General features: G+C 59.5%; 2 protein-coding genes across 9 annotated transcripts; both read left to right on the top strand.

The window, feature by feature from the left end:
• Positions 1-7507: 7507 nt before the first annotated feature.
• On the top strand, positions 7508-45233 carry UNC13A (unc-13 homolog A). 8 transcript variants are annotated; one of them, XM_052801519.1, is made up of 44 exons: positions 7508-7575; positions 12258-12287; positions 12682-12781; positions 12994-13111; positions 13323-13446; positions 13621-13694; positions 13788-13842; positions 14729-14764; positions 15341-15551; positions 17618-18229; positions 19873-19966; positions 21035-21084; positions 21997-22075; positions 23402-23407; positions 23704-23775; positions 24078-24297; positions 24547-24774; positions 25044-25185; positions 25597-25766; positions 26218-26333; positions 26438-26601; positions 26833-26983; positions 29004-29072; positions 29208-29297; positions 29463-29597; positions 29938-30071; positions 30277-30362; positions 30616-30742; positions 30830-30926; positions 31067-31210; positions 32220-32303; positions 32588-32665; positions 32946-33034; positions 33190-33342; positions 33490-33613; positions 35257-35262; positions 37134-37172; positions 38249-38278; positions 39516-39572; positions 39756-39836; positions 39968-40115; positions 42779-42871; positions 42949-43108; positions 43395-45233. In XM_052801519.1, the coding sequence occupies exons 1-44, from the start codon at positions 7554-7556 to the stop codon at positions 43681-43683; spliced, it is 5187 nt and encodes a 1728-aa protein (XP_052657479.1). In that variant the 5' UTR covers positions 7508-7553; the 3' UTR covers positions 43684-45233. The 8 variants fall into 8 exon arrangements, with proteins under 8 accessions (XP_052657479.1, XP_052657473.1, XP_052657472.1 ...); XM_052801513.1 differs by lacking the exons at positions 21997-22075; positions 23402-23407; positions 35257-35262; positions 37134-37172; positions 38249-38278 and adding exons at positions 16082-16207; positions 22269-22362; positions 41198-41254; XM_052801512.1 differs by lacking the exons at positions 21997-22075; positions 23402-23407; positions 35257-35262; positions 37134-37172; positions 38249-38278 and adding exons at positions 16082-16207; positions 22269-22362; positions 41198-41254 and having other exon boundaries at positions 26833-26995.
• A 12397-nt stretch (positions 45234-57630) lies between these two features.
• LOC128147617 (rho GTPase-activating protein 17-like) lies at positions 57631-59487 on the top strand. The gene is made up of 4 exons (XM_052800357.1): positions 57631-57741; positions 57820-57978; positions 58206-58965; positions 59078-59487. Exons 1-4 carry the CDS (start codon positions 57631-57633, stop codon positions 59485-59487), a joined length of 1440 nt encoding a protein of 479 aa, XP_052656317.1.
• Positions 59488-68153: the final 8666 nt, after the last annotated feature.

Here is a 68153-nt window from a genome sequence, read left to right as displayed (position 1 = left end):
GTATGAACCCCACGGAGCCACGCCGCCAGGGAAGGGTTCGATGATGCTGGGTGCTGCGATGCCGTCTGGACACCCCTTCACCTTCTCCCCCCCTCCAGCCACCACCGTCTACCCCGAGCACAGGCTGTGACGGCGGGGTGCAGGATCCCGGTTTTACCCACAGGCAACCGTGCCAGCACACTTTGTCACTGGAAGGGACGGTGCCACAGAGGGGTCAACACGTCGCCAGGGCCCGCTGCCGTGGGTGGCTGCACCAGCCCTGGGCATCTTGCCACCACTATAGCGGTGAAGGACCGGCCTGCAAACCACCGCCGCAGCAGTCCCCAATGGAGCCTTTTTATGCGCGATGCTGGTGAGCAGGTTTCCTCCCTTTCTCCCGAGGCAGCCGAGCTTCCCCGAGATGGATGGCCTCACCCTGCGCTCGATACCTGCTGACTCAGGGACTTGTGCGCTAGCATTGACTGATCGGCCCGCCGCATCCCTGCCGGGGCTCGGCAGTAAATCGGCTGAGCTGAAGCCAGCCGAGCCTGTGAAACACTTGTGTGCAGATGCTCGCTCCAGCCCCACGAAGAGGGGGGGGTGATCGATGGGGTGTCAGCAGAGACTCGGGCTCCTTGGTGCTTTGCTTGGGGACGTCTCGGCAGGAGATGCCGCAGAGGTATTTTTAGCTGCGTAATTCATAGCTACCTCCAGCCTGATTAATTTTTTTCTCCATTGGTCAATCCATCACGCGCCCTTCACCGGCTGATGGATGGGAGCTGGGCGTGCTGGGAGGGGCTGATGCAAAGACTGGGCGCCGGGTGCGTCCCTCTGCGTCAGCTCCAACCTTTGCTCCTGTTTTATAGGGGGTAACACAAAATGCGACAAGCCGGAGCGCAGCGTGGCAGGGAGAAAACCCGCCTGTCTCAGGGGGCTTGCAAGTGGCTGGTGCCACCCAGCTGGGCAGGACGGGCAAAGCGGTGAGCAGCTGTGGGGCAGAATTGGCGCTGGGAGCGTGTGTTGACCATGGACCAGCTCCCGGGATGCTCCAACCTTTGCCAGGGCACTTTCCCATCCAGAGATCCCCAAATGACAGGGAGAGGCTGCAGCATCCTACATCTTTCACCCTGGTGAAAGCATCTCCACTCAGCCCTGATTCAGCAAAACAGTGTTTTTTCCAAGTGCGGCTGCTCCCAGGATGAGGACAGACAGTCTCCGGGGCCTGCCAGCATCTCCCAGAGGTGCGGGCGCAGGAGATGGATTCCCAAAATATTTGGGGGCTTAAAGCAGGCAGCTGACGTGCTTGTTGCCTTAGTGGGAAATGTGGGCTGAGGGAGCTGAAAGGACCAGTCTTATCTGGGATTTAGGGTCCCATCTGTGTTTGCCCCCCCCCAACTCTCCAAACCCTGCAAGTGCCCTGGCGAGCGGCACCGCCTGCCCGTGCGAGAGCCGGCACATGCGGGTGCACAACGGAGCACCCAGCAGCAGGGCCACCCCAACACCCCCCCCCGAGCCCCTGGGCTCCTGCCAGCCCCCCTTCCGGCCCGCCAAGCGTCACCCACCACCCCCGTGTCCTGGCGCGACCCGGGTCCCCCACGCCGGTGGCTGCAGCCGGAGGCAGCTCGGGGCTGCGGGGGCCGCCTCAAAGGCCCAATTTTCTTGCTCTGAAGCCTTGGCTCTGTTCACGGCTGCGGGCAGGGCCACAGGGCCGCCGGGGCAGCGTGGGTGCTCCCGAGCGAAGGGGCACCGCATTCCCGCCGCGGCGCAGAGGGCTGCTGGGGGGGCCAAAAAGCCGGTGCCCTCCACCTACAGCCCTTTGATACTGGTCCAGCCTCTTGCCCTGGAAACGGCAGCCACCCACGGCAGGGCCGTGCAGGGCAGGATCTGGCCTCCTGCTCTGCCCCTGCCCTCTGTGCCCGAGGCCGGTGGAGCTGGCGCGATGCCGGGTGCCATCCCTGCACAGAGACGGGGACAGCTGAGTGTCCCCGGGGTTTGTCCCTGCCTGAGTGCCTGTGCTGCTCACGGTCGGGGTTTTTGGGCTTCCCTTGCAAGCCTGAGCTGCCTCAGTGGCAGTGGCTGGTGCTTCCCAGCAGGAATCCACTCAGCAAATCTGCTTCCCAGAAATCCCACATACCAGTCCGGGAGAGCTGTAAGGTCCCTTGCAAAGGGAGACGGGTTTTTGGGAACTGCTGCAAATGCCTGGGTGGAAACCTCGATTGCTCCCTGGGGACCCACAGCCCTGGCTCAACTTCTTGCCGTGAAGCTGTGGAGGGATTCCTCTCCTTCCCAAAACCAGCCCGGGGCTGTGCCCAAACCAGCCTTAAGTCAGGCTTAAGGCGATCCCCAGCCCCTGCCTTGAGCCAGGGGGGGTGCTGGCGGATGGGCCTCTCGTGGGCACCGTCCCAAGGACAGGGGCTGGCAGAGGTTGGGTGAGGCTCACACACCAGCAGAGACCTTCACGGCCAAGCAGGGAGATGCTGTTTCCTGCGGGCAGCAAGGTTTTCTCCAAAAAACAGTCATGGGAGCAAAGCACCTGGGGTGAGCTGGGGCAAGGACAACCCAGCACAGCCCCAGGCCTGGCCGGGACCCAGTGCAAGGCCAAGATGAGCAGGAAGAAACAGAAAGCCAAACCCCCGATTCAGGAAACCACTGGACCAAACGAGCACTGGCGAGCGGATTGCATCCCATCCCTCCTCCCCCTTGGCCCCAGCCAGGGCTGCGGCGTAACCCCCGTGTCCTTGGCCCAAAGTCCCACTTCTGCCCCACGATTGGCCTGCCCCTTCCAAAATCAGGTGGCCGAGACCCGACCCGGCCACCCCCACTCACCATCCACCACGTCTTCGCCCTCATGTCGTAGCACAGCTGCCACTTCACCGAGCCCTCGGCCGCTGGTGCTGCCGCCATTCCCGGCGCCTCCATCCCCAACCAGCTACTCCAGGAGGTACCCGGCGTGATGCCCCACTCCCGGTGCCATCACAGACCTTTTTTCCCCCCAAAAGCACCCAGAGCAGCTCCCAAACCCGGAGGGCACTTGGGGGGAAAAGCAGTTGGATGGAGGCGAGGAATGATCCCTATCCGGGAGCTTTCTCGGCTGCCCCCGAGGGAGGCGGGTCGGCTGCTCTCAGTTGGGCTCGTGGGTGGTCACTGCGCTGCAGAGGCTGTGCCAGCGGCCGGCCAGGCACGCCTGCGGGACGGGCACCCATGTCAGGGGAGGCCAGAGGGACCCCAGGGGGTGGGGAAGGCAAAGGGATGCGTGGGGTGTCCGAGGCTTTGGGGGTTGCTTTGGCTTGGTCATCCCAGGGAAGGGGCTGCTGCAGGTACCACCTACAACCCACAAGCCCCCATGCCAGGGACCCTTGAAACCAGACAGATGCACAGACACGTCCCTGCGTGACTGATAGACTCCCACACCACCCCTTCCAGCACTGCCCGCCCGCGTCCTCCCAACACACGTGCACCGAGCGCAGCATGCTCAGCTGGGGGGGGCCCTGCTCCCCTCTGGCTCTCTCATCTGTAGAAACTCAGGGATGAAGTGGGGATGCTGGGGACCAGCAGGGCTGTGGGGGCTGATCTCTGCTCACAGTGCAGTGGCAGGATCTGGTCATTGGAGAAAAGTAATTGCAGGTCCCAGCCGGAAGCCCTGGCCCTGTTGCCCTGGCTTGGTCCCAGCATGACCCAGCCCTGAGGATGTCGGTTGCTCTTGGGGGGGCTGACATCCTTCAGGCCCCACTGGTGTCATGTGTGCTGCAGGGATCCCCAAAGGATCCTGGCCGGGGTCATGCCTGCCCCCTTCCCCCTGAGCCTGTCCTCTGCTCCATCCCCAAGGATGAGCTTTCCTGGACTTTGGGCTCTGCCACAGGGAACCCCAACCTCCAGCGTGTGCTTGGGGCTGTCAGTTGTCCATGTCGCCATCAATTTAGATGGATTTAGTATCCATCCTCCCAGTTATTACAATTCGACTTGGGGTTTGGGGGTCGCGGGCTCATCACTTCCATTTCGTGTGGTTGAACCTCTGGTTATGGCTTCGTTATCCTCAGCTGCAGCCAGGTCCTTCCTGGCGCTGCCCACTGGGACAAACCCCAGTCCCTACTGGGTTCCCTGCCTTCCCCCTTGCCCCCTGCCTGCCCTCCTGCCTGCTGCCCGCTGGTTTTCCAACCCTGCCTAATGGGTCAGCCAAGGCGCTGGCAGAGCCCGGCTCTTCCAGGCTCCTCTCCACAGCTCTGCCAGGAGGTGCAGCAGCTGCCCTGGGGCATCTCTGGAGCCCGGTGACGCTGGTAGCAGGCAGGTGAGACCCAGGGTTTTGCTGGGAGGATTGAGGAGGTTTGGTTTTTTTTTGGCTTTGAAGGCCCAGGAGTCACAGGAGAAGCTGGTTTTATGCTGAGCTGGGGATTTGGTGACATTTGGGGATATTTAGGACAAGAAGATTTTGGGGATGGGAGTATCCTGCTGGCTGGGGTCTGCCAGAGCTGGGCACTGCCTGTGCCGGGGGGGCTTGGGCACTGCTGCAGACACAACACCGAATGATTTGGGGATGGGGGAAATGGCCGTGTAGAGAGGGAAACAGCATGAGAGGCAGGTTGCAGGAATTCAGGTCCTGGAAATAATTAATTTCAAGGCCTGGAGATTACTTTCTGATTTTTCTTTCTGAATACAATTTTTTTATCCTTAGTTTTGATCAAAAGCCAGGCTTTTTTGGGGAAAGAACGCAGGAGCTTTTCATGAACATTTCCCCTTCTGACAAGACTTGTTTTCATCCAAACAGGGGCTTGGGGCAGAAAATAAACCCAAAAGTGAGCCATGGGAGCAGCTCAACTTTGGGTGCCAGGGCTGGAAGGGAGATGCTTTGGGGCAAGGGTGCTGGAGGGTGGCATCAGGCAGCAGTGGGTGCAAGCCCCTCAGTGGAGGTGGGGGCAGATAGACTGTGCTGAACAGGAAAATCTTCCTGTTTAAGAATTGCTGTTTGGCTTGAAAAGGATGGTTTTAAAGCAGTGTGTGCCTGCATGCATGTGATAATGTGTGCAAGCCTGTGCGCGCGTGCCTGTGCATGCATGCATGCACCAATATGTGTGTGCACAAGCATGCATGTGCCTTTGTGTGGCATGGCATGCATGTGTGTCAGTACATGCAGGCGATGTGTTGACTGTGAGCGGAGGAGACGTGTCCTGCTCAAAGCAGGGCTTTCCTGCCCCGGGGGCTGCAACGCTGGCAGAAGCAGGGAGGAGATGCCACAAGACAGCACCCAAAAATACATCGGGGACTAGAGAGACCTTGGTGGAGTTGGGAAGGGCCTGGCACATCCCTGGCTGTGGAGAAAGGCCCTGGCAGTATCTGGGGGGACGCTGCACCTCCTGCAGGGCACTGCAGCCCTGCCAGCATGGTGGTCATGAAGGTGGGTGCTGTGGGAAATGGGATGCTGCCAGGGCTGAGGGGGGTACCATGCAGCCGGCCCCGTTTAGCAGGAGCTGGTCCATCATCATGGACATCACCCTGACTTTATGGGAGTTTGGAAGTGCTTTTTAGGTACCAGTGGGAGGCAGAAGGGGGGTGAGTCCCCCGCAGAGTGGGCAGGGGGAGGTAGCCGCAGTGCTGGCTGCCATGCCAGGCGTTGGCACCTGCCCTGCCGTAGGCCAGCTCTGGATCCCTGGGGCACAGCTGCTGGGAAGCAGAGTGCCAGGGGAGTGGACATGGCAGGAAAGGGGATAGGGCTGAGCCAGCCGCTCTGGCCGGGGGGCCCTGGGGCAGGACTGCCTTGGCATCCCCACATTGCCCAGGACGATCTCGTCTCCTTTGCCTCATTATGGATCTGTCGGTGCAAAGCCCAGCTCTCTGTGCCTCGGTTTCCCTGGCAGGCAGGGCTCTGCCTACCTCTGCATCCCCCTGCATCACCTCCTGGGGCATCCCGCCCATCGTTCCCTGCCCATGCCTGGGGCCTCATCCCTGGATGGAAGGGAGGGAGCTGGCAGCTGTGCTGCTCCCAGCCTGGCTCCATGGGCTTCCCTGCTGCCTGCCGTGGGTGGCCCTGCCATGGGTGTCCGTGTACATGTGTGTGGGTACACGTGCTGCTGTGGATGTGTGTGCACATATGGGTCTGTGCACATATGGATGTGCTCAGGCATGCCTGCGTGTGTTTGGGCTGCATGCACACACCGGGTGGGTGTGCACGTGTGTGTGCTGGCACACACAGATGTCCAGCCTTCGTGCCTCCTGCTGCTGCCACCAGTGACCCCAGTCCGCCACTGGCAGAAGGCTGACCCACTCCAGGCCCACGACTACTTCTTGGGGGGGGGGTCAGGCCCTGCTGGGACCATGCATTAGTGATCAGGGGCCGGTATATGAGATCAGACCAGGGCACTCAGGTCCCAGAAGGCCCTGCACATGTTCCCTCGCTGCCCTGTGCCTCAGTTTCCCTTGGCATCTTTTCGTCCCCTGGTGTCCCTGACCCCACCTTCTGCTGGTCCATGCAAGGTGCGATGATCCCATGGGAATAGCACGGTGCCACCCTTGCTTACGCTACAGAGGCACTGGGAACAGTAGGATGGCAGAGTGAATCCCATCACCTGGCTCCACAGCCAGAAGGGAGGCAGATGGGGACAGGCTCAGAATGAAACCCTGACTGAGCTCATGTCCCCAGCTGATGGAGTTGGGGGCTCTGCTTGAACCCCCGTGTGGTACCCCTCCCATGAGGGTCAGCGTCTGGAGCTGAGTGCTGGTGCCCTCCTGGGACCATGGCAGCTTCTCCAGCCCCTGAGCAAGGATCACTGTGCCCAGATCTGAGCATCTCTTTGGGATGTGACATTTGGAGATGGAGAGGAGAGAGGGGACCCTCTTGGGGAGGGACGATGACAGTTTACCCCACCTGCTCAGACCCATCTCTGAACAGGCACAGCACGGCACGTTGCTGTCTCCTGCCCCTAGGGGCTGTGAGCCCCCACCATGCCTGCCCCCGGGATGGGGTAAACGCTGCACCCCAAAATCATCCCCCCTTCTGGGGCTGTGCAGGCAGGACAGAGCCCCCCCAGGGCTGTCCAAACCAGACGCCCCTCCCCTGCCAGGGGCAACGAGGGCACAACAGCCCCCCCCCCCCCCCGGGGCTGTACAAACCAGACAACCCCCCCCCGGCGCAATGTGGGCAGGACAGATTCCCCCCCATCTCGGAGCAATGAAGATAGGACAGCACAACGCCCCCCCCCCTCCCCTTCCCCGGGCAATGCGGACGTGAAAGACCCCCCCACCCCTCGCCGCCGCGGCCATGCGGGCAGGACCCCCTCGGGGTCCATACATTCAGGACAACCCCCCCTCGGGGCTGCACAGAACCGGGTCTTCCCCCCGCTAAAACCGACTCGCCCTCCCCACCCCTGGGTGCGGCGGAAAGGCGGGGAGGGGGGAAGTTGGGGGGGGGGGCGGTGCCCGGCGGTTCCTTTAAGGCGGGGGCGGCGGGGCTGACGTCAGGAGCTGTCCCCGGTGCTGAAACAAGATGGCCGCCCGCTAGCCAACCGGGGCGGCGGCGGTGGCGGCGAAGCGCCCCCGCGCCCCCCCCCCCCCCCTCCCCCGGCACCGGCGCCGCCACCGGGACCATGTCGCTGCTTTGCGTCGGAGGTACCGGGGGAAGACAGGGGACATAACGCGGGGAAGGGGGGCGGTGGGCCAGATCCGGGCGCCCCGCTGTCCGCCGCGGGGGGGGGGGGGGCGCGGCGGGGGAGGGGGGGGGCTCGCTGCCCCGGTACCGGGGCAGCGAGCCCCCCCCTCCCCCGCCGCCCCCCCCCCCCCCCCCCCCCCCCCGCGGCGGACAGCGGGGCGCTCAGGGCTAACGGAGATGGCGGGGTGGGGGTGGGGTGGTGTGGCGGGGGGGGGTCGTGAGAACGGCTCCATTCACAAAAAACCGGCGCGTGGATTTATGAATGAACCGGCGGGGGCGCGCGCGCGGCGCCGGACCCGGGAGTGGGGGTGGGGAAGCGAGGAGGAGGGGGGGTGGGCGCACCCCGCCCGACGAGGGTGTCCCCCGCTCCCCCCCCCCCCCCCCCTCGCCGCTAACCTCCTCCCCGCCGGCGGGAGCGCCGAAGAGGGAGGGGGGCCCCCCCCGCACCTCCTACCCCAGCCTCTCCCCTCCATCCCTCTCCGCCTTTCCGCCCCCACCCCGGAGCCCCCTTCTTCTTCCTGCCCCCCCCCCGCATCTCTCTCCACCCCCCCTCAAACGCAGACCCCCATGTCTCCACCCCCCCCAAACACCCGCACCCGTCCACCCTCACCCTCCCAGCTCTGCCCAAATGCCCCCCCACCCCAAGCACCCCACGCCCACCCCTCACGTCTATCCCCAAGCCCCCCTACCCCGCAGACACAGCCCCCCACATTCCCAAACACCCCCACCCTAAACACGCCCCATACATCCCCCCCAATGCCCCACATCTATCCCCAAGCCGCCCTGATTCCCACCCTCCAATCACCCCCCACCCCAAACACCCCCCCCACTCCCAAGCATCATCAGTCCCCGAGCACCTCCACATTCCCACCCCCGCCCAAATAAACCCCACGCACCCCCAAATCCCCCATCACCCCCCCAAACCCCTAAATACCCCACCAAATTACACCCCCAGCCCCCTAAGCCCCTGCAGGCATTGCCCCACCTTGGGCATGGTGATGCTGGGGAGGGGGGTTGTGGGCAGCTGGGAGGCTCAGGGCAGGAGCGTGGTGGTCTGGTGCTGGCGGGGGCCCGGTTAGGGGTGCTGGTCACCCCATACTGGGAGGAACTGGGGGCAGCGTGCAGGTAGGGGATGCCCCCAGCCCAGCGTGCTGAGACCTGCCCAACTCGGTGCACAGATGAATCCTGCAGTCTGGGGCTCGGCCTCACTGGCAGTTACTCTGGATTGAGTGCTCAGTCTGGAGGGGGAGAAGTCTGGGAGGGGGGGGGTGTCCCTTTCCCCCCTCTCCAGGCCCTGCAGCACCCTGATGGGGAGGGGGTGGCACCTGTGGGTCCCGGGGTGGTGGGATGGAGGTGGCAGAGTGGCAGCTGGGGACAAGGTGGGGCACAGGGCGTCTGGGATTCCCCCACCGGTGTCTCCTCCCCCCGGGGGAAATCAGGAGGAAAGTGGGGGCTCCCCCACTGCTGCCTGGGCTCAGCGGGATGGGGGGGCTGTGTCCCTCCCACCCCCCTGCCGTGTCCTTGTCCCTTAGGTGCTGTCACAGCCCCCTCTCCCATGACAGTGCCACAAGGGCATGCAGGGAGCTGCTCCCCGGGGTGCCGGGAGCTGTGCCAAAGCCAGCGTGCCCCCCCCCAGCCGGCCACCAGCCAGCCCCAGCTTTGGGGTCCCCCCCTCTGGCAGGGGGAGGGCTGCGTCTTTACTCCCGTTTAAGGGACTGTCACACGCAGTAACACCCTCAGTGAAGCCGGGGGCGGATGGTAAGAAACAGCTCCCGGCGGGTTCGGGCTTCCCCCGCCACCCCGTCACTGGTTTTGTCACCCTATTTTTGGGGTCCCAGGGGTGGAGGTGCCACCCCAAAGCCTCCCCCAGCCTTCCCTTTGCCCCTCGCAGGAGGGCCGGGGCCATGCGCAGCCCCCAAGGGCTTTGTGGAGGGGGGGATGCGCCCGGGTGACGGGCATTGAAGTGGCCCTGGGAGGTGTGGGGTGAGCGGGGACAGGGGTGCGTGGCCGGGAGGGGGGTGTCTGATGTGGTGCGAGACAGACGGACAGATGGACGGGCGGGTGGATGGGCATCCGGAGGGACAGATGGAGAGACAGATGGACAGATGGATGGAGGGGTGGGGAGACGTGAGCAGGTAGACAGAGGGGTGGAGGGACAGAGGGAGAGGATGGATGGAAGGACGGATGGATGGATGGAAGGATGGAGGGAGGGAGGGGGCGGATGGATGGACAGACGGAGGGAGGGGATGGATGGAGAGATAGGTGAGTAGGTGGATGGTCAAAGGATGGACAGACAGAGAGATGGGTGGACAGAGACATGGGATGGACAGATAGGTGAATGGATGGACGGACAGAGGGATGGGTGGATGGACAGGTGGATGGACAGACAGGCCTGCTGTGGGTTGCCTTCAGCCCTGCCTGGTTTTTATGCTGTTGCCAGTCCGATCCCTGCCGGCTGCCTCCTGCCTCAGTTTCCCCAACACCCCCCCAAGACGAGGCTGATTACCCCAGCCTGGGAAGCACCTTGGGTCTTCCACCCTGTTGTGGGAGTCCCCAGCTCCCGTGGGGGTCCCGCTGTCCCCAGCTCCTTGTCTTGGGGGCTCAGGTTGAATTTAGCCCAAGGGTGGCACCCGGGGACCCACCACCCCTGTGCCAGCTTTGGGGACCCATTGGTGGGCGGGAGGGTGGCACAGCCCGCTCGGGGCTGTCAGCCGCAGATGGTGGCAGCAGGACTTCTCCCCGGCAGTAGATGACAGCCAGGAGAGCCACGTGTTCCCTGGGTAATTGTTTGTTCCTGTCAGCTTGGGTATTTTTGGAGCTTTTCCTTCCTCTGCTCTCCCTTTTCATTTGGGAGGCAGTGGCTGGTGGAGAGCGGTCGGCCCCATTGGGTGTGTCTGGGGCAAGGGTGGTCTCCCACGCTGGGGGTCCCTGTGCAGCTCCGAGCACACTCCATGGGCAGGTCCTGGTACCAAATACTGTAGAATAATATTAATATTAATATTAATACTAATATTAATAATAATAGTAATACAGTATATATAATCTAATACATAAATATACATATAATACAATATTATAATAGACAGTGATGCCGGCCGTCCCCATGCAGTCCCCCGGGCTCCCAACCTGGTGACGCTAGGGGATCTTTGGGATCCCAGAGGCTCGTGCCTGGCCTCGAACCAATCCCCCACGCATGACCCCCCCCATCCCTGAGTGAAGCCGCAGCTCCCAGAGTTCTGTGATTCCCCGGGAACCCAGTTGCCAGTGACGTGGCTGGTGACCTTCCTTTGGGCAAAGAGCTGCCCAACGCATGACCCTCTCGGTGGCGCAGGACAGGCGGCTGAGCTGAAGGATCCCCAATTATTTTCTGAGCAGTGTGCTGAGGCTGAGCCAATGATTCCCCCCTGCCTCAGTTTCCCCAGAGGTACCCTGGAGCCAGGCGGGGGCTGCTTATGCCGTGTTGCGTCCTCCGAGCCCTGCCAGGCACATGGAGCCGGCAGCAGCCCCACGGCCTCTCCAGCGCTGGCAGCGGGTGATAAGCGGCTGGCGAGTGGCTCGTCTCTGAAATCAAATTACCTTTGATATCGCAAGGGCTATTTTCATCCCTTCTCGGTCACGCTGGTCCTCCACCCGCTGGCACCCGCGTCATTTAACCGTTCTCCGGGTGCTGTGTCATTCCCTCCCTGCCTGGTCCCCTCCTGTGAGCCCCGAGGACACCCCTCGTTCCCGCCACCCCCCTGCCATCGGCAGCGTTGGTACCTGGCTCTGCCCAGCTGCCCGTTTGCCTCCCCATTGCGGGCAGAACCTGGATACCGATCCCCCCTCCACCTCCTGCTCGCAGCACTGGTGTAAAGCTGGGGGGGGATCAGCCAGAATTGGGGGCGTTTGTTCCCGTGGTGCTGAGCAGGATATGGCCCAGATGCAAGCACCCCCCCACATGCAACCAGCCAGCTGGGAGGGGTCCCCTATGGGCAGGATGGGAACCGGTCCCTTGGTGCCCCTGGGATGGGGAGAGGGCTGGGGTGCAGTGGGGGGCATTTTGGGGCTCCCTGCTACAGCGGAGTTAGGGGAGCATTGCCACCACCCCTGCGGCTGCCATCGGATGGGGAGGGTTACAGTCCCCCCCGGGTTTCCTGTATGAAATCTGGGTCAGCAGTTTGGGAGACCGTGAGAGCCTTAATCCTGGTGCTGTTGGGCCGGTGCCCCACGGCGGAAGGTTCCCCCAAACCCCACCTTTCCCCCTGGGATGTGTATGGTAACATCGTCTGTTTTCCCAAATGGATCCAAATTCAGAAGTGGGGGTGGGCAAGGGAGGTTAAACACCCCCTCAACAGATGAAGGCTGGTCATTTGGGGTTGCAAGTTGTCCCAAAGGGGCAGTTTTTTTGGGGGGGGGGCCTTTGCTCCCCACCGGTGCCCACCTCCAGCTCATGCCTGATACCCCTCCTTCATGCCTGGCACCGGGGACCCCTGATTCACACCAGCAGGAGGGATCCCACCGCCCTTCCCCACCTTGCAGCTGGGGGTGGAGGGGGTAGCCAGGTCTAGGGTCCTCCTACCCCCTTGGCACCCTGGTGGGGGTCCCCAGCCCCCTGCACGGGGTTCTCAGGCTGAATCTCTTCCCTCCCTCTCTGTCCCCACAGTTAAAAAGGCAAAGTTCGACGGGCCCCAAGGTAAGTGGCCCCCCCCCACCTGCCTGCCCACCCGGGGAGGGGCTGGGGCTCGGGGCTTTGCTCTTGGGCTGGTTGGATGTGGCAGGATCAGAGGAAGGGCTGGGGGTTGGCGAGGGGACCCCAGGCTCAGCCTCAGCTCTGGACGCATCATTTGGCAAGTGGGAGGGGAACACACACAGAGATGGGGGTGCCCTGGACAGGAGGGGGGGCTCACAGCCAAGCCACCCGTAGCAGGGGTAGCATCCATCCTGCCTGGCCAACTGGGGCTGGGGTGCTGAGGGCAGCATGGAGGAACCCCACAGGAGGGTGGCAGTGGGGGGTGTCCGGGGGATGGGGGCATGGCTGGGGTGGGGGGCACACTGGGGGCCACTTCACCCTCTGCTTGCTCCCGCAGAGAAGTTTAACACCTATGTGACACTGAAGGTGCAAAATGTCAAGAGCACAACCATCGCGGTGCGGGGCAACCTGCCCTCCTGGGAGCAGGACTTCATGTTGTGAGTGCCCAGGGGCCACCCCGCGTCCCCTACCCCTGCTGCTCCCCCCTACCCCCCCATCCGTGGGAGGTCCCCCACTGCCAATGCTTCCCCTGATCCCAGCCCTGGGGGGCTCACCTGAGTCCTGGGGCCAAGGGGACAGGCAGAGCCTGGGGTGGCCGCAGGGGGCTGCTGGGGAGGGGGGTGATGTGGTGCCTCTGCCTGCTCCCCAGTGAGATCAACAGGCTCGACCTGGGTCTGACGGTGGAGGTGTGGAACAAAGGGCTCATCTGGGACACCATGGTGGGGACGGTGTGGATCCCCCTCCGGACCATCCGGCAGTCCAACGAGGTAGGGAGCCAGGCACGTCCATCCCCACACTGGAACCTAAGGGACACGTAGCCACCCCTCCGGCTGGCTGTCCTTCGAGGGGGGGGCAGAGCCTTCCCCATTCCTGCTTGGAGAGAACCCTGCTTGGGGCCAGATCCTGTCTGCGTGGGGTTGTGAGACCGGGGAAGGGGAGTCCCTGGCAGCTCTTCTCACCCCCATTTCTGCCCTGCAGGAGGGCCCCGGGGAATGGCTCACGCTCGACTCCCAGGTCATCATGACCGACAACGAGATTTCGGGCACCAAGGACCCCACTTTCCACCGTATCCTCCTTGACACCCGCTTCGAGCTGCCGCTGGGTGGGTACCATCCCTGGGCACCCCAGGACCGGGGTGCATCCTTCCTTGTCCCCAGCCCCAGGGATGCTCATGAACCTCAGGGCTGGGGCTCAGTTCTGATCCTGTAGCCCCAAAAGCTGGGGGGCTGTTTTGGGGGGGGTGTCTGTGCACCAATCAGGGTCTTTGCCCTTGCAGATATCCCCGAGGAGGAGGCCAGGTATTGGGCCAAGAAGCTGGAGCAGCTCAATGCCATGCGGGACCAGGACGATGTAAGTCAGTGCAGAGTCAGGCCCGGGGCGAGGGCTGGGCAGCAAGCAGCAGTGCTGCGAGCAGGCAGCCCTCACCAGCCTGTCTCTCCCCAGTATGCCTTCCAGGAGGAGCAGGAAAAGCCTCTGCCCGTTCACAGCTCCCAGTGCTGTAAGTGCTGCCCTGTCCCTGCTGCGCAGCAGGACCCCCCCACTGCACCGTCCCCCCAGCTCCCCACATTGGGGATGCGCAGGAGTGGGGTCCGTGCCTGCCTTGGGGTGCTGGACCCCAACCCAAATGGGGCTCAACCTCACCCCACACCCTGTCCCCATCCCTGTTCCCATCCTCCCTCCCGTGTCTGCTGGTGTTTCTTTGCTGTCTCCCTGCCCCACAGTGTGGGAGCCCTCCCGTGGGGCTGAGTCATAGTGGACAGGGGTGTGGGGGGGCATGGCAATGGGGGGGTAAGGACTGTCTCCCGGGGAGCCTGGGCAAGGGGCAGCAAGGCTGGCAAGAGGCTTGCTCAGTGGGGGCAATGGCAGAGGTATCTGGGGGATTTGAGGTGGCAGCTTGGTTTTTCCCAACCCGTGCCTCAGTTTCCCCTTCTGTAATCACACTAGGGCCATGCACACCCTGGCACTGTCCCAAGCACAGCTCAGTGCCTCTGTGCCCAGCCCCAGGCCCTGTCCCCGGTGCAGTTCAGAGCCACCATGCCTAGCCATAGCACTGTCCCCAGCCTGGGTCAGTGTCACCGTGCCCAGCCCCAGGCACTGCCCCCAGCCCGGCTTGGTGTCACCATGCCCAGGCCCAGGCACTGCCCCCAGTGCACTTCAGTGCCACCATGCCCATCCCTAGGCCCCATCCCATCTTGCTGCTGCCTTGCCCAGCCCCAGTCCCTGTCCCCAGCATGGCTCAGTGACAGTGTGCCCCATCTCAGGGCACCGTCCCCAGCCCAGCTCTGTGCCACCATGCCTGGGAGATACTGGTTCTTCCTAGCCAGCTCATGCTGCTGCCCTGGAGCTGCCTCCATCCTTACTGTCTCTGCCCCTTTTTTTTGTAGGCAACTGGAATTATTTTGGCTGGGGAGAACAGCAGAGTAAGTATCCTGTTGCCTCCTCTCCTCCCAGCCTGGTGCTCCCCGGCGCATCCCCCTTTGCCGTGCCATAGCCTGGCCCAGGGCTCAGGGGACCTGGAGCTCTGGTCCAGCCTACGGCCTCGCGCTGTGGCTCTGCGCTGGGTGAGGATGGAGGCACCGAGCACCCTGTCTTGGGCAGGGCTGTCCCCACAGGCTGGTGGGGACATGGCACCGTGAGGCTCTGTGCCCTTGGGGTGCCCTGGTGCAATGAGCAGCTCGGGCTTTGCCTCTGTGGTGGGATATCAGTGGGGCAGAGGGAGGGTCCCTGCACCCTGTCCTCCTCTTCCCCGCTTCTGTATATCCCATTTCCCCCCTCTGCCCTCCCCTCCTCCCTCAAAATCCCTTTCTGCAGAAGGGAACACGTGTAGCTTGCCCCTTACCCCTTCCTGGGTCTGTCTCCCCAGCACAGTCCCACAGCGGTGGGGACAGAGTGGTGGCAGTAGCGGGGCTGTGCTGGGCACGGGGCAGATTTGTGGCATCCCTGGCTGCAACAGCTGTGCGGCTGTCCCCTGTCCCACTCACCGCGGCCCCTTGCAGATGATGACCCTGACAGCACGGTGGATGACCGGGACAGCGATTACCGCAGCGAGACCAGCAACAGCATCCCGCCGCCGTACTACACCACCTCCCAGCCCAATGCCTCCGTCCACCAGTACCCCATGAGGCACCAGCAGCAGAGCTCCCGCGACTCCTACACCGACTCCATGCAGAGCTACGAGATGGACTACTCAGACCAGCGTCCCATCAGGTAGTGTCGGCGCAGCCAGCTCCCCCCCGGGACCTGCTCTCTCAGTCCCCCTCAACAGATGGCAGAGGCCAGCGGGTCCCCGGGGTGGCACCAGGGACGGTGCTCTGGGTGACAGAGGCATGCTGAGGCGAGGAAGAGGGGAATGGTGCTGGCCCCAAGCCTTTCCTTCTCACTGGAAAGTTTTCAAGCTCTTTTGAGTCACCACCCTCCTCTGTCCTCACCGGGCTTCAGGACCCGCAAGCCCCGGCTGTCCTTGCTGGGAGCTGAGCTAGTGGGCTGTGGCCTGGCTGGGGATGCAGACGTGGCTGTAGGCAGAGCCACAGGCAGCGACGCCTGCCCGGCGCTTTGTCCCCGTGGTCGCAGCACGGCCCAGTTCCTCGCCAGCGTCCAGCCCAAGGTGCCAGCGCCGTCCACCAGGACAGAGCCTCCCTGCCAGCATCCCCACGGCGGCAGGGGATGCCGGGGCGCGGCGGGTGGCGGTGGCGCGGCACCTGGAACCTTGCTGATCATCTTCCTCTCCTCCCCGGCAGACGCTATGGTAGCGTAGACTCTGCCGCAAACGGACGCAGCGACGCTGAGTCCGCTTCCGAGTCGAGCAGGCGGACCAGCCGCCAGCCTTCCCTTGAGAGCAGGCGGTCCCTAGACCTATCGGATAGGTGGGTCGCTACCTCGTCGCGTGCCGTGTGCCGTCGCAGAGTGCTGTGGTCGGTCCTTGCAGCCGTGGTGAGGCCAACACCAGTCCCGGCAAGGGCGGCCTCGTGCCGCCGCAGGGTGCCCCTCTCCCCGCCCCGGACTGCTTTGCAGAGGAGCAGCACTGGGATGCTCTGGGCGTCTCTTGGCCCCGTGGCGTCCCCTCCTGCTGCTGCACCCCAGTTCATAGGGGCGATGCCCCAGTATCCTGGTCCCGCTCGCCGGCACAGCGACCATCTGGCAGCATTGCCTTCCTGTTCCCTGTCATGCCAGCGGGTATGGGAGCTGGGGCCTCGGGGACTCAAATGCCACCCTCTGTTTCTGGTCCCCTCCCAGGGAGCACCTGGCTGGGCGAAAGCCTTGCGCAGTGTTTTGGGACCCTCGTGATGTGCCAAGGGCCCCTCTCCCAGCTCTGGCCAGGATCAGGCCGGGGAGGTGAGGGGTTTCCAGGCATGAGCCGTGTCTCCTGCACTCCTGTGCCCCAAGTCCCCTTTCCCAAGGTACCTGGACGATGCCAGTACCCCTCCCTGCTGGGGCCAGCCTGGGCATCCCCCAGCACCCTCCTCCCTGTGGTGTCCCCAGCTCCCCACTGCCTGGCCCAGCCGCTCTGGGCCCAGGGCTCTGCCCATCCCGAACCCTTGTCCCCTTGCCCCTTGCCCACCCCTGAGCCCTGGCTGCCGGTGCTGGAGACGTGGTGTCGGCCTCTTCCTAGGCATGTCCCTGTCCTGTCTGCATGTTTGCTTATGTGAGCCTCTCCCCACGGAGCCCCGCGGCCACCCCGTCCCCGGCAGCCTCCTTGGACGCAGGGAGCCCTCTGCGCCGCTGGCAAGAAGAGTGGAGAGGGGACCCCTGGGTAGAGATGATGTGGTTAAGGAGAGTGATGGAGTTGAGGGGGGGTCCTTGCAGAGGGGGTGCCCGGGAGGTCTACAGGGAGCGCTGGGATGTCAGGGTAGAGGCTGGGTGACAGATCCGTGGGTTGGGGGCAGGACAGGGTGTCTGGCAGAAGCAGGAGGCAGGATCTGGCTGGGGGTGCTGCCTGGCTGCCCTCTGCCCCCACCCCTGGCAGGGGGGAACCGAGGGGACAGACACCATCCCCCACGTCCCCACGCTCAGCCCAGGCACAGGCAGGAAGGTCAGACCCCTGAGAGTGCCCCAGCCTGGGGGACTAGTCCCAGTCCATGGAGTCTCCTGGGTCCATGCCTTCGACTCAGGACGAGGAGCCCGCTGCTCACCTAGGGCTGCGTCCCACGTGGAGCCACGCATCCTCCCACCCGCGGTGCAGGGACCCCGGGGCTCTGGCTGGGGCGGCACGGGGCAGGCAAGGCTGCAGCACAGACCCACGGGAGCCCTGTTCTTGTCTCCCCTCGGCCCCGCAGCCCCACAGGGAGCAGCCGCTACGCCTCGTCGGCCGAGCTGAGCCAGGGCAGCTCCCAGCTGAGCGAGGACTTCGAGAACGAGAGCCTGCGGGACTCGGAGCTGGATGAGCGGGACGGCGATTCCTACCACTCCTGCCACAGCTCTGTCAGCTACCGCAAGGACTCGCCCCGCTGGGAGGAGGAGGACGATGACCTCTATCTGGAGGAGGAGGAAGAGGAGGAGGAAGAGTTCAATGAGGACTACAGCGAGAACGAGGAAGGCTACCCCAAGGAGGAGGAGGAGGAGGAGGACCTGCGGGAGCAGGGCACCTACGAAACCCCGGAGCATGATGCCTACCCCCCACCGCAGAAACCCCCTGGGCAGCAGCAGCAACAGGTCCCGCAGCAGCAGCAGCAACAGGTCCCGCAGCAGCAGCAGCAACCCCAGCTGGTCCCACAGCTGAAGCCGCAGCAGCAGGAAAGGAAGGAGGAGAGGAAAGAGGAGAGGAAGGAGGAAAAGGACACCTCTGCACCCCAGGAAACCCCAGAGGCCCTCCAGGCCCAGCAGGGAGTGGACAAAGCTCCCCCGCAAGAGGCAGCCCCCGAGCCCGAGCTCCTGAAACCGGCTGAGAGGTAGGAGGGAGATGTTGATCTGTAGCATCCTTGGGATGGCACTGTGCTTGGTGACACTGAGGATGTTCCGGAGGTGGCCCGGGGTCGGTGCTGGTGCTGTGGTGCCAAGGGGCATTGCCAGGGACCTTCTGGGGTGTCTGGGGCTTTTCCAGGTGCCTGAGGCATTGAGGTGGGAGAAGCCCACCTTGTGCCACCCAGGCAAGGGTCAGCCCCCTCGGGCATGCTGCCCCGGTCCAGCCACCAGTGCCACGCTAAGCAGGGGCAGAGCTCAAGGCATTCGAGATCCTGCCAGGGCTACCGGGGGTGCAGGTTTATAACCTGGGACAAACCTGGGGATGGAGGAAATGGGGACTTGGGGCTGCGATTCCTCTCCTCTGGCTCAAGCTATTGGCTCCCTGGATGGAGGGATACCCCAAAGCTTGGCACAGTCAGAGGAAGAAATTTCCTTCACAGGAGTCAATCCTCTCCCTAGGCCACTGGTAAAAGCTCATCTGTGGCCTCCTGTGCTGTACAGATGAATTATTTGGTGTCCAGGTTCCTGGTACAGCATATGAATAATTCATATATCGGTCTCTGCCTTTAATTATTGAACGTGTCCATTTTTACATGGTTCGGTGAGCGCCACCGCTCTGTGCAGAGGGGAAGCGTGATAGGCTTTTTTGGTCTTTTATTTAGTTTAAATTATAGACCAGAGTTGGTGAAATCTCTAATTTAAAAGAATGGGTAAGGAGCTTTTTTTAAAAAAATACATATTTAGGCTTAAGGGCTGGCCAGAGTCCTGGCAAAGGTGGCCTTAGTTCATGTCTGCCTGCGGTGCCTGTCCTCCGGACAGGGGGCCTGGGGGGTCCCACGCTGGGCACTGGGGACCATGGATTAGTGCTGGGAACCACAGGTTAACACTGAGGACCACAGGTTAATGCTAAGGACCCCAGATTAGTACTGGGGACCCCAGATTAGTGCTGGGTACCACATGTTAGCACAGGCAAGGCCCCACAGGGCCAGTTTGGGCAGGTTCGTCTCCTGAGCTCCCCACGGCCTCATCCGAGCCCAGTTCTGGGTGCCCATCTCCAGTGTTACATCACACCAGGCTCTCCAGGAGGCTGGTATGTTTGGAGGATTTATTTTCTTTTTTCTCCATGTCTTGATTTTGCAAGAGAGGAGAAAAAAACCCAGAACAACCAGGGTGGCAGGTCCCACTGGGATTGGAGCCGCTGGGGTGTTGGGACCTCTTAACCCCAGGAGGTCCCAGCGTGGTGGGAAGCGGCCAGAGGACGTCCTGCTGAGGAGATGAGGGGCGAAGGATGTTTAATCCACGTGCTTGTGTCACTGGCAGTCCCGTGACCCTTTGCTCCTGGAGGGATTCCCTGTGTTGCTTGGGTGCCCAGGGCAGAGTCTCCCAAGGGAGGGGGAACTCCTGGCTTCTCCCCATCGCTCTGCCTTGACTGTGCTGCCCTTTGCAGCAGGACTTGCTACCTTTTTAGAGTCCTTCCTGGTAGCAAGAGGGGGGTTTTGCCATGGCCACACTGGCTCAAGGCCCATCAGGATCCCTAAATTGCAGCCTCAGCCCTGCGCCAGAGTGTGGGGTCTGACTCCCCACTCCCCAGTGCCGTGCTGGGAGGTGAGCAAGGTGTGTGTGCTTGCAGGGAGCAGGCAGAGGTGGAGGTGCAGGACCCCAAAGCACGAGCCAAAGCCAACTGGCTGAGAGCCTTCAACAAGGTCTGCATGCAGCTGCAGGAGGTGAGCAACTCTGCGGCTGCCCGCCGCCAGGTCCCAGCGCCGGTCGCGTGCTGGGCTGGGGGCACAGCCCCTTCCCACGCCTGGGCATCTTCCGCTCCCCGATCCCATGGATGTCCCACACCTTGAGGGCAGCGGGGACCTGGGGCCCCCCAAGAGTGGTGGCCCTGCAACCCCATTCATGCCAAGTGGGACCACCATGAGGGGCAGGGAGTGCTGAGGACCTTCCCCCGGTGTGTGCTGCATGTGGTGTGCTGGTGCGAGCCCCTCCGCTCTCTCCCCTGTATTGAGTTGACAATTTTTTGTTCTGTTTTTAGACTCCATCCTCCATCTTTTCTTTTTGTTTTGGCTCTGGACTCGCCCCCTGGGGCTTCGATCCCCTTCCCCACCGCTTCTCTTTTCAGTTGTCCACCACCATGGCCCTTGCATCCGCGTCTCCCCTTCCTGCAGGGAAGGGGTATAGCCTGCCTGCAGGTAAGCATGTCCAACGGGAACGACCCAGCCACGTGTGTGCGTTCCCAGTGTGTGTGTGTGTGTGTGCAGGGATTGCCCCGTGAGGGAGGTATAATTGGCTCTTTCCTCCCTTCTCCCCCAAAATAATCTCCTCCTTGCAAGGGAGGTGGCACTGTGGGATGGTCCCTGCACACACCCCATCCCCGGTGTGCTCTGGCTTTTCCCTGTGCTTTGCTCCAACTGGCTGCAGGTCCGTGCAGACCTGCTGAGCCTTTCCAATGAGGCTTCTCCAGTCCCCCAAACCCTGAATTTTTGCACAGTGCAGCCATTCCCACTGCTTTGCCAGCCCCAGCCCCTCTGCTGAAGCCTGCCCACCGCTTGCCCAGCTCAGCCTCTTGAAGATATTTTATTCCCAGTGCAAGCTCTTTGCTGGAAAGAGCCCCATCGTTTTAGGAACATGCTTTTCTCCACCCACCCTGTAAACCCTTTACATGCTTCCCCAGTGCTGCGGTCGCCGGCTGGGCGCTCAGCTGCCAGCAGCGTCGAGCCCTGGGGAGGGCTGCCATGCCCGCCGGGGGCTCAGTGCTGTGCCCATGACGGCCGCCCCATGTCTTGCAGGCCCGCGGGGAAGGCGATGGAGAAGCTAAATCCCTGTGGTTCAAAGGCGGGTGAGTATGTGGGGAAGCCAGTACTTTCTGCCCCCCCCGGGGTCTCGTGGGCTGCTTTTCCCTCCTCATTAGGATATGCTTAACAAGCTTGTCAGGGGGCTGGCGTGGGGAAGTGTTGCCAAGCTGTGGGCATGTGGGGGGGCAGATTTTTGGGCTGAATGCTGGTTGCTCGGTGCTTTTGGAGGAGCCAGCAGAGATGGCATCACTCTGTGTCCCCAAGAGACGCCGACGAGGGGGAAAGCGGGGAGGTGAGTGGGTTGGGACGAGACTGAGCTGGGGTGGCAGCTCCCACTTCTCTCCTGCCATCTGGGACTCGAGTGGTGCCATGGGGACCCTGAACCTCTCACCTGGATGGGCTGTGGGTGTCACCCCCGTCTCCCCCTCGCAGGTGGCCCTGCTGCTGACCCAGGCAGAACCTGGCAGGTTTCCTTGAGAACCCACCAGATCACACTGGGGTTTTCTTGCAGACAGGGCTGGAGGCTGTGAAGCGGTGTTCCTGCCTGAGCCGCACTGCCTCGGTTTCTCTTGCAGCAGAACAGCTCGGTGCTCACCTTTAGTGTCCCAGAGGGAAACCCCGGCTCTCCTGTTCCACGCTGCAAAGCCAAAGCTAACTAAGCCAAATGGGCTATTTTTCTCCTGCATTTCAGTGTCACGCCACTGAAGCAAAATATCTTCACATGGGGGAAATCACAGTTTTCTGCCAGAATCCCCTTCCCGCCCAGTTTTTATTCTGGTGATCCCTGCCATGGCTGGGGCGGTGGTGGGGATGGGGGTCCCATGGGTGGGTCCCGGGCCACCTGGGGGTTGCTCTGCAGTCCTGTCTACCAAGTTCCAAGTGAACGTGGGGCAACAGCAGGAAGGCCCTTCCTGCCTCAGTTTCCCCTTCCCCGCTGACTCTCGTCTCTCTTGCAGGCCTGGTGGCGGGCTGATCATTATAGACAGCATGCCGGACATACGCAAGCGAAAACCCATTCCCCTAGTTAGCGATTTGGTGAGGTTCCTCCTAATGCCTTGCACCACACAGCTGCCGGCTTCACTCCCGCTGTGCCCCACTGGACTGCGCCGCCCGCCCGCCCTGGCTGGCTCTTGCCAGGCGCCCGTGCCCTGCTCCCCAGCTGCCTCTAACATGGCTTGTGTTTTCTGTTTTCTTTTCTCCGGCCTGGCTTGGCCGTCCCTGGCGGCAGGGGGGCGGCAGTAAGGTTTCTGCGCTGCATTAACAGCATGCCCGACATTAAGCCTGGACGCAAATCTCTCCCTCTAGTCAGCGATCTGGTGAGCGTGGTCCGAGGGGTTAAAGAGAGAGCACCCTTGGGTGCTGCTGGCCAGGCCTGCCCAGCCTCCTCCAGCCCTGGCGGTGGGGGGCGGGGGTGTCCCAGGCTGTTTTGGGGGCTCCTGGCCCTGGACCTCGCAGTGGGGAGCTGTGAGGATGACACAGCTGGGCTCTCCCCACCCGAGGGTGCTTCTCTTTAACGGAGCTCCAGGGCCCTGTCCCTACACCAAGCATCAGCCCAAGGCTTCCCAGGGCTGCGTCTGGTTTCCCTTTTTTTTACTGGTGCTGCGTCCCCAGTCCTTTCCTGTCCTACCTGCCACAGGCTCCCTGCAGCTCGGACCGTGCTGGTGCTGAGCAGATGGACGCATGTACCAGAGGAGGGGTAGCGCTGGCTTTTCCGAGCTGCACAGACCCTATGCTCCTGTCCCCACCATTGTCACGCTGCGCTGCTACAGCCCAGTGCCCATGCTGGAGTCCCATCCAGCCCCTGGGCTGTAATGCAGAGTCACTCTTCTGTCACCCACCTGGTGACAAGAGACAGCAATTTTTGGAAACCAGACACCCTTTGCACCCAGAATTAGGTGCCCTTTGCCTCCTTCCCCTCTCTACACCTCGCCACCTCCACTTTGTGCCCTCCCCGGGGTTCCTCCATCCTGTCCCCAACTTGCCTGCCCTCTCCTGTCCTGCTGGCCCCCCCCTTGCTGCCCTCACCCCCCAGCCCGCTCAGGCAGCCGCTGATGCTTCTGCACTGTGCTGTGTTGGTGTCGGGGTTTTGGGGTGTTGGGTTGTGGGTGGTGATGGGGTGGGCAGAGGGCAGGGGTCCAGCAGGGCTGCTGCCTTTCTCTGCTGGGATTTGGCAGGCTGCAGCCAGTGCTGTAGCTTGGCATGAGAAACCCCCCCAGGGACTGGCCCAGTGCTGGGTGAGGGGTTGGTGTTGCCCCAATTCCCACTCGTTCCGTGAGGGAAGGGGCCAGGACTTGCTCTGCTGTAAGGTGGCTTGCACTAACGGCCTTTTATTCCTTCCTTGCTGGCCCTGGCTGCCCGCAGGCAATGGTAAGTGTCCCCCACCCCAGACTCCCCAGGGTCTCAGACACACGTCGAGAGGCTCTGCCCCACTGGGGCTGAACTGGGAATGCCGCAGGCTGCTGAACTGGTTCCAGTCCCACTGCACAGCTGGGTGGTGCTTTGCAGCGCTGACATCACTGGGAGCTGGGCTGTCCCCACTGCAGCCAGCACCCACCCCTGTCTGGGGTGGGGGTCTGTCCCAGGTGTTTTATGGGACCTCAAAGGAGTGTGGGAGGGATAGCCCATGCTCTGCTGGATTTGGGAACTGTGTTTCTTTCCCACAGTCCCTGGTCCAGTCCAGGAAAGCGGGAATCACATCCGCGCTGGCCTCAAGTACCTTGAACAATGAGGAGCTGGTAGGTGCTGGGGTTGCCTGGAGTGTGGGTGGTCATGCTGGGAGGGCTGTGGGGATGTGATGAAACAAGGATGTGGGGTCTGTGCCACACCGCATCCTCCTCCAGCAATGCCAAAGCAGCCAGGATGCTCACAGCTGCACCTGGGGATGGTGGTGTTTGTCCTCTGCCCTGCTTGTCTACAACCAGCGGTCACATTGCATGTGGCCCAGCACCCGTGGATGGGGTCTCTGCACCCTGCCGCATGGCTCAGCTGCTGTACATTGCCTGAGCTTTTCTCCCCTTTCTCTTCTGTCCTTGCACAGAAAAACCATGTTTACAAGAAGACCCTGCAAGCCTTAGTGTACCCCATCTCCTGCACGACGCCCCACAACTTTGAGGTGTGGACAGCCACCACCCCCACTTACTGCTACGAGTGCGAGGGGCTGCTCTGGGGCATCGCCCGGCAGGGCATGCGCTGTGCCGAATGTGGCGTCAAGTGTCACGAGAAGTGCCAGGACCTGCTCAATGCTGACTGCCTGCAGAGTAAGGAGCCGTTGCCTGCAGCCTCATCCCTTCTCACTTTGGAGAGGGAGGAGGGAGCGGCCCGGGGAGAGCTGGACTCCTGCCTTGTGCATGGGGGAAGCGGTGAGCCGGACAGATCTGTCCTGGGCAGGGTGTTGACCCCTCCAGGTTTGAATTCATTCATGCACAATGGGCTTGGGGAGCTCTCGGCTCTCTCCTGGATGCGCCTGCCCCCCGCGCCCTGTCTCACTCATGGCTGTCCTCTCCCAGGGGCAGCGGAGAAGAGCTCCAAGCACGGAGCAGAGGACCGGACCCAGAATATCATCATGGTGCTCAAGGACCGCATGAAGATCCGGGAGCGCAACAAGCCGGAGATATTTGAGCTGATCCAGGAGGTGTTTGGGGTCACCAAGACCACGCACACGCAGCAGATGAAGGCAGTGAAGCAGAGTGTCCTGGACGGCACTTCCAAATGGTCGGCCAAGATCAGCATCACGGGTAGGCACTGGTTGCGCCTGGCACCATGTGCTGTGGGGGACCACGTGGCTGGCCCCTTGCACAAGGATGCTCCAACTCCCCTCCTGCCCCTCATCCTGCAAAGCGGCTTCAGCCCCTGGGGCTCTGCCAGGGGACACAAGGTGCCTGTTGTGGGGATCTCGGTGTGGCTGTGGCACTGACTCCTCTCTCTGTCTGTTCTCTCTGCTATGTGTGCCACGCATGTGCCTCGGGTGGATTGGGTGTGCGTGCTGTGCTGTGCTGTGCTGCAGTCGTTTGTGCCCAGGGCCTGCAAGCAAAGGATAAGACGGGTTCCAGTGACCCGTATGTCACTGTCCAGGTTGGAAAGACAAAAAAAAGGACTAAAACTATCTACGGCAACCTGAACCCAGTCTGGGAGGAGAATTTCCATTTGTAAGTTCAGCCCTGGCCCCTCCATCCCCCTTTCTGGCCACTCACGGTCATGCTGCGCTGCGCTGGCTGTCAGCACGTCCCTGCAGGGTGGTGGGGAGTCAGCTGGGGCCTTATCCTGCCCCAGTTGAGGGTGGAGGGGGGCTGCTGGGGTCACTGGGAGTGCTGGTTTTGTGCCATGAAGGGTTTGGCTCCTGGCGATGGGGGCTGATCCAGGCTGTGTTGGGGCTGCCTGGACATGGTGCAGAGCCCTGCCAAGCCCGCTGGGGAGGGTTGGTGCCCCCACATCTGCTCTCTTCCCCAGTTCCTGCCTGGTGCTGGGATGGTCCCCCTTGTTTAGGGGAACAGAGACTGTGGAGAGGCTGGAAAGGTTTCCCTGCTCATCCCGGGGCTTGCCCCTTCTCGCCTCCCCAGCGAGTGCCATAACTCCTCTGACCGCATCAAGGTCCGTGTCTGGGACGAAGATGATGACATCAAGTCCCGCGTCAAGCAACGCTTCAAGAGGGAGTCTGACGATTTCCTGGGCCAGACGATCATCGAGGTCCGGACCCTGAGCGGGGAGATGGACGTCTGGTACAACCTCGGTAACCGGCTGCCCCAGCATGGCCCACTGGCCCTGCGGTCCCAGGGGGATGTGCTGCCAGCCCTGGTGTGAAGGCTATTTCAGCATATTAGAATAGGGTCTGCTGTTAAAAACACTTAATATCGAAAGCCATTGGGATCAAGAATTTCCCCAGGGTCATTCTCAAAACCCTTTGCCCAGGAAGTCTGGAGCACCGGCCCTCTGCAGAGGGGAAACTGAGGCACGGACAGGCCACATCTCTGTAGCAGCTGGAGATATGGCCAAATCCCTCTCTGCAGTGCCTTGGTTGCATTGTACCCTGGCCTGGCTGCACTCAGTGCTGGGCACCCCCCTGGCCCTGGCCCCAAAAGCCCCTCCACGCTTGAAGCCCTCTGCCCCTCTCTGGGGCTAGGAGTGAGCAGAGTTGCTCTGGGGAAGCCTCACATCTCATCCCCCTCCCTGTACCCCCGCAGACAAGCGGACAGACAAGTCGGCTGTGTCTGGAGCCATCCGGCTGCACATCAGCGTGGAGATTAAAGGCGAGGAGAAGGTGGCTCCCTACCACGTACAGTACACCTGCCTGCATGAGGTGAGCAGCCCAGGCAGGCACGGGGGGCATGGTCCCCACCCCAGCAATGCTACCATGCCACCACCAGTCCTGGGGACCTGACGGGGACTCATTTGTACCTCCAGAACCTGTTCCACTTTGTGACGGATTTGCAAAACAACGGGGTGGTGAAGATCCCTGACGCCAAGGGAGATGACGCCTGGAAGGTGTACTTTGATGAGACGGCGCAGGAGATCGTGGATGAGTTTGCCATGCGTTACGGAGTGGAGTCCATCTACCAGGCCATGACGTGAGTCCCTCGCCCTCCACCCTGCTCAAGGGGGCTGCACCAGCCCTGGGTAGGGGGGGTCACTGTTGGCACCCTCCTCCCCACCACGGCTGCAGACATGTTCCCCTGGCTCGCCCAGAGCCGTGCACCCCTCCCTCCCCTTCTCTGTGCGTGCACCCCAAACCCCGCACCCCCTCCTACAGGCAGCCCCTCCTATGGCCCCGCACCCTCACATTCCGCCTCCCTCTACAGGCATTTTGCCTGCCTTTCCTCCAAATACATGTGCCCGGGGGTGCCGGCGGTGATGAGTACCCTGCTAGCCAACATCAATGCCTACTATGCCCACACCACGGCTTCTACCAATGTCTCGGCGTCCGACCGCTTTGCCGCTTCCAATTTCGGGGTAAGTCCGATGGTGCGTAAACACTCCTTCCTTCTTCTCTCTCTTCTCTTGGGAGGGGGTGGGGGGCTTGGGCGGTAAAAAGGGCCATGCAAAACACCCCGCTCCAAACTGCAGCTGGGCAGCAGGGGGATCAGCCCCTGCTTGCCCCAAAATCCATCCTGCTCCCATTTTGCAGGAAGGAAAAGAGCCACCACCTTCCTGGGAGAAGGTCTAAATTTGATCCCCAAATTATTATGGTAAAACCACGACTGAGGTCCGAGTGGACTGGGGTGCTGGGTGGCGGTGTGAGAGGAGGGGGAAACCTTGGTGTCAAAATCACAAGCAGGTGGCAAGGAGCCATCCCTGCAGCTCGCCAGGAGTTTTGCATGGCCCTGTGCACTTTGGGCGCACCCCAGGACCACTGCAAACTCGCCTGGCTGTGCCAGCACCCATGGGTGCCCGCTGGGTGCCTCGCTTGCGGCGAGCGGGGCGAGTTTGTGCCGGGGCCAGGTGTGCCCTTGGGGATGTGGGTGAGGAAGGGCTGAGCTCTTGCCCCGGCTCCCCCCGTGTCATCCCAAAGGCAGCAGGTGATTGCTCTGGATGCACAAGGGTCGAGCCAGGATCAGTGCCCAGCCCTGGGTCAGGCAAAGTGCTGGGTAGCCAGGGACACAGCCAGGGCCGAGAGCAGCTCCGGGCAGCAGCTGCTTTGGCTCACTTCCCAGTTCCCGTTGCAGGGGGGTAGCTAGAGCCAAGCAAGCTGTGCCTCCGGGTCACGCAGGAGGAGGAAACGAAGAAAAAGCGCCTTTTCTCTAACATGGAGGGTTTTAAAAACTTGTTTCTTTCTCTTTTTTTAGAGAGCCTAAGGTTGGGTCCTAAAGTGCCCGGCCGTGTCGCTTTAACCCCGAGTACCCGTCGTGTCCAGTTTTAAAGCGCTGCAGCCGTTCGGTGGCGGGGACGCACGGTCTCGGCCCAGAGCCTGGCTTTGCCGTCTCCGGCGGGCGAGCGCGCCGAAGGTTTGCGGTTGCCAGTGCAGGCTGCGGGCTTGGCTGAGCCGCGGCCAGGCGGGTGCAGGACTCACTGCCCTGTCCCGTTCCCCTGTCTTCCCCCCACCCAGGACATGGGGAGCTGCTCTGGGGTCTCCGGAGCCCTGTGGGGCAGCCCTGACCCAGTGCAGCCGGTGCTGGGGGGGGAATCCAGGGCTCTCATGGAAAGCCCACGGGGTTGTCCAAAGCCCCCCCGGCAGAGATGCAAAGTGAAGCGCCTCCTGACAGCTTTTTGGGGCAGACTGGTTGCTTTGCCCTCAGTTCTGACACCCGATCCGCAGCCCAACGTGGGATTTGCATCCTCCTGCTTCATGCTACCTGGACAGGAGCTGGGCTGAGCTGAATTAAAGCCACTCAGCCCCAATGGAGACCATCTACCCAGGGCAGTTCCCTGCCCACATCCCTTGATGCAGCCTGGTCAGGCGAGTGAGGAGCCCATGGAGGCACCCAACTCCTGGGGGCCACCCCGGCCTTTCTCAAAGCAGCTCGGCCCCGGAGATGGGCGACTGCTGCAAAAGCCCAGCTGCTCTTTCCCTGCCCTTTTTTTCCTGAGCTCTTTGAAAGCTTCAATCCAGGGGCCATGCAGCCCAGGGTCACAATCCTGCACACCTCTCCCTGCTCCTGCCCCGAGCCCAGGGTCGGAGGTGTTCAAATGGGCAAGGCAGAGTAGCCGGTCCCGGCTCCGGCACTGAGGGCCAGTGAGAGCAAAGGGGATGCACGCTGTTGCCTCTCAATGCTGTACTGCGCCGTTGATGGCTGCCAGTGAGCCCTGGCCACCAGTGAGGACATGCTCTTCTCCGCCGGCATCCTGTGCCCACCCGCAGGGCTCTGATAAAGGAAGGAGGGAAGGAAGGACAGCAGTACAGCAGGAAGGAGAGGGATGAGCTGGGGGCAGCACAGCCTGGGTTGGGGGCAGAGAGAGCTGGTGCAGCGGGGAGGGGGGGACAGTCCCTGCTGCCTTTCCCCCATTTACCTGGCTCTGGGGTGTTTCTCCACAGAAGGAGAGGTTTGTCAAACTCCTCGACCAACTGCACAACTCGCTGCGGATCGACCTCTCCATGTACCGGGTAAGGTGCCTGCCGTGCCTCAGTTTCCCAACCTGTCCAATAAGGTCTGAAACAACAGGTGACTGTTTTCTCCCCCTCCACTCGCCCCTGTGAGAGTTTTTTGTGCAACTCTGCTCCTTTCTTCCCCTTTGGCAGAACAACTTCCCTGCCAGCAGTCCCGAACGGCTGCAGGATCTCAAGTCCACGGTGGATTTGCTGACCAGCATCACCTTCTTTCGGATGAAGGTATTTCTGGGGCCCCACTCACCCCATCCCTCTGGTGGGGAGCCTGACCCTCGCTGGCCCCAGTTCTTTGCAAGGCTGGGGTTGTGCTGGCCCTCTGGTAGCTCCCGGGTGGCTGGCCAGGGCTGCGGGTCTGCCTCCAGCACCGCTCTCTCCCTGCACACCCAGGTCCAGGAGCTGCAGAGCCCCCCCCGAGCCAGCCAGGTGGTGAAGGACTGCGTGAAAGCCTGCCTCAACTCCACCTACGAGTACATCTTCAACAACTGTCACGAGCTGTACAGTCGCGAGTACCAGACGGACCCGGTGCGTGGGTCAGGGGGAGCTGGGACGCACTGGGATGCCGGGTGCTGCGGGGGGACCTCACTGCCCCCCGCTGACCTTCCCCACCCCCTGCCCTTCTCCTTTGTGCGATGCTCCTGCTCCCTCTCCAGAGGGCTCAGCCCCATGCAGGATGAGCCCCAAGCCTTGGGCAGGGTTTGAGCCCCACTGCTGCGGGGTTGAGACCAGAGGCCAGACAAGAGGGGGCTGCATGGGGGCCTCCAGGGTATTCCCAGAGCCCTCCTGCCTCCTCGTTAGCCCCGCCAAGAAATCAAGCCCCACGAGTGGGGTGACTGGAGCCTCCGCTGTGTCCCCATCACTCCAGACTAAGAAAGGCGAGGTGCCCCCGGAGGAGCAGGGCCCCAGCATCAAAAACCTGGACTTCTGGTCCAAGCTCATCACCCTGATAGTCTCCATTATCGAGGAGGACAAGAACTCCTACACGCCCTGCCTGAACCAGTGAGTAGGTGTGGGGAAAGCGGACCCTGCTTTACACCCTGGGGGATGCCCACACGGTGGCAGCAGTAGCTTTAGTCCTTTGGAAGTGGGTTGTAACATCCATTCTACAGATGGGGAAACTGGGGCAGGTGGGAGGTGTGGGCAGGATGTATCTCCAAGAGGAGGGCTGGTCCACGCCGTGTCCGTGCTTTCCCCCTTGCCCCAGGTTCCCCCAGGAACTGAACGTGGGGAAGATCAGTGCCGAGGTGATGTGGAACCTCTTTGCTCAGGACATGAAGTACGCGATGGAGGGTGAGTCCCCCCATGCTGCCCTGAGCCAGGTGGGGGAACCAGGCAGGAGCCACACTCTGCTCCCACCTCGCCTGTTCCCTGGGCAAACCCATTTCACTCCCTCATCAACACGATGCCTAGCTTATATCCCACCCAAGAAGCACTTCCATCTTCACCCCGTTACCCTGGCACGGTCAGAGCTGCCCTTGGAGCAGCCGCCCCCCAGGTTTGGGGCTTGAAGCAACACCCGCATGCACGTGCCTTCCCCGTGTAGAACACGACAAGCACCGCCTGTGCAAGAGCGCGGACTACATGAACCTGCACTTCAAGGTGAAGTGGCTGTACAATGAGTATGTCACCGAGCTGCCCTCCTTCAAGAGCCGTGTGCCTGAGTACCCCGCGTGAGTGCAGCCCTTGGGGGGCAGGGGAGGGGGGTGGTTGCACCCCAGGGACTGGCTGGCCTTACCAGGGATGGGCCTCTCTTCCAGCTGGTTTGAGCCCTTTGTTATCCAGTGGCTGGATGAGAATGAAGAGGTGTCACGGGATTTCCTGCATGGAGCGCTGGAGCGGGACAAGAAGGATGGGGTATGAACAGGACTGTCAGTGGGCACAAGAGCCACAGCTGGGGTGGACAAGGGGCTTGTCCCTTGATGCCCAGTGTGTCCCCATCGGGGCCAAAATCTCCCCTCCCTGCCTCCTGCTGACACTGCCTCTCACTCCTCCAGTTCCAGCAGACGTCGGAGCACGCACTCTTCTCTTGCTCCGTGGTGGACGTCTTCTCCCAGCTCAACCAGAGCTTTGAGATCATCAAGAAGCTTGAGTGCCCTGACCCTCAGATTGTTGGGCACTACATGCGAAGGTTTGCCAAGGTGGGCAGCTGCCAGGGTGGGGGCCGCTGGGCCAACAGTCCCAGCCCTAGCCCTGGGGGTCCTGGCTTCTCTCTGCTGCCTCCCATCCAGCTGTGGGCAGCAGTACAAGGCAAACATTACACCACCTCTAACAGCGATGCTCAAGCCAATGTGCCACCAAAAGACCCTGTGGCTCTCCCAGCTTTGCTAGCACAGGAGATTAGCTAATTAATGAATTAATTGGTTAATTAATCTAGATTAATTAAATGCCACTGGCTTCCTGCAGTGTGGGAGGGATTTGCATGCAGGCTTGATGGCTGATGCCTTCACAGCTGTGCTGGTGAGGCCATTATCAAGTGAATACTGAAATACACCTACAGCTCTTCTCACAGGTGTTGGGGCCCTGAGGGCACTGATAGGTCTTAATGGCCCTGAACAGCCTCACCTGGAGCCACCACCCACACAGCCACCCCTGCCCCTATTTAAACTCAGTCTAGGGCCATTAGTAGAGGTGGTAGTTTCTGGCTTAGTTGTATCTTCCCATAGGCTTTGCTAATGATTGTAGGACTGTGTCTGAATCTGGCTTCTTTTACCAAACGTGATGATGGCCCACAGATAAGCTTCCTAGCTTGATCTTAGATGTGTCTCATCACTGCAGACTCACTTGGAGATCCAGACTCTCAGTTGAACCTGGCTGCTATTGCCCAGCCTGCTTGCCTTGCTGGGTACTGCAGGACAGGCCCTGTCTGCCAAGGACCCTGCTGGCCTGGTGTCCTCTTTGGCACCCTGTCCTTTAGGGAGCAGCTGGCTGGTGCTGTGCTCCGACTGCCAGATGTGCTGGATCTGGCTTCTGGTGGCTGTGCCTATGCGCTGCTGGTGCATCTGTGGGGCTGGAGGGTCTAGGGGTCTCAGGGTGTATCTAGGCATTGGGTTGTTTCACTGCTGTGGGACTCATGGTCTCCTTCTCTCCCTCCTTCCTCCTCTTTGCTGCTGTCTGGGTGTCTTTGTCGCTGCCCTTGTTCGGCTCCAGACCATCAGCAATGTGCTACTCCAGTATGCCGAGATCATCTCCAAGGATTTCGCCTCCTACTGCTCCAAGGAGAAGGAGAAAGTGGTGACGTATCTCCTTTCTGCTTGGCACCTGCCTGGTGCTGCCAGGCAGGACTGTCCACACACAGTGGCCCCAGCCATCACCTCAGCTCCAGAGCTGGTCCCCATGGTGCAGGTCCTGCTCTCAGTCTCTGTCTGATGGCAGTCCCTGAAATGCTGCCAGGCAGGGCTCTGTACCATGGCTGTTCTTGTGTCCCCCAGTGCAGGGTGGGAGGGACCTGGGGCAATGGGCAGCTGTTCCAGCCACATTTGTTGGTGCTGACTCCCCTCTCCATCCCACCACTCCAGCCCTGCATCCTGATGAACAACATCCAGCAGCTGCGTGTCCAGCTTGAGAAGATGTTTGAAGCCATGGGTGGGAAGGAGGTGCGTATTGGGGGGTCTCCAGGTGGGAGCCCTGTGGAGGGGCTGTATCAGTCCCTTCTCCCCAGAGGCAGGCCCTTCCCTGGCTCCGCAGTGCTGGGAGCACACCCCAGTTCCTCACTCCTGTATGGGATCGCGCTGTCCCACCCCATGGCACCTTGCTCTCCCACCATGTCAGATGACTGATGGGCTTCACCCTGCCCAGGGGTGCATTTGGGGTGCAGAGACCCCACAGGGCTGGGCCAGGCACCCTGACAGCTTCTCCAACCTGTCCTTCCTCCAGCTGGACACAGAAGCCAGTGATATCCTCAAGGAACTGCAGGTGAAACTCAACAATGTCCTGGATGAGCTGAGCCGAGTCTTTGCCACCAGGTACGCCTGGGAGAGAGGGGGTGGGTGGTGGGCCAAGGAGAGGTTTGGGGGTCCAGGAGCTGTGGCTGGGGCCAGCCTGGGGGGTCTGCTTGGCCAAGCGGGTCCTGGGCGCAGCTGTGGGGGATGCTGAGCTGCCTGGGCGTTGCGGTCCCCAGTTTCCAGCCGCACATTGAGGAGTGCGTGAAGCAGATGGGTGACATCCTGGGCCAGGTGAAGGGCACCGGCAATGTCCCTGCCAGCACTTGCAGCAGCGTTGCACAGGATGCTGACAACGTCCTGCAGCCCATCATGGATCTCCTGGACAGCAAGTGAGTGTGGGGGGCAACAGGGATCCTCACCCTCCCCAATGCCTGCCGTGTGGGGAGTGTGGGGGACCTGCAGGGTCAGGGTGACCGGGCAAGGGGTGGCATCAGGGTTGCCATGCTGGGACCTTCAGCCCCATCCCCTCTCTGCAGCCTGACGCTCTTTGCCAAGATCTGCGAGAAGACAGTGCTGAAGCGGGTGCTGAAGGAGCTCTGGAAGCTGGTGATGAACACGATGGAGAAGACCATCGTCCTGCCCCCGCTCACTGACCAGACGGTGAGTGATGGAGAGGGGGACCAGGGACAGGGGACCCTGCAGCTGAGACACAGGTGGCTGATTGAGGCCAGTGTGGGACATTGATGGCCAGGTGCCCACGCTGGCTGCTGAGGGGGTGGGGACTTTGGTGGCCTCCCCAAACCTGCCCCTAGCTCGTGGCCAGGGAAGGGATGGAGGAGAGAAAGGTCATCCTTGACCCAGGTGCCTGGTGCAGCCCAGCACCCTCTTGCCTGGCTTTGCCAAAGGACCTTCCTGCCATCTCCATCATGGCACCAAAAGGGGCACCGGTCCTTTCCTCTCCATTCTTCCCTCTGAGCTGGGGCAGCATCCCATGCCATGCTCGTCAGCACCGGCTGTAGGCACGGTCCCTGTGCCAGGAAGTGAATCGGGAAGCTCCTGGAGCGCGGGGAGCCATGGCATATAGGCCTTGCTGTGGGGCTGGGGTTGCCTGGGGAGCAGGGACTGGCTTTGCGGGGGTGGGGGTGATGTGGGTATGGGGGGGTATGTCCCTGCAGCAGGGCTGAACTCTTCCTTGCTCATGGGCTGAACAGGCTCTAGAGGATCAGAGCGAAGCCCAGGGAATGGCCCCTCTTCAGAGGGAGGTTGCCTATAGGCTTCGAGGCTCCGTATCGCATCGCTGTGTGTCTGTCCTCCCCCACATGTAGCCATGCACCCTGAAGCTTCCCAGTGTGGCTGTTCCCTCAGGGTCAGGCAGGGAAGGGTGACACCAAGGGCTCTGAGCCAGCCACACATCTGTCCCTCTTGGTGGCTTTTGTCACTGTCACAAAGCTGGGCTCAGGCTCTTACTTGCAGTCCCTGGAGCCACCGGCTGCTGTGTTACCTTTCTGGGGCTGTGGGGCTCTTCATGCTGTGTCTGTAAGGGACAGCACTTTGGTGACCTGTCAGCCCTCACCTCACTGGCACCTTGTCACAGTGCAGAGCCCCGCTCAGGTCAGCTCTGCATCATACCCGGCCAGGCTTGCACACTCTTGGCCAGAGGTGACCAATTCTAGCAGGAACACTGCTGCCACTGGGTCCCAGTCGCCGTCCCAGTCCCTATCTCTGTCCCTTCCTGGCCATGTGTGGCTATGCTGTGTTCTGGAGGCAGCGAGCCCTGTGCTGAGGGCAGAGGAGGTGGCATGGACACGTGGATCTGTTGGGCGATTTTCCTGAGGGGAGGCAGTCCTTGGAGGGGGCCATGCTGAGGCTGGTCCCTACGGCAGGGGACAGCCCGCCCAGGGTGGCTCTGGGCTCCAGGCTGGGGGTGACTGGGCAGATTGGCAGCGTGGGGCTACGTGTCAGAGCTGAATGTCGAGTGGGGTCCGTCAGCTCCCTGGAGCTGAGTCACCCTGGGGCAGAGCCCCATTGCCACAGTGAGGAAGGACTGGGCAGGTTGGGACGGGGCCACTTCAGGGCTGTCGAGATCTGTGGTGCGGGTGACGGGGCATTGATACCAAGTGCTGTGGCACGTCAGATGGGGGACACCCATGGCTCTGCCGTCCCTCCTGGCTGGTGGGGGTCGGGGGGTGGCCAGGGCTGGTACCTAGCTGTGGGGCAGCTGGGGCTGGGGAGGATGGAGGAGGGGGCCGACACTCATGTCATGGTTGTTCTCTCCAATTGCTCCGCTCGCCTCTCAATGGCAGATGATTGTAAGTACGGCAGCTCCCTGTCTGTCTGTCTGTCTGTCCGCTGTGTGTCGGTCCTGGCCTCGCCGGTTTTTGTCTTGTGTGGCTGCCCGTGCCCTGCCCACACCCTCCTCCAGCTCCCAACTTGGTCCACCTCTGTGGTCCCCATCCTCGTGCTGCCTGCTTGGCACTGGCTCCTGGCGGGCATTTGCCCGTGGCCCCACCTGGGTTTGGGGGGTTGAAAGGTCCTGGACGGATTCGTGGTGCCTGGATGTGGGGAGGTGCAAGGGTTAGTGATGGGGTGGGAGGGGATGGTGACGGGGCAGTGCCATGTAATCAGGGACAGCCAAACCCAGGCTGATCCCATCTTGCTCCATGCTGAGGGCGAGAGAGGCCACTGGAGACATGAGCAGGGGGAGCAGTGCGTGCCTGGCAGTCAGGGCTGCTCTTCCTGACCCCTTGTGCCTCAATTTCCCCTTGAGGCCCTGGCTGGGGTGTGGCTATGGTGGGCACTGAGGGCAGAGGCTTTCCCTGCCTGCGGAGAGGAGCATCTCCCTGGGACACAATGGTCCCTGGCCCGGTTGCTCAGTAGCGGGGCAGGTTGCTGGCACAAGTTATGAGACTTTTTCCCTGGTCAGGATATGGCCCAGGGAGCCCAGGCTCCTGGATTCCCTTCTTGGCATTGCTGCTGGGTCCTTGCATGGCTTTGACTGAGCAGTTTCCTTTTGTTTGTCCTCTTCTGCTCAGTCTGTGGCCATGGGCTTATGCCCCACGGTGCAAGGGAAGGGCCATGTCCACTCCCAATCCTGTCCACACCCCTGCTTTGACCACAGGCACCTTCACAGGCACTGGTGGTTGGGTGCTGGATGCCAATCCCTGTGGGGACGAACGCCTGTCCCCTGTCCCCCAACACCTTTGGTGTCCAACAGCAGCATTTGGAGAGACCCTGGGGGTCCCTGAGCCTCCCCTCAGACCTCACGGGGACCCCATGTCCCAGCCTTGCTGAGGCTGCTGGGGGACTGCGGTGGCATCAGCTCTATGGGGTACGAGGTCATCTTGTTCACCCATCACCCTGTGCCTCAGTTTTCCTCCGGGGCAAGAAATCCTTCTGGCAGCCCTGCTTGGCCCTAACTGTGCTGTGTGTCCCTCCTGCAGTCTTCCCTGCCAGCTGACTCCCCTGCTATCCCCCCCTGATTCAGACATGCCCCAGCCCCCCCTCCCCCCCAAGAGGCTGGTTAGGACCCCCCCACATGGGCACTGCTGCCCCATTTTACACTGTTTCTCTTGCCACTGCTGGGCTTGGGTCAGTGTGGGGTTGGCACTGCAAGGACCAGAAGTCTGCGTGCAAAACCCAAGCACAGCTTTCTCCTCCCCTCTCCCTCCCCAGCATTGTGAGCATCTGCCAGAGCTGGAGGGGAATGTGGGGGCACAACAGGCTGCCCGCACACAGTGCCAGCTGGCTCCTGCCTCCCTTTATCCCAGTGGGGGGCCAGTCCCCCATGGGCTCAGCATCCCTGTATCCCAGCAGGGACCAGCTACACGTAAGCCCAGCATCCCAGTGTGGGGACCAGTTCTCCATCAGTGCAACATCCTGCATTCCAGTGGTGACCAGTTGGCCCAGCACCCCAAAGACATCAGTCCCTCACTGACCCAGCATCCCTCAGGGTACCAGTCCCCCACTAACCCAGTATCCAGTGGGGACCAGTCCCCCATGGGCCCAGCACCCCAACAGGGACCAGTCCCCCATTGGGGTTGGTTGTCCTTTTGGAGCTCAGAAACGTCTTTGCCGCCAGCTTGCGGCCACCCCATATACCCAGCCTTGCCCCGCACCCCCTGTGTCCCGTCCCACGCTGGCCCCCCACCCCACCACTCAACCTCTGACATTGCTTCTACAGGGCACGCTCTTGAGAAAACATGGCAAGGGGACAGAGAAGGTAAATAGCTGTGGGCTCCATGTGTGTCATTGCCCCGTGGCCACGCTCGTGGCCCCACACCCGCCTGCTGTGGAGGTCCAGGCTTGTCCGTGCTTCCTCTGTCGTGCTGTCTGGATGTGCCATTGCCTGCGTGGTGTGTTGTGTTGAGGTGTGCCGTGTTGTCCGGGACGTGCTGCCTGTGTGCAGGATGGGGGCAGTGACCTGTTTCTGTGTGTTGCCTGGGGAAGAGAGTGGGTGTCGTGTGATGTTTAGCCCCCGTGGGTGGGTATGTGGGGTGTTACCCATCCCCAGGCAGGCACGGGGGATGCTGCTCCACAGCACTCGGCACCCCTCCAGGTGCCTGGCTGGGACAGGGTGCCCAAGCATGGGAGAACCCAGGCACAAACCTGTCCCACCACTGGGGGCTCAGGAAGAGGTGACCCCCAGGATACTGGGCCGTGCTGGGGATGTGCAGGGCACACTGGGGGCCATGGAGCTGCTGAGATCCCCTGGACCTCTGAGCCCACTTCCCCCTGATGTGGGGGGCCTCAGCAAGGCTTGCTGAGCCCCAAAACTTGCCAAAAGGGCTTTCTCCAGACACACGGGCTCTCCCTCTGTCTGGGTGCTCCCCACCACCAGACTGGGGGCCCAGCATAGCTCTCCAGTCTGCCTGCTCCCAAAACAGCTCTTGGGAAGAGCCATGCCAGCATCTGCCTGGGCAATGCCTGCAGCTCCCCCCGGCTCCCCCCCCCTCTCACAAGGGACACTTGGTCCTGCCCCAGTTTGCTGAGCATGCTGGGCAAGCTGCTTTCCTCCACTTGCTGCTATTTCCCGAGGCCCAAACAAGGTGGGGAGCAAGCCTGCCCCCACTCAGGAAGAGACCTGGCACGCTCATCACAGGTTCACCAGCAAGTGCACAGGGCTGAGCCTTTGCAGGTGTGAACTGGTGCTGAACCAGTGGCACCAGTGGAGAATGGGGCGCAGCCAGAGGAGACTACAGGGCCGGAGCCCGCACGGCTGGGGGATGTGGGGGGCCCAGACCTGTGGCTGGCTGCTGCTGGGGCCACCAGTAACTGTCCCTTGCTGTTCTCTTCCAGAGCAGGGTGAAGCTGCCCAGTCACACTGAAGTAAGAACATGGCTCTTCTGCTCCCCACTTGGCTCTGGTCCCTCCTCTCGCCTCTTCCCTGTCCCTTGTCCCGTGTGCTGTGGGGTTTTGGGGGTCCCAGCTCAGTACAGTGTCCTGTCGTGCTGTTTGGGTGATACCAGTGTCCCCAGCTCCCAGCCTGTTCACTGGCTGGGGGAGAAGGGGACAGCAAAGGAAGGATTAATGGGACAGAACTTGGGTGGGGGAGCACAAAGGGTTAATGGGGGTACAAAATGAGGGCATGGGGGGGCCAGACCCCTGCAGAAGGTAATGGTTAGTGGGATAGATGCTGGGGTTTCTTACTGCTGGGAAGGACTGGAGCTACTGGTGCCTGGAGGGGGAAGGAAGTGAGAATCGCTGGCTCTGCCCCGCTGGGCCCCAGTTTACCCAGTTGCATGTTGCACACTGGAGGGCTTGAGAAGGGGAGCTTGCGCTCAGCCCTGTAAGCAGGTGCCAGACCAGGGAGGTAAGGGGGATCTGCCTGTGCCATGGGGCTGTGTCTCCAGGAGCTGTGCCAGTGGACCCCATGGAATGGCTTCATGGCCCCTGCCCATGGGGGTGGCATGGCACAGGGCAGGCAAAGGTGGCCAGGGGCTCCCATCTGTGGCGTTCCCTGGGGTGCAAAGGGGCCAGGAACCTCCCTGGGGCTGGGACTGGGTATGGGTTCAGGTGGCAGGGGGGTGTTTGGCTTGGCTGCCAGCGCTATGGGGTACAGGGGGGCTGCGCCGCATCCTCCCCATGCCCACTGTCCCCCTGCACTCACCCTCTGCTCCCCCCACCCCGATGACTTATGATTTTCCACGCGGTGCCAATGATGTGCCGTGCCGGGCTCTGTTGGATGCAGAAGTGGGTGCTTGGGCACCACAGGGAGCAGGATGGGACCCTTGGGCCAAGCTGCTTGTGCTGAGCAGGATGTGAGGTCCCTGATGCCAGGGGGCTGTCGTGCCCTGAGGTCCCCAAGCCCCCAGCCACACACCTGTGCCGAGAATTCAGGGGCTGGGCTGGGGGCTGCCAGCCCCGCACCTGCATCACCATGCCTAGCATGGCCAGTGGCCCCTGGGGCTCTCTGAGGAGCACCTCTCCAGCCCCCTGAAGCTTGGGGGGGCCGGGGGAGTCCCTGGAGCTGCAGCAAGCTCCTGGCACTGCGTGCCCAGCCTGGCCATGGCACCCCCAGCCCGGCCGCTCACTGGGGCCATTCCTGTCTCTTTGCTCTCTGCAGGGCACGCAGATGATTTTCAACGCAGCGAAGGAGCTGGGGCAGCTCTCTAAGCTGAAGGTAAGGGCTGGGAGGCTGGGCTGGGTGGGGGCAGGCAGTCTGAGCTCCTCTCTGCTGGGGCGGGTGACACTTTGCAGGCTGGCACTGTCGCAAGGACCCCACCAATGCTCATTTGCTGGCACAGCTGGGGTGAGGGGAGCGGGGCCCTGGTCCCGTGCTGAGAGCAGGATTCGTGCCCTGCAGGACCACATGGTGCGGGAGGAAGCCAAGAGCCTGACCCCAAAGCAATGTGCAGTGGTGGAGCTGGCGCTGGACACCATCAAGGTGAGGGCACTCTGGGGTACAAAGGGGTGCCCCTGAGGGCTCTAGCCCTGAAGCACAAACCCAGGGGGGCACTGGGGGGGGGCAGTTCCAGCAGAGCCACTGAGGACACTGTGGCCGTCTCCCCCCTCCAGCAATACTTCCATGCCGGCGGCGTGGGGCTGAAGAAGACATTCCTGGAGAAGAGCCCTGACCTGCAGTCGCTGCGCTACGCCCTGTCCCTCTACACCCAGGCCACTGACCTCCTCATCAAAACCTTTGTGCAGACTCAGGCTTCACAGGGTAGGACGCACTGCCCTGGGCCCCCACCCGGGCCCCCTATCCCCACACATGGGCACGGCTGCCCCATGGTCAGGGCCCCACCGTGCCTCTGTCCCGGTGGAGTTGGGGGCCCCAGCCAGGCTCGTGGAGGGGTGGGAGGGAAGGGTTTTACCTCCCATGATTTGCAGGTGAAGAGGGGCTGTGGGTGCCCCGAAGAAGCCTGGCACCCCTGAGTCCCTCACCAGCAAGAAGAGTGTGTCCCCAGTGCCAGGGCATGGCTGGGCTGGCACAGAAATAGGGCCCATGGGTGGGGGAGAAGGTCATGCGTCACAGTGTTTGTCCCCTCTGGATGGCCCCTGTCACCTAGCACAGACACCTCTGGTCCAGTGCTGCCTTGGAGCTGCTAGTCTTGGCCGACCAGTGCCAGTCTGGCCAGGGCTCAGACCTCTTGCAGGATCAGCTGGATCCAGATGCAGTGCCAGGGCCTGTCCTGGGCACGCTGGGTGCCCCACATACCCCATGATTTGGGATCTGTCCAGGATGCCGGGTGCCTCTCGGGCATGTCCCCCGTCCCAGAGTGATGCAGTGCAGGGTGCTGGGCACCTTCCAGGGCAGGACTGTATCTTTAGCTCTAAATGCTGCCCTTTATTTTGTCCCTTGGCCGCTCGAGGAGGGGATGGATGCTTGGTGGCAGTCATGGGCCATCGCATAGTGCCCCAGCCAAGCTTGTTTGCGTCCTTAGGGAGTGGGACGTGCGTTTGCTGTCTGTGCGTCTCCTGTAAGGGACATCTGTCCTGTCTGTGCCTCCTGTGCCAGCCACGTCGGGGTACGGGGTTAGGTCCGGTGGGTGCCAGCACCCCTGGGTGCAATCTGGCCTCAGGACCCCCTGGGCTCAGAGCTGGGTGGTACCCGGCACTCCTGTGTTGCTGCAGTGTTGTCCAGATGCTTGGCCGTCCATCTGTCTGTGAGATCTGATCTTTCTCTCTCTTTGTTTTCTCCCCCCTCTTTCACTGTTCCCGTCCCCCACGCACATCATCTCCTTCCTCCTCTCTTCGTCTACTCTGTGCTGTGTCTCTTGTCTCTTTCTCTCTCCTTCCCACTAGTTCATGGTGGGAAAGGTATTAGGTTTACCCTTAGTGAAGAAATTTATCCTGAGAAGGGTACGTGTGCCGCTCGCCTGCCCCTGCACCTGCCTGCTGCCGCCGGCCTGGGCTAGTAACAGTCCCGGCACTGCGAGCCGGGGTGGCCAGGAGCCCTGTCCCAGCACCGCTGGCCTTGGGGACCTCTTGTGTGGGCAGAGCTGGAGCCCTCTGCCCACAGACTCACACTCCCAGGGCTGCTTTGGGCTGAATTTGGAGGAACTGTGCTCAGCTGTATTGATCACCCCCCAAACCGGGGAGGGGGGCTGTGTCCCATGGGGATGGGGGTGCCCGCCTTCGCTTGCAAGCTCTGGGCACCCCCCATTGTCCCCAGTGCTGCTGCCTGGGGGTGGGCACCTGCCACGACCTCCCTGCAAGCTGGGGAGCTGTCCCAGTGGTGGGACGTGTGGTCCCAGGGGAGGCCATGACCATGTCTGTGTCCCATCCACCCTGCTGCCAGAAGGACCATTACTAGCCTTGCTCCGGCGAGCTCTGTCCACCTGCCCCGGGGCGTAAGGAATGAGCCCAGCTCCATGGGCCCTGCTTGGCCTCCATCGCACCCTGCCGGAGGGGCTGGGACTGCACCCCATGCTTGGCCTCCCGTACCCAGACACCCCCTCCTCGCCCGCCATTGCCTTCATTTCGGCTCAGCATGCGGCACTGCCCGGGTGGCGGGTGCCTGGGGGGATGGGGTGCTGGGGTGGGGCGGAGGATGAAGGTGGATGGAGAGGAGAGTGTGCCATCACCAGCCTCCCCCCCAGCCTGGCACCCTCGTCCTGGGGGCCATGCGGTGACACATGGGGATGTGTCCTCCTTTGCACTGTTATTTCCACCCTGGGAACTTTCCGCTGAGCTCGGTTTGGTCTCCTCAGGCCCGTCTGACTCATGGAGCCTGTCCCTCTGCCTTGCACTCCCTCCTTCACCCATGGGTGCATGCACGGCTCTTGGCGGGGAGGGAGTGGGCTGGGCTGTTGGTCGCAGGTCACCTGAGTTCCCCAGGCTCGGGGACCCCAGGGCTTGTTGTGGTCCCTGAGATAGAGGGAGCACGTCAGCCCCAAGCCCCTGGCAGGGCCACGGCTGCCCTGTGGCACAAGGGCCAGATCGGGTCTCTCCTGCCTGGTGCTGTGCCCATGCTCGTAGCCATGCATGGAGCACTGACACCCCCCCCATGCCTATAGTAGGGGGAGCTGGGCCACTGTCCCCTGCCCCATCCCACCCAGGCATCTCCGCCCCTGCCTGGGCAAGGGGGTCTCACTGGGCCCTGCCGATGTGGGGTGGGATGACAGGGAGCCAGCCTGGTGCTGGGGATGTCCTGCCGTGCCCCAGCCCAGCCTGGTGCCAGCTCCAGCTGTCCTTGACAGTTGCGCACCTATGCTGCTGTCCCCAGAACTCTTTGGCAGAGGCCAAGTTGGGCCAAATCCTACTGCTCACCCCCTCCCGCCCCATGGTGGGTGACCTGCCTCCTCCAGTGGGGTTGGTGGTGGACAGGGGATGTCAGGGACGCAGGGGGAACGGGCACTTATGTCTCCTCCCTTTGCCACACAGGCTCTGCTGTGGATGACCCTGTCGGGGAGGTGTCCATCCACGTGGAGCTCTTCACCCATCCTGGCACTGGCGAACACAAAGTCACTGTCAAAGGTGGGTTCTGCCGGCTGGGATGTCAGGGTCTGGCAGGTGGCAGTGCCCTGTGAGCCTCACGTGCTCCCTCCTTGCAGTGGTGGCCGCGAATGACCTCAAGTGGCAGACGTCGGGCATCTTCCGGCCCTTCATCGAAGTCAACATCATAGGGCCCCACCTCAGTGACAAGAAGAGGAAATTTGCCACCAAATCCAAGAACAACAGCTGGGCCCCCAAGTACAATGAGAGCTTCCAGTTGTGAGTAGCACCACGGGGCTGGGGATGTGGGGGTGGGCTGGGGGGTGTGTCCCCACAATGTGGGGACCCCCTTTTCCTGGGATCTGCCAGTGAGTTTGCTTGTCCCCCGGGCAATGTTTTAAATGTTTTCTCATTGGTAAAAGCAGGGATTGGGGAAAAGGAAAAAAAAAAGGCTTTTTTAGGGGCAGTGGGGAGGCAGCACCCATATAGGGTGCTGTCGCAGAGCCAGGGGGCCTGGGAGCATGACTCCCTATGTCAACACTGCCTGTCCCTTGCCCCCCCGCAGCACGCTGGGGACGGAGACGGGCCCTGAGTGCTACGAGCTGCAGGTGTGCGTGAAGGATTACTGCTTTGCCCGTGAGGACCGGACAGTGGGCATCGCTGTCCTGCAGCTCCGTGACATCCTGCAGCGACCCGGCTGTGCCTGCTGGCTGCCCCTGGGCCGCCGCATCCACATGGATGACACTGGCCTCACTGTCCTCCGCATCCTCTCCCAACGCAACAATGACGAGGTGGCCAAGGAGTTCGTCAAGCTCAAGTCGGACACACGCTCGGCCGAGGAGGGCAGCAGTTAAACCCCTTCCACTCCCCAGCCCTCTCCCCCCACTCCTGGCCCCTTTTCTACAGCATCCTCCAGCCATGTATAAGCCATAAGAGCGGCCACAAGAGGAGTCTTCTTCCCAGCCCTGGTGTGGGTGTGGGGGGGGACATGGCTGCAGTGACAGAACCCCCCCATCCCTCCCTTGGCCAGACTGGCTGGGTGACAGTGGTGCAGAGCATGGCCATGCCCCCATCCTACCCGATGGGAAGGTGCTGGGACTGGTGGGGCTGCAGGGAAGGGCTGGACCCCAGACTGGGCAATGGGACAGATCTACTTCTTCCCAGCCTGTCTGAGATGGAGGAACCCTAATGGCCCATCCCTGACCCTACCCTGTCCTACCCAGCCCCAAACCTCATCCAGCGATGCAAGGAAAGGGCTGGGGGTGGGGGTATTGTCTCGTCCCACCTGGGGGTGTTCGTGAGTGGCTGGCACAGCACGATGGCCAACGGCCCCTTGTCTCTATCCCTCGAGCAATGGCCGGCGCCCTGAGGGACAGGGAGGCTCCCACCCGCTGAGCACCCTGTACATATGTAAATAGCTGTACATACACGGGGCAGCCGGACAACACGGCTGTGTCCTGCACCTGGAAGGGCTATTGGGGCTGTTGGGTCGGCGGCGCAGCTCCTGCGTGCCCTGCGCAGTGTCCTGTCCCTGGCTGGCAGCAGCATCACCAGGGCCGGGAGCGGCAGGGAGCAGCCCCCGGCCCGTATCCTGTCTTCCCTGCCTTGCTGCCACTGTGGGCTGCCCCGCTGTCACCCCCAGGGTGCCAGGGCCTGGGGGTGAGGGCTGGGGGAGCTGGAGCAGAGGGACCTGTTTCCCTTTGCTCTGGCCAGTGGGGACCAGCCATCCCTGTGCAGTGCAGCAGCGCCCATGAGACCTCCTTGGCGCAAGCAAGACCCTTCTCACTCCCACACCAGAGGACCCTTCCCCCCCAGTTTCCCATTAACCACCATTTCTGCGTGATCAGTGGTGTGCGTGTCTTGTGCGAGTGCCCGGGAGGCCAGGGTGTGTGGTGTCGGGGATGGCCACCCCAGCTGGCCAGCTTGCCCTAAGTACCAGGGAAGACAGAGGCCTGATGACCCTACAAGTCAATATAGCGCTCTCAGCCCCATCCCAAAACAGGGTACCCCAACTGGCCCCCATGGTCCTTTTTCTATAGGGTTTGCCTGGGACCAAAGGGTTTAGCTTTCCTCTCTTGTTTCTGTTCAATGTTTACACCCCTTTTCTAACCGCTGCTCCCGCACGGCCAGGCTGGGGCTCAGCCCTGCACCCTCCAACCGTGGTGCCCCTGGCCTCGTGCCCCTCCCCAAACTGTCCTGTTCGGCATGTGATTGAACCGACCAATTCTGCTCCTGTAGCACATGTGTCACTGATGCCTGTGTGTCTGTACCACCCCGCGCGGCACTGCCGGCGGCGGCTACCATGGATGCATGACAGTGAGATGTTTTGCACTATTTTGAATTTTTTGGGCTCTGTAAAAATATTTTATTATAACTGACATTAAAAAGCACACCCTTCACTGCAGCTACTGTGGGGGTGTGGGAGGGCAGGCACCCAGGGGCTCTTCATCCCCACTCCCACCCCAATCTAGCACTTGCACCTTTAAGGTTAACACCAAATAAATAGTCCAGGGTCGCTGCAGCAACTCTGTCTGCACTCAGCCTCCCTGAGGGCTGCTCTTCAGTGCACCCACCCTTTGCAAAGCCAAGAGCTTCAAGACAGGGGTTAAACAGAACCGGGACAGACCTGTCCTGAGAAGTGTCACTCTATTCTCAACCATCGCCTGCAAACTCCCAGGCACGGGAGTGACTAGCGACTGCTAACACGGCCTCACGAAGGGCAAACCATGCCTTGCTGATCTAGTGGCCTTCCACAATGGAGCGACTGCGTCAGTGGACAAGGGAAGAGCTATGGCTATCATCTACCTAGACTTCCATAAGGCTTTTGACACAGTCACCCAAAACCTTCTTGCCACTAAATTGGAGTGATATGGATTTGATGAATGCAGGGCCCTGGTGCCCTACAGGGAGACCTGGGGCTTTTACTGGGCTTTTGCTGGGGCCTGGGCAGGGGTCTGCTTCTCTCCAGGGAGCCCTGGGGCTTTTGCTAGGCTTTGCCAAGTTCCAGCTGGGGCCCTGATGACATACAGAGCCCCAGGGCCTTTGCCTGGCTTTGCCAGGGCCTGGGCAGTGCCCTGCTGCCATTTAGAGAGCCCTGGGGCTTTCGCTGGGCTTTGCTGGGACCTGGGCAGTGCTCTGCTGCCCTCCAGAGAGCCCCAGAGCCATCGCCGGGCTTTGCCCTAAGCCTCAAGGGGGTCTGCAGCCCTCCAGAGTGCTTCAACTGGGCTTTCACTGAGCTTTGACAGGGACCAGGCAGGGTCCTGCTGCTCTCCAGAGTACTCTGGAGCCTTTGGTGGGCATTGTCAGGGCCCGGGTGAGGCCCTGTTGCCCTCCAGAGAGCCCCGGGGCTGTTGCTGGGCTTTGCTAGAATCACAGAATGGTTTGGATTGGAAGAGACCTTTAAAGATCATTGAGTCCAACTCTATCCGGCTACTGGGAACTCTTGTCTTTTCCCAGTGATCCCTGGGAGCCCTTCTCGAGGCTTTCTGGATTAATGCAGCGCCATCCCTAGCTTTAATCATCAATACTGGGGCTCCTGTGCCCGTGTAAAAAGAGAGAGAATGTCTATCATTTACCACGAATGGTATACAAAGGCTATCACAAATATTTATTCCAAAAAGTTTGGCCACTTGGGATGGGTCATGGGAACTCACTGGCCTGGGGGTTGGGAGTTCCTCCATTAGCTTCTCGATAGTGGGGCTGGAGAAGCAGGCAGGACAATTTTATCTAGCACCTTCCCAACATCCAGGCCATTGGTGCAATCCCTTTCACAGTTATCCCATAGTTTCTGTAAGGTGGGTGTGGGGAGCCTGTTTAAGTGGCCTGTCATAAATCCTGTTTCTTCCAGGAGGCCCCATAAACATGTCTGTTCTGGGTCTCACTCCTGTCAGTCAGGGGGTCCTTTTATGTCAAATTGATTGGTTTTGAATATTTTTGTCCCTTACTCTTATGCCTGGTCAGGGCCCCACTGCCCTCCAGAGAGCCCTGGGCCCTTCGCCAGGCCTTGCCAGGACCCACAGGGGCCCTGCTTCCATAACGACTGCCCCAGGGCTTTTCCCAGTCTTTTCCAGGGCCTGGGCAGAGCTCTGCTGCCCTCAGGAGAGCCTGAGGGACTTCACTTGGCTTTGACGAGACCCGCAAGGAGCCCTGCTTCTCGCCAGAGTGCCCCGGGGCTTTTGCTGGTATATTGGGTTTACGTGGAAAGGTTTTGGTACCTGGCGGAGCTGCAGGGGTGGCTTCTGTGAGATGTTGGAAGCTATCCCCTCATGTCAGGTGGAGCCGGTTCCAGCCGGCTCCAAGATGGACCCGCCGCTGGCCGAAGCTGAGCCGATCTGCGACGGTGGTAGCACCTCTGGGAGAACAGATTTAAGAAGGGGGGAAAACTGCTGCGTAACAGCAACCAGGAGAGAGTAATGAGAATACGTGAGAGAAACAACTCTGCAGGCACCAAGGTGAGTGAAGAGGGAGGGGGAGGAGGTGCTCCAGGTGCCGGAGCAGAGATTCCCCTGCAGCCTGTGATGAAGACTAGGTTGTCCCCCTGCAGCCCATGGAGGTCCAGGGTGGAGCAGATATCCACCTGCAGCCTGTGCAGGACCCCATGCCAGGGCAGGTGGCAGTGCCCTAAGGAAGCTGTGACCCTGTGGAGAGCCCGTGCTGGAGCAGGCTCCTGGCAGGACCTGTGGTCCCACAGAGAGGAGCCCAGGATGGAGCAGGTTTTCTGGCAGGACCTGAGGCTCCGTGGGGGACCCACACTGGAGCAGTCCGTTCATGAAAGACCGCAACCTGTGGAAAGGACCCATGCTGGAGCAGTTTGTGAAGAACCGCAGCCCGTGGGAAGGACCCACGCTGGAGAGGTTTGTGAAGGACTGTCTCCCATGGGAGGAACCCTATGCTGGAGCAGGGGAAGAGCGTGAGGAGGAAGGAGCAGCAGAGACAACTTGTGATGAACTGACCGCAACCCCTGTTCCCCGTCCCCCTGTGCCACTCGGGGGAGGAGGTAGAGAAGTCAGCAGTGAAGTTGAGCCTGGAAGAAGGGAGGGGGTGGGGGTGGGGGGAAGGTGTTTTAAGATTTGTTTTTATTTCTCATTACCCTACTCTGATTTGATTAGCAACTAATTTCCCCATGTCAAGTCTGTTTTGCCCATGACGGTAATTGCTGAGTGATCTCCCTATAAGTATCTCAACCCGTGAGCCTTTTGTCCTATTTTCTTCCTCTGTCCAGTTGAGGAGGGGGAGTGATATAGAGTGGCTTGGTGGGGACCTGGCAACCAGCCTAGGTCAACGCACCACAGCTAGGCTTTGCTGGGGCCCAGGCTGAGCCCTGATGCCCAACAGAGAGTCCTGGGGCTTCCACTGGGCTTTGCCAGGGCCTAGGCAGGTGTCGTGGTTTAACCCCAGCCAGCAACTAAACACCATGCAGCCGCTCACTCACTCCCCCCCACCCAGTGGGATGGAGGAGAAAATCGGGAAAAGAAGCAAAACCCGTGGGTTGAGATAAGAACGGTTTAATAGAACAGAAAAGAAGAAACTAATAATGATAATGATAACACTCATAAAATGACAACAGCAATAATGAAAGGATTGGAATGTACAAATGATGCGCAGTGCAATTGCTCACCACCCGCCGACCGACACCCAGCCAGTCCCCCAGCGGCGAATCCCTGCCCCCCACTTCCCCGTTTCTGTACTGGATGGGACGTCACATGGTATGGAATACACCGTTGGCCACTTTGGGTCAGGTGCCCTGGCTGTGTCCTGTGCCAACTTCTTGTGCCCCTCCAGCTTTCTCACTGGCTGGGCATGAGAAGCTGAAAAATCCTTGACATTAGTCTAAACACTACTGAGCAACAACTGAAAACATCAGTGTTATCAACATTCTTCGCTCTGAACTCAAAACATAGCACTGTACCAGCTACTAGGAAGACAGTTAACTCTATCCCAGCTGAAACCAGGACAGCAGGGCACTGCTCCTCTTCAAAGTGTCCTGGGGCTTTCGCCAGGCTTTGCTGGGTCCTGGTTGGCCCCCTGATGACCTACAGAGAGCATGGGGGCTTTCACCAGGTTTTGCCATGGCCTCGACAGTGCTCTGCTGCCATCCAGATTGCCCCGAGGCCTTCAGTGAGCCTTGCTGGAAGCCTCAAGGGGGGCCGGTGCCCCCAGGAGTGCCCCAGGGGCTTTATCGGGTGACATAAGCAGCCCTGCCTAGCTACAGAATTCCCCAGGTCCTTTTCCAGGCTTGCAGTTGCTCGGGCAATGCCCTGCTGCCCTCCAGAGAGACCCCTGGGGCTGATACCAGGCTTTGCTAGGGGCTGGTCAGGGCCCTGCCTCTCTCCAGGGAGCCCTGGGGTGTTTGCCAGACCTTTCCAATGCCTGGGAAATGCCCTGCTTCCCCCCAGGAAGGTACCCCCTTGGTGCAAGGACAGGGTTAGGATACAGGTACTGGGGGGCAATGCTGGTGTCATTTTGGTGTTTATTTTTGGTAGGTGGATTATAACTGGGCAGGGAGAAGACTATACCATGTTCGCTGCTGTTTGACCAGTCAGAGCATGTCATGCCATGGGGGTGAGGAGGAACAGCTTCTGGGGGTCGTTGGCAGCTTTCTGGGTGCCGGCAGCACTGCCTGGACAGCCTGGATACAAGGAGATCTGTCCGGGCTGGCTCTGTTAGGGCAGGAGAGATGCTGTGGGCAGCCCCCACCAGTGCTGCAAGGTGCCTGGAGGCCATGCGGCCCAACGAATGAAGTGCCAGAGCCAAGTTTCGGGAGCAGAAGCTGTGAGGGGTTGGTGTGTGCAAGCTGCCCACCCGGCTATGCCTGGAGGTCCCTGCCACTGTGTGCTGGGGGCGAGCTCTGCTCCGGAGTGGTTTGAGCGCAGCGGTTATGCCTAAAACAAACACCGTGGGTCATTGTGCTGGTTTTGGCTGGGCTGAGTTAATTTTCTTGACAGTAGCTATGTTTTGCATTTGCGCTGGAAACGGTGTTGATAATACAGGGATGTTTGAGTTATTGCTAAGCAGTGCTTACACAGCGTCAAGGCCTTTTCTGCTGCTCATACCGCTCCACCAGCAAGTAGGCTGGGGGTGAACAAGACATTGGGAGGGGACACAGCCAGGACAGCTGACCACAACTGACCAAAGGGATATTCCATGCCATATGACATCATGCTCAGCAATAAAACTAGGGGGGAGGTTGGCGGGGTGCCACTGCTCGGGGACTGGCTGGGCATCGGTCAGTTGGTGGTGAGCAATTATTTTCATTTACATCTCTTGTCTTTCTTGGGTTTTATAACTCTCTCTTTGTTATTTTCCTTTTAATTACATTTTATTGTTATAATTATTTTATTTCAATTATTAAAGTGTTTTTATTTCAGCCCATGAGTTTTCTCACTTTTACCCTTCTGATCCTCTTCCCCCATCCCGCTGAGGGGCAGCGAGCGAGCAGCTGTGTGGTGCTCAGTTGCCGGCTGGGGTTCAACCACGACAGTGACATCCGTGGGGGTCACGGAGCTCATGACAGGGAGCAGTGCTGTTTGTTCACCTCCATTTTTGCTGAAGGCCTGTGCTATAGCCTTCGCCAAACAAGAACTGGGAGTGTTTGTCATGCTGCAGCGCTTTGCCCCAGTCTCAAGTCTTCAGTCAGTCTGGGAAACCCTCAGCTGAACAGTCCCAAAGCAGTGAGGGTCTGAGCGTGTTCTGGTTTGGCTTGGTGTAACTTGTACGTCAGTATGCGTCTGCCTTTGCTCGTTGCCTGTGTCTTTCTCTTTGAAGGGATGATCTTTGGGAGGTTCTGCAGCATGGACCTCCTCCCTCCATCAACCTGTTGCAGCGCACCTGCGTTTAATGCCTGCCGTTCAACACTATTTCCTCTCAGAGCTGCAGTCGGAACCTTCATCTGGAGGAGAGATGTTTACCTCGTGATGTCATTAAGAAAAGCCAAGAGCAGAACAAAGAAATGGGCCCGGTGGTGGACTTGACATCCAGAACTCACTACTATGGTCCAGAGATCAGTCCTGGTCTTGCTGTCAGGGAAGTGAAGCTCTGTGACGTTCATGTTCCCCTACCTGGGGAACATGGGTGGGGCCATGCCAGGGGTCCGTCCCAGGTGTGGGGAAGCATCATGGGGCAGCGGGTGGGCGTCCTTCCCTGCAGTGTCTGCCAGTGCGAGGGGTATGCCAGCAGTTAGCAAGAGCTGCAGGGACCCTTCCCTTGCACCCCAGATCAGCCAGGCTCTGGGAGCATCCCTGACAGATGCTCAGAGTCTGAAGGAGGCTGAGGAAGAGATGTCGGAGGGACCCGGAGCTCTGCAACGCTTGGACATGAGCTTGACAGGAGCTCCTGGGGCGCAGGGTCTGCCACCGCACCCAGTAGACCCCTGGCCTAGAGCTTGAGTGCTGTGATGCGGGGGATGTGGGAGGGACAGGTCTCCTCTGACCCCACAGAGCTGCAGAGGGAGAAGGAGAAAACAGAGGGGGGCCAAGGAGGAGCCCTCTCCCCTCCTTTTGTGCTCCCACCCTGGGCAGCTCGCTCACCCCGTGCCTGCGGCTTACATAAGCCAGTTGTGGATGGGGCAGAAGTTCTTGGTGAGCCTGATGGCGAAGATGATGTTGGGGACAAGGAAGAAGGCGCAGCGCCCTTGGCTGAAGCAGAGGGTGTTCTGTGAGGAGAGAGCACGGGGGTCCCTGCTCGGCTGCGCGGGGAGAGGCAGCCCCCAGGAGCTGGAGGAGTTTGGGGAGCCCTGTGGTAGCTGGTCCCCATGGTGTGGGGTGTCAGGGCTGCTGTTGGCCCTGGCTGCCCCACATTTATGCTGATGTGCCCTACCAAGTGCAGGTCCTGTGCAAAGGACCACAGCTCCTTCCTCCTGGAGCAGCCGATCTCCTGGACAGAGAGAAGGCAGCATGGAGGGCAGGTGCCGTGCTTCCCAGCCTGGCTCCAGCCCTGCTCCAGCCAGCTCTGGGCTAATGTTGGGCTTGGAAATGAGGGCTGGAGGCTTCAGGTGCCCCCTGCCCTCCTGCAGCACCCCTTTCCCGCTCTTTCTTTCTGTCCTTGGGGAATTTTGTCCCCCCCGATGGCTAATCCAGCCCTGGATCGCCTGCCGGAGGATCTGCTGGGCTTGCACCGGCAGCCAGTCCTCCCACTGAGGCTGTGGTGGCTGGTGTCTTCTTCACCCATTCCTGGGGAAGCACAGGAAGGGCAGAGCATCCTTAGAGCACCAAGCAGCAGGACGAGTACCCTGGGGGTGCCAGGAGCAAGGCGTGCAGTGCTGTGCAGCACGTGCCGAGATTTGAATTGGGTCTGATTGCCAGAGGGCAGGGAAAGAGGGCAGAAACCTCCTCGCAGGAGCGAGTGAGATTAAACGCTGTGGGACGGCTCTGCCGGGGACACTGAAATACTGTGAGCACTGCAGGGGGATTTCCGATTTGCAGCAGCAATTCTAATCACTAAAGGAGACCGATCCCCCCCAGATGGCTTTCCATCACCCTGTCACTGGCTTTTTGGGGCGCTGGCTGGTGGGACCCATAAGGTATGTCATGAAAATTCCCTTCTCTAACTATTATATGAACCAGTCTTTAAAGTGTATCAACTTCTTTGAGAGAGAGAATGAGTACACATTATACACTGTAATAACATGATGAGGTAGTGGAATTTTCCTGGAGACTTTGGTATTGGTCATGCTTAAGTAAAACAAACTAAAGGACAGCCTGGCCCTGGAGATAAGGACTTTGCTTCGCGAAAGCTTAGAGTTGTCCACGAAGGAGAAAGGATACTCCAGGACAACCAAGATAACACCAGCATCCCAGCCCCTCTGACACGTATTTGAAACCCTCCCAATATCATCTGGCATCATAGACAAGTTACTCCAGCAAAACTGACTCCAGGGACATCTGGATCAATAGACAAGCAGCAAGAATGCTGCAGGAACACCATTGCTTTGCAAAGTTTTACTATGATTAGTAATCTGTCGTGTGTGTGTTAGTGATTAGTCAAATCATATTGTACCTGAATGTTTGAAGGGTATGAGAATCCTGTGTAAAACCACATTTGGAGTGCCCCAAGTTGGCTGGGACACCTCATGCGCACAAATAAATATCTACCCTTTTAATTCTATACTTTGCCTTCTAGCCTTTCTCCTCTGTTGACACGGGCCACTTGCAAATTTTTGGGACAGTTTGGTGACTCAGCTGGGACACAGCCAGCTCACCTGACCCAGCGTCTCACTGCCACCCAGACCCTGATGATCGGCACTGCCGGCTTGTGGGTGACTTCACCTCAAGATACTCGGGCACGGGGTAGTGAAATGTGGATCTTGTTTGTTGGTAAGGAAATTATTTTTTTATTATAATGGGAGGCAGATAAAGTATAGTGAAGAGGTCCCTGGTAGATGAATTGTTGCTACACTGGAAGTTTACTGATGGGATGGCTGGGTCATCAAAAACCTGAGCCCTGTTTCAGGAAATTTGGCCAGAAGTGACCGCCTTTGGTGATGCGTACCAAACGTGGCCACGGTCTGGTTCTTTTGATGATATTAAGCCGAGCCATTTATGCCAGCAATTGGAACGTTGTTTCCCATCACAAATGCACTATTGGTATGTTTGGGATAATTACTGGACTACTGGTAGATCAAGTATCAAAAAAAAAAAAAGAAATCCCTTTCCTGAGTAGAGAGTAAGCAAAGATCTCTGAACAAACGGGAAACATAAAGAGTTCTTTACGTTCCATAACTTGTAAGTATCAGAGCGAAGCTTCCCGTTCAGGTCAGAAATTGAGTAATACCTCTGTCCAGATGGGAAAATCAGGGAGGTTCCACAATCAGCTCCACCTGCCTGCCCATCCTGATGCTCTTTTTTCTGCTTTTACTCTGGTTTCTGCTCCAGCTATGGCTACGACTTCTCATTTGCAAGCACCTCTCTGACAAGAAATTATAGGGCTGGGACTGGAACCTTGACCAGCTTTCTGTGGGAACAGCCCATGTGCCATTTCCTCCCACTGATTTGGCTTTTGAGCAACAACAAGTGCCCAGGCTGCTGCGGGATGAAAAAAATAAAAACTTGGAGATATCATTACAGTCTCCTTGCTGATGCCATAGCAGAGGCACACACCGTTGCAGATGAAGATGCCATAGCAGATGCAGATACCATTGCAGAGACCATGCCAGATCACACTGCGGATGCAGATGACATTGCAGGTGGAACTACAGATGCAGATGGCATTGAAGATGTTGATGCCTCCGCAGATGCCATGACAAACAAAGATACCTTTGAAGATGCTGATGTCATTGCAGATACAGACGCCAGGGAAGATACCACTGGAGATGCAATTGCAGCAGCAGACACCATTGCAGAAGCAGATCTAGAGGCCCTTCAAGATGCAGATGCCCATGCAAATGCAGAAATAGCTGCAAATGACATTGCACCTGCAGACAGTGTTGCAGATGCAGATACCACACAAATGCCATTGCAGTTGTAGGACCTGCTCAGATACCATTGAAGGTGCCATTGGAGATACCACAGCAAATACCACTGAAGATATCACACCAGATGCAGGTACCACTGAAGAAAGCATTGCAGATGGAGATACCATTATAGATATCACTGCAGATGCAGATGCCATTGCAGGAGCAATTCCAGAAGTTAATAGCAATGCGGACACCATTACAGATTCCACTTAAGGTGCAGATACCATAGCAGATGCAGATGCCATCACTGATGGCATTGCAGAATGAATTAGCATTGTAGACACCATTGCAGATCGCACTGCAGAGGAACAATCCGTTCCTCCTAACATCACAGATGCAGATACCAAAGCAAATACCATCGCAGATGCAGGTGTCATTCCGGATGACACCGTTGGAGATGGCATTGCAGATGCAGAGACAGTAGAAGAACAACATTTGACTGGAGAGAGATACCACTGAAGACACACCTTTGCAGATGCCAGTGCAGGTGCATGTACAATTTCAGACACAAATGCAGATGCCATTCCAGCTGCAGATACCATTGCAGATGCACATATTGCAGATGGTACTACAGAAAGAGTTCACATTGCGGGCACCATTGCAGATACATTATCCATGCAGGTACAGATACCATTAGAGACACAGCTACTGACACTATCAGAAATACAGGTCCTGGTTCCATCACCCATATCGACATAATTACAGACACAGACTCATACTGAATTGCAGATACAGTTGCAGATGCAGGCACAAAATAGATACAATTCCACATACAGACATAACTACACATGCAATTTCGGATACAAGTCCAGTCACAGATACAAGGATGCACTCAATTACACAAGCAGCAGCAGATAAAGCAAGCAACACCATTACTGACTGAGGTACCATGACAGACAGAGGAACCATTACACATAAAGGCATTGATACAAATACAGCTGCCATTACACACAGATGTGCTGTTACAGGTAGAGGTACAGATAAATACACAGACAGTCACTGACAGGGATATGGATGAGGATACAGAGATGGATACAAATACGACAGACACAGGTACAATTCCAGAGATGGGCACAATTATACATAGAGATACAGGCAGATAAAGAACTATAGATATGGACACTGAAACGCATTCAGTACAATTGCCGATACAGATACAGTTGGAGGTACAGATACCGTTACACATACAGGTTCCACTACACATACAGGTTCCACTACACACACCTATAAACACATGTAGCGTGCCACTGAAGATACCACTCTACATGTAGATACCACTCCAGATATCACTGCAGATGCAGATACCATTGCAGATGCAAATGCCACTAAAGATGGCACTGCAGAATGAAATACCTTTGCAGATGCACAATCCGTTCCTCAGAACATTGCAGATGCAGAACCCAATGCTAATAGCATTGCAGATGCAGATGCCATTGCAGATTGAGATACCACGGCAGATGCTCATTCCATTACAGACGCCAAAACAGCTGCAGATACCTTTGAAGACGTCAATTCAATTGCAGATACAGATGCCATTGCAGATGCCATTGCAGATGCAGGCACCCTTGCAGATGCAGATACCATTGCAGATGCCATTCCAGGTGCAAACACCAATAGAGACAGCATTGCAGGTGAACATGCTATTGAAGACGCGGATACCTTTGGAGATACCACTACAGATGCCATTGCGGTTGCAGGCATCCTTGCAGATGTCATGGAAGATGCAGATACCATTGCCGATACCACTGCAGATGAAGATACTCTTGCAGATACCACTTGACACTCAAATACCATTGCATGCACCACATTGCAGATGCTATTGCATTTCACATGCCTGCGCAGATACCGTTGCAGATGCAGATAGTTTTGCAGCTGCTATTCCAGGTGCAGATATGATTGCCAGCAACAGCTTTCAGTCCTGGCACCTTCTGTGTGTGAGAAGTCACTGGACATTTTCAATTTTGGAGCTGGCCTCTGGCTAGAGTGAGAGAGAGTGAGGGTACTGTTAGGGTACCAAGACTGGCACCCTGTGCTTGCTCTACCACTTAACCCTCTACCTCGCCAGAGCTCTGGAACAGAAAGGACAGAGTTCTGCTAGGGCTCCGACAAAGAAGTGGACAGGGCTTGAAGTTGTTGATGGCCCTCACATTCTCTTGGAAGTCCCTTCAGAGCTCCACCACCACCGGGGCTCTGTACTTACCGAAACTCTCATCCTCGCCAGAGCCCAGCAAGAAAACAGACAGGAGCCAGCAAGGGCTCTCACACAGAAGTGGCAAGGACTGAAAGATGTTGCTGGCTCTCACCTTCCCTTGTCAGCCCCTTCATAGCCACACAAGGTGAGAGTTCTGTGCTTTCTCTCAAAGCTCAACCTGTCACTTGCCAGAGCCCAGTAAGAAAATGAAGAGCAGCCAGCGAGAGCTCCCACACAGAAGTGGCCAGGGCTAAAAGCTATTGCTGGCCCCCAGCTTCCCTTGGCAGACCCTTCACACCAGCACCGACACTTGTGCTCCTTGCTTGCTCTATAAGCTATAACCTTATCACTTGCCAAAGATCAGCAAGAAAAGGGACAGCCGCCAGACAAGGCATTTAGACATGCGCCTGGCATCACTCCGTCCCAGGCGCAGAATCCCACACTTGGACTGGTTCAATTTCAAGCCATTAACCGTTGTCCAGTGCTCCGCTCTATCCAGATCCCTCTGCAAGGGCTCTTGTCCCTCAAGAGGGTCAACAGCACCTCCCAGTTTGGTATCGTCAGCAAGCTTCCTAATGGGGAATTCAACTCCTGCATCCAGCTCATGGATCAAAATATTAAACAGCACTGGCCCTAGGATTGAGCCGTGAGGAACACTGCTGGTGACCAGACAACAGCCACTACACCCCTTGGCGTCCTGCCATCCAGCTGGTGCTTCACCCAGCATCCCATCAACTCACTTATCTCACAGTAGGACAACTTGTCCAGAAGGATGCTCTTGGGGGTGGGGCGGAACACAGGGAGCCCCCGCATTCCTTCCTGGGAGACGCCAAAGAGTCCTTAGCAGCCAACAGCCAGAAGGGACCATGGCGCGGCCACCGCGGCAGCTCCCACTGCCTGGGCCCTGGGGCCCCCCGGCGCCCCAGCGTTTTCAGGCTTTTGTGCTCCCCGAAACCTTCTACCCTGGAGGTAGGGACCGGCCCCAAGCCCCGCAGCCCAGGGACGCTCTTGGGGGCAAGAGCGGAGCTCACCGCCGGCCATGGCTCCTCTCTCTCTCTCTTAGGCTCAGCCAACCTGTGCCATCTGCCCGGGCAGGAGCAGCCCTTCCCTGCAGCCTGGGCACCCCTGCCAGGGGGGGCACCCCAGGCACCACCAGCAGGTATGGCACCCCAGTCTGCTCTGGCACCTTTGGCAACCCCAGCACACCCGTCCCCCGGCAGTTTTCGTGTGGGCGTTCAGCAAGCCCGCGGGAGCACACTTGCCCTCGCCTGGGTGAGGCGTGCCCACTCAAGCCAATCTGCAGAGAACTTCCCAACTATCTGGGGCCACCTCTCCTGTTTCACCTCCTAGAAGGGAGTCTCCTCCCCGACGTGCAACCCCGTCCCACCAGCACACCAGCTCCCCACGCGCCTGGCGCACAGCTGGGGGATGGCGGCCATGGGGGACGGCTCGGCGGGTGCCCCTGCAGAGTCCCCCCCGGCCCAGCACGGCTCCCTCTCACCCACGCAGGTCTGCCGAGGGATCCGTGTGGCTGCCTCTTCGACCCCCGGGTCTACCACATCCAGTGGACAGCCACCAACCTGCCTCCACCGGCCAGCGCCACGCTCGGCCAAGGCGCCGCTTCTCTGCCAGGGGCTGCCCTGTGGGGGCCCTGGGGCTGCGGGGCCCCCCTGGCCTGGGCAGCCCCGGGGACCCCCCAGGGCCAGCCACAATACCTTGCCCCCTACGAATATCAGGCAAGAGCGGTGGCCCCAGCCCCTACGGGGCTGCTGATGTCCATCCCCGTCTACCAGCACATCCACGGGCAGTTGCTGAAGATCGACACCTCTGGCACGGCCACCCCTGCGGGGGCACCCCCGGGCAGCGACGTCCCCCCCAGCCCCTGTGCTGCCCCCCCCAACCAAGCCCTGGGGGACCCTGCAGGTGACCTGGAAGTGTCTGAGGAGATGCTTCTGCAGGAGGCCCTCAGACTCTTTGGGTGCTCCTTGGACGCGGTGGGGGCCAGCCAGGATGCTCCCAGCAGCAGCCCCGTGCCTGGCCACCCCGGTGGCACCAGCGGAGAGGGGACAGGGGTGGCCCCAGCCTGCCCAGTGCTGCCGACATCCATCCCCGGCTACCAGCACATCCAGGGGCAGCTGGAGATCAACAGCTCTGGCACGGACACCCCTGCAGTGGCACCCCCGGGCAGCAACATCCCCCCGGGCAGCGACGTCCCCCCCAGCCCTTCCGCTGCCCCCCACAACCAAGCCCTGGGGGACCCTGCAGAAGACCTTGAAGTGTCTGAGGAGATGCTTCTGCAGGAGGCCCTCAGACTCTTCGGTTGCTCCCCGGACACGGTGGGGGCCAGCCAGGATGCTCCCAGCAGCAGCCCCGAGCCTGGCCACCCCGGTGGCACCAGCGGAGAGGGGACAGGGGTGGCCCCAGCCTGCCCAGTGCTGCTGACATCCATCCCCGGCTACCAGCACATCCAGGGGCAGCTGGAGATCAACAGCTCTGGCACGGCCACCCCTGCAGTGGCACCCCCGGGGCAGCGACATCCCCTCGGGCAGCGACGTCCCCCCCAGCCCTTCCGCTGCCCCTCACACCAAATCCCCTGGGGACATTGCAGTTGCCTTTGCAGTGCCTGACGGGGTGCTTCTTGAAGAGGCACTCAGGCTCCTTGGGTGCTCCCTGGACATGGTGGGGGCCAGCCAGGATGGTCCCAGCAGCAGCCCCATGCCTGGGGACACTGGTGGCACCGGCGCAGCCACCCCCGACTGGGACTTCAGCCCATCGACGCTGCCTGAGGAGCTGCTCACCCCTGACTCCTGCATCCCCGAGCTCAGCGACACCACGCTGAGCCTGGAAATATTCCACGGCATTGGGATGGAGCCCCAGGAGCCACGGGAGGATGCGGGCATGGACCTGCCACCATCCCCGTCTGCCGTGGCAGAGGAGCGGAGGAAGAGGCAGGCGCAGAGCTCCTTGCCAATGCCACCCAGCAAGCGCAGGGCTCTGGCAGACAACATGGGGGTGTGAGGGGGGGGTCAGACAGGGGTGAGATGGAGATGGGGGGAGTGGGGGGTGGGAGGGGAGGGGGAGTATTGTTTGGGGGGGAGGAGGGGGCAGGGGGGAGCCGGGTGGGGGGTAGGGAGGGTTTAGAGCAGCTTTGGTGGGACCTTTTCTTTTGTCTTTTCGATTAAAAGCTCTTTCTCCAGAACCGCTCCGTGCCTGTGTGGGACGGGGAGGGAGCGCGGGGGGCACCGGGAAACGGCACCCAAGAGGTGCAAAAGCCCCACTGAGCCCCAGATCCGAGCCGGCGAGCCCCGAGGGGAACCCAGCCACCCCCAGGCCCGAGTCACCACCAGCGGGGCAGGCGATGGTGGGGGGGGACGGGAACGGGAACGGGAACGACTGCCCTGTCCCCTTCCCCAGGGGAAGCAGCCCTTTGGTGGGGAAGCCAGGACAGACAGGTCCCTGCAGCACTCACGGACACGGCCCCACGCAGAAAGCAGCACGCAGCCCCTGGGGCAAGGACAGACCTTGGGGGCCGGGGGGGACACGGACACACACGACAACAAGGGCTGCAAGGCCTTCGTCTTGAACCCCACCAGCGTCCCCTCCAGCGGGGACAGGGCTCGCTGCAAAGCCCTTCAAAGCCTCAAGACAATCACACCCTTCCTCGCGTCCCACCGCGCTCAGCCCCGCAGCCCAGCTTTGCCTCACCGACACAGCAAAATAACCCCAAATCACCCCAAGAATGGCGAGGGAGGGAGCTGCGGGCCAGGCAGGGGCCCTCCGCCCCTTCCCTGGCTGCACCTCGGGCAGCCGCAAGACCGGGAAGGGGAAAAAAAAAACAGAAGAAAAAAAAAAATATATAAAATCTCAGCACCGGCCAGAAAGTGCCTGGAGCGCTCATCTCCCTTTATTGCCCATTTCCCATCCCAGCTCCACAACCCGGGAGCAAGGCAGCCCACGGCACCTTCGAGAAGCAGCCTGGGCCTGCTGTAGCTGACCCTGCTTGAGCAGCCGAGGTGGGCTGCATGATCTCCAGAGGTCCCTTTCAGGATCGATTCTGTGCTGCTGTGATTCTGTCCCTTTACCCCCCTTCCTCCTGCCACACAGCTCCCAGTCCATCGAAATATCTTTCCTATCTGCATTAAATTGCTGATGGCCAGTTAAGAAGAGGAAGAGAAATAAAGGAAGAGGACCAGGAACTTGAGGAACCAGAGAGGAACAGGAAAAGGAGGAGGAGAAAGAACAGGAGAAACTTTAACAAGAGTAATGGGTGCAGAAGGACAAGGAAATTTCAGATGAGGAGGAACAGCAGGGAGTATAGGAGGAACAGGAGGAATAGGCAGAACATTGAGTCAGCGGCGAGGCCAGCAGAGGCGACGGTAAGTCGGCGGCTAAGCGCTAGATTGAGGCGGACAGGGAGGTTCCCGAGGCCCAGGAGCGCCGGGGAAGAGCGGAGGGACCCGGCCAGAGCCGGCGGCTCTCGCGGGAGAGGCTGACGCGGCGTGGGCATTGCCAGGGGCAACGGCGGGAGATTTGAACGGCCCCGAGGAGCGCCGGCGACCAGGAGCGCGGCGAGCAGGGCCTGGCGCGGCAGTTGGCGCAGGCAGGGCGCAGCCCCCCCTCTTCCCAGCTGGAGAAGGCTACTCAAGTGGTGGGTGTCGGCCCAGAGGGAGACCCAGGTACGGTTGCCACTCGGGTGAAAGCCATCGTTAGGAAAAATAGGGCAACGCAGACAGAGGTCCCATGTAAACATGCAGCTGTCCAGGTCTCTGGCTGCAGCGAGTGCCTGAGTCTGTCAGAAATGACGGAGGGCAGCGGGGACACCTCTTGTGTGAGGGGTGACCAGGTGAGTGATCTGCTCAGCCTGGCGGTAGAGCTGAAGGAGGCAGTGGAAAGGTTGAGGAGTATCAGGGAGTGGGAGAGGGAGATAGAGTGCTGGGCCCACACCCTGCCAGCCCTGAGGCAGAGGCAGCAGATGGAGGCTCCGCAAGAAGCGGAGGTTCCCCTGCCCTCCTGCCACCAGGCAGGAGGGGACCTAAGAGATGGAGGGGAATGGATCCAGGTCCCTGCTCGGGGAGGCCGGCGAATCCGCTCCCGGTCTCCCTCACCTCCCCAGTTGCCCCTACTCAACAGGTATGGGGCTCTGGAACTTGAGGACCAGGCCGGTGAAGATGAGGGTGTGGATGAAGGCCTACCTAGGGAGGTGCCTAGGCCCAGTCGGGCAGCCCCACGCATTCTCACATCCTCTGAGAAAAGAAAAAGGAGGGTAATTGTCGCAGGTGACTCCCTTCTGAGGGGGACAGAGGGCCCGATATGCAGACCTGACCCATCCCACAGGGAAGTCTGCTGCCTCCCTGGGGCCCGGGTAAAAGACGTTACCAGGAAACTCCCTGGTCTGGATCGCACCTCTGCTTATTACCCATTGCTGGTTGTTCAGGTTGGCAGTGATGAGATTGCAGAGAGGAATCCAAAGGCAATCAAAAGGGATTTCAGGGCACTGGGACGATTATTGGAAAGTTCGGGAGCACAGGTAGTATTTTCCTCAATCCCTTCAGTGGCAGGGAAATACACTGAAAGGAACAGGAAAACACACCTGGTTAATACGTGGCTCCGAGGCTGGTGCCATAGGTGGAATTTGGGGTTTTTTGATCATGGGGAGGCTTACACAGCACCGGGCTTGCTAGCGACAGATGGTGGTGTCCAGCTATCTCAAAGGGGTAAGAGAATCCTTGCTCATGAGCTGGCAGGGCTCACAGAAAGGGCTTTAAACTAGGTTCGAAGGGGGTAAGGGATAAAACTAGGTGCACCAGAGATGAGCCTGGGGGCAGCGTGCCGATGTTAGGGGTGGATTCGATAACCCAGCTCAAATGCATCTATGCCAGCGCACGCGGCATAGGCGATAAACAGGAGGAGCTGGAAGCCATTGTGCAGCAGGATAGATATGACTTAGTCGCCATCACGGAAACATGGTGGGACGACTCCCATGACTGGAGTGTTGCAATGGATGGCTACAAGCTCTTCAGAAGGGATAGGCAAGGCAGAAGAGGTGGTGGGGTAGCTCTCTCTGTTAGGGAATGTTTTGACTGTTCAGAGCTACACGATTCTGATGACAAGGTGGAGTGCTTATGGGTGAAGATGAGAGGGAAAGCCAAGAAGACACATATTGTGCTGGGAGTCTGTTATAGACCGCCCAACCAGGCTGAAGAGATGGATGAATCGTTCTACAAGCGGCTGGCAGTAGTCTCAGAATCGTGTGCCCTTGTCCTTGCGGGGGACTTTGACTTTCCAGACATCTGCTGGAAATACAACACAGCAGTGAGTAAACAATCTAGGAGGCTCCTGGAGTGTGTGGAAGATAACTTCTTGACACAGCTGGTGGGTGAGCCAACCAGGGGAGGAGCCTTGCTAGATCTGTTGTTTACGAACAGGGAAGGATTGGTGGGAGGTGTGACGGTCGGAGGCCGTCCTGGGCTTAGCGACCGTGAAATGATAGACTTTTCAATTCTTGGTGAGGCAAAGAAGGTGGTCAGCAAAACCACCACTCTGGACTTCCGGAGGGCAAACTTTGGCCTCTTCAAGGCACTGGTTGAGAGAGTCCCTTGGGAGACGGTCCTGAAGGGCAAAGGGGTCCAGGAGGGGTGGACATTCTTTAAGAAGGAAATCTTAATGGCTCAGGACCAGGCTATTCCCACGTGCTGCAAGTCGAACCGCCGAGGAAAACGACCGGCCTGGCTGAATGGGGAGCTTTTGCTAGGACTTAAGAAAAAAAGGAGAGTTGTTCATCTCTGGAGGAAAGGGAGGGCAACTTGGGAGGAGTACAGGGATCTTGTTAGATCATACAGAGAGAAAATTAGAAAGGCAAAAGCTCAGCTAGAACTAAATCTGGCCACTATCGTAAGGGACAACAAAGAATGTTTTTACAAATATGTTAACAGTAAAAAGAATCCCAAGGAGAATATCTTTCCTTTAATGGCTACAGAAGGGAACGTAGCAACCAGTGATGAGGAAAAGGCCGAGGTACTTAATGCCTTCTTTGCCTCGGTCTTTAATAGTGAGTCCAGTCATCCTCAGGGTACTCTACCCCACGAGCTGGAAGGTAAGGCTGAAGAGCATAACATACCCCCCTTAATCCAGGAGGAATTAGTTAGGGACCTACTACGCCATCTGGACACTCACAAATCTATGGGACCTGATGGGATCCATCCAAGAGTACTGAGGGAACTGGCAGAGGTCCTTGCCAAGCCACTCTCTATCATCTATCAGCGTTCCTGGTCAACAGGCGAGGTCCCAGAGGACTGGAGGCTTGCCAATGTGACTCCCATTTATAAGAAGGGTCGGAGGGAGGATCTGGGGAACTACAGGCCTGTCAGCCTCACCTCGGTACCGGGGAAGATTGTGGAACGGTTTGTCTTGAGAGCACTCACATGGCAACTCCAGGAAAAGAGGGGGATCAGGCCCGGTCAGCATGGGTTTACGAAAAGCAGGTCCTGCTTGACCAACCTGATCTCCTCCTATGACCAGGTGACCCGCCTAGGGGATGAGGGAAAGGCTGTGGATGTTATTTTCCTTGACTCCAGCAAGGCCTTTGACACTGTCTCTCATGGCATACTCCTTGAGAAACTGGCGTCTCGTGGCCTGGATAAGTGCACTCTTCACTGGGTGAAAAAACTGGCTGGATGGCCGAGCCCAGAGGGTAGTGGTGAATGGGGTGAAATCCAGTTGGCGGCAGGTCACGAGTGGTGTTCCCCAGGGCTCGGTGTTGGGCCCGGTTCTGTTTAATATCTTTATCGACGATTTGGACGAGGGGATTGAGTGCACCCTCAGCAAGCTTGCAGACGACACCAAGTTGGGAGGCAGGGTTGATCTGCTTGAGGGTAGGGAGGGTCTACAGAGAGATCTGGCCAGGCTGGATCGATGGGCTGAGGCCAATCGTATGAAGTTCAACAAGGCCAAGTGCCGGGTCCTGCACTTCGGTCACGGCAGCCCCATGCAGCGCTACAGGCTTGGGGAAGAGTGGCTGGAAAGCTGCCCGGCAGAGAAAGACCTGGGGGTGCTGGTTGACAGCCAGCTGAATATGAGGCAGCAGTGTGCCCGGGTGGCCAAGAAGGCCAATCGCATCCTGGCCTGTATCAGAAACTGTGTGGCCAGCAGGAACGGGGAGGTGGTTGTTCCCCTGTACTGGGCAGTGGTGAGGCCGCACCTCGAGTCCTGTGTTCAGTTTTGGGCCCCTCACTACAGGAAAGACATTGAGGTGCTGGAGCGTGTTCAGAGGAGGGCAACCAAGTTGGTGAGGGGCCTGGAGCACAAGTCTTATGAGGAGCGGTTGAGGGAACTGGGACTGTTTAGTCTGGAGAAGAGGAGGCTGAGGGGAGACCTTATCGCTCTCTACAACTACCTGAAAGGGGGTTGTAGTGAGGTGGGTGCTGGTCTCTTCTGTCAGGTGGCTGGAGCTAGGACAAGAGGAAATGGCCTCAAGTTGAGGCAAGGGAGATTTAGGTTCGATATTAGGAAAAGTTTTTTACTGAGAGGGTTGTCAGACATTGGAATGGGCTGCCCAGGGAATGGTTGAGTCGCCATCCCTGGAGATATTCAAAAAGCGAGTGGACAGGGTACTTCGGGGCATGGTTAATGGTTGGACTCGATGATCTTGAAGGTCTTTTCCAACCAAAATGATTCTATGATTCTATGATTCTAACAGCAAGAAAAGGAGGAGGAGGAAGAACAAGAAAACAGGAGGAGGATGAGGAGAAGGGAAGGACAAGAACAAAGAAGAAGAAAAGGCAAAGAAGGTTGAGAAAAAAGAGGTCGAAGAAGTGGACGAGGAAGAGTAGGAAAATGAGGAGGAAAAGCAACAGGATCAGGAAGAACAGCAGAAGGAGGAAGATAAACAGAAAGAACAAGAAGAGGAGGAAGAGTAACAGGAGGATAAGGAGGAAGAAGAAAAGGAACATGAACCAAAGGAGGAAGACTAACAGGATGAAGAAAAAGAGGAGGTAGAGGTGGAGGAAGAGGGGGAAGAAGGGAGGAAGAAGACACTAGAAGAGGAGGAGAAGGAAGAGGAGGAGGAGGAAGAGCAGAAGGATGCAGAGGAGGAACAGCAGGAAGGGAAGGAGAAAGAACAGGAGAAAGAGGAAGAAAAGGATGAGGAAAAAGAGGAAGAAGAGTAACATGAGGAGGAGGAACAGGAGGACAAGAAGAACAGAAAGAGTAGAAGCTGGAGGAAAGGAAGGAGGGGGAAAAAGAATCATAGAATCATAGAATCATTTAGGTTGGAAAAGACCTTCAAGATCATTGAGTCCAACCATCATCCATGCCCACTAAACCATGCTATGGAGTACCCCGTCTACATGCTTTTTGAATACCTCCAGGGATGGTGACTCAACCACTTCCCTGGGCAGTCTATTCCAATGTCTGAAGAAGAGGAGGAGAAGTAGAAGGAAAAAGAAAATCAGGAGGAGGAATAGGAGGTGGAGAAGGAGGAAGAACAAGAGGAGGAAGAGAAGGAAGAGGAGAAAGAAGAACAGGAGGAACACTAGTTGGAGGAGAAGGAGGAAAAAAAGGAAGAGGAACAATGAAAAGGAAGAGGAGAAAGAACAAGAACAGGAAGAGGAAACAAAGAAAAAAACAGGAGTAGGAGGAGGCAGAACAGAAAGAATGAGGAGGAACAGGAAGAAGAGGAGACAAGTAATAACATGAGAAAGAACAGGAGGAGGAGGATAGGAAAGAGGAGAGGGAGGAGGAGGAGCAGCAGGGGGAATATTAGGGGGAGGAAGAATAGGAAGAACAGGAGGAGGACAGGAATATATAGCACTGAGAAGAACTAGGAGGAAGAATAGGAAGAACAGGAGGAAGAAGAACAGGAGGAGAAACAGTAGGAACAGGAAGAAACAGGAGGAGGAACTAGATGAACACGAGGAGGAGGAGTTGGAGGGAAATGAACAAAAGGAAAAAGAGGAAGATGAGGAGGAAAAGAAAAAAGAAAGAAGTGGAGGAGGAGTAATAACAGGAGGAGGAAGAACAGGAACAGAAAGAAGGAACAGAGGAGGAGGAGTAGGAAGAGGAGAAGGAGGAGGGGAGGGCAAGGTTGAGGAGGAGGAGAAATGAAGAAGAAGAGGAAAAAGATGAAGAACTTGGAACAGGAGGAATAAGAACAGGAAGAGGAGCAGGAGTAAGAACAGGAGGAGGTAAAAGAGGAGGAGGAGAAAGAAAAGGAGCAAAAAAAAGAAGGAAGAGAAGAAGGAAGAGGGTGAGGAGGAGGACAAAGATGAGGGGGAAGAAGAACAGGAGGAGGAATAACAGAAGAAGGAGGAAGAACTAGAGGAGGATGATAGGAAACAGAACAAGGAGGACTAACAAGAAAAGGAAGAGGACAAACATAATGAGGAAAATAATAAAAGGAAGAAACGCAGGCAAAGAGGGAAGATGAGGAGGAAGAGTAGAAAAAGGAGGATCAACAGGAGGATTAGGAAGAGGCAGAACAAGAAAAGGATGAATAAATGAAAAGCAGCAGGAACTTGAGGAACCAGAGGAGAAAGAGGAAAAAGGAGGAGAAGGAACAAGAAGAACAAGAGGAAGGTGAACATGAAGCATGAGAGAAACAGGAGGAGGAAGAAAGCAAGGAGGAACAGGAGAAACAGGAGGAGCAGGCAGAACAGGAGGAAGAGGAGGATGGCTGTCCCTTCTTTCCTCTCTCTCTTACTCAGTATTTTTTCTTTCTCCATCTCTCCATCCTGCTGCCCATCACAGTTGGTTTTTCCTCCAGTGCTGTCCTGCTCCCTGTCCCTTTTTCTCTCTCTGTCACTCTGTCCTGCTCCCTGTGTCTATTCTTTAACTCCTCCCTCTTGGTCCTCCATCTCTGTCGTGGTTTCAGCCCAGCCGGTAACAAAGCACCACGCAGCCGCTCACTCACCTCCCCCCCACCCCCGGCCACGGTGGGATGAGGAGAAAATACAAAGGCAGGCTCGTGGGTCGAGATAAGGACTGGGAGGGATCACTCCCCACTCACGGTCACGGGCACAAGACAGGCGCAACTTGGGGAAGAAACAAAACCAATTTAATTGGCTACCAATCGAATCAAAACAAGGATAACGGGAAGTAAACCCAAACCTGAGAACACCTTCCCCGCAGCCCTCCCTCCTTCCCGCCCCAGCTCCGCTCCCGGCTCTCTCCACCTCCTCCCCCGGTGGCGCAGGGGAACAGGGGACGGGGCTGGGGTCGGTTCCTCACACCTTGTCTCTCCCGCTCCTTCCTCTCAGGAGAACCACTCACTCGTCCCCTGCTCCGCCGTGGGGTCCCTCCCACGGGGGACAGTCCTTCACGAACGTCTCCGACGCGAGTCCTTTCGGCGGGCTGCAGTTCCTCACAAACTCCCCTGGCCTGCGTCCTTCCCGCGGGCAGATCTTCAGTCACACACTGCTCCAGCGCGGGCCTTCCCATGGAGTGGCGGCCATCTTGGGGGGCCTCCGCTCCCCTCCGTGGGCTGGGGGGGGACAGCCTGCCGCCTCACCGCGGGCTGCGGGGGCATCAACCTCCTCCCCGCCTTCCTCACTGACCTCGGTATCCGCAGGTATTCCTCTCACATTCCAATCCCTCGACTCACTGGGGGTTCCCCTTCTTAGCCTGGGGAGCTTCAAGCAGCTTCTCACAGGAGCAGGCCCCCTCTCCCGCTACCAACCCCCCCCCCAAAC

Source organism: Harpia harpyja, chromosome 11, assembly GCF_026419915.1.
Source record: "Harpia harpyja isolate bHarHar1 chromosome 11, bHarHar1 primary haplotype, whole genome shotgun sequence".
In the NCBI taxonomy this organism is placed as follows: Eukaryota; Metazoa; Chordata; class Aves; order Accipitriformes; family Accipitridae; genus Harpia; species Harpia harpyja.
The sequence above is the reverse complement of the archived record's forward strand: the minus strand, read 5'-3'. Positions and strand labels throughout refer to the sequence as shown.

Excerpts from the sequence above, each read along its gene's own strand:
- LOC128147617 (XM_052800357.1), top strand. The coding sequence starts at position 57,631 with ATGGCACCCCAGTCTGCTCTGGCACCTTTGGCAACCCCAGCACACCCG. Across the intron at positions 57,979-58,205 it reads GCTCCCTCTCACCCACGCAG|GCAAGAGCGGTGGCCCCAGC; the intron begins GTCTGCCGAGGG and ends TACGAATATCAG. Across the intron at positions 58,966-59,077 it reads GCTGGAGATCAACAGCTCTG|TTGCCTTTGCAGTGCCTGAC; the intron begins GCACGGCCACCC and ends GGGACATTGCAG.
- UNC13A (XM_052801512.1), top strand. The coding sequence starts at position 7,554 with ATGTCGCTGCTTTGCGTCGGAG. Across the intron at positions 21,085-22,268 it reads TCCCTGTGGTTCAAAGGCGG|GGGGGCGGCAGTAAGGTTTC; the intron begins GTGAGTATGTGG and ends CCCTGGCGGCAG. Across the intron at positions 22,363-23,703 it reads TAGTCAGCGATCTGGTGAGC|TCCCTGGTCCAGTCCAGGAA; the intron begins GTGGTCCGAGGG and ends TCTTTCCCACAG.